The sequence below is a fragment of the Anticarsia gemmatalis genome, chromosome 22, assembly GCF_050436995.1.
Source record: "Anticarsia gemmatalis isolate Benzon Research Colony breed Stoneville strain chromosome 22, ilAntGemm2 primary, whole genome shotgun sequence".
Lineage (NCBI taxonomy): Eukaryota > Metazoa > Arthropoda > Insecta > Lepidoptera > Erebidae > Anticarsia > Anticarsia gemmatalis.
The window spans coordinates 8,134,386-8,206,474 of record NC_134766.1 but is presented as its reverse complement, the minus strand read 5'-3'; the positions used below and the strand labels follow the sequence as shown (position 1 = coordinate 8,206,474).

The following is a 72,089-nucleotide window of genomic DNA, read 5'->3' as shown; positions in this document are numbered from 1 at the left end:
GCACCTCTCCGACTCACTGGAGTTAGCGGCATACAGTTCCGACTCACTGGGACTTGCGGCATACAGTTCCGACTCACTGGGACTAGCGGCATTCGAGTTCCGACTCACTGGAACTCATCAATGCATGGCACTGGAGAGACTGACTGACATGAAGAGAAGATCGACCTACGGTCTGAGGGGGAGTGATGTAGCGGCTCGCTACATACAGCGACATCTACTGGGACCAGCGCGCAACCAACCACCACGCGCAGTGTGACTGACGTCACAAGTCCTAGATCGCGCTATCGAAGTTTGCATTGCAACTGACTATATATACAAGTTCCCGACTACAACAGTCGGGCAGCCTAGGCCCACCAGGCACGATCACCTCGCCTGGTCGGAGGATCCTCCCTTTGTGTTGGAGGAACACGATCACCTCGTTCCTCCACATTATAATTAAAATTTTTTTCATAGTGATGATTGATTTTCTATCAATATTTTATTTTCTATTTTTAATGCAAACATTATTTGAAACTTGTAAGAATCATCCTCGTCTTGAAGGAATATTATAAAAAATAATTAGCAAAGGCGTTTCAACTGCTCCCAGGTTTTGCGATTAGCAACAAAATTTGCGATTAATTTTTATATTATAGATTTACCTACAGCACTATCTGTAATACTGTTGTCCCTTGTACCGCAGTAAACAAACACTCTAGACTGATATAGTACAATTGCTAACGATTCAAACGCTATCAAAAAGGTTCAAGGTCACAAAGTACAGTCAACAACTGAAGCATAGCAACTAAGTATCAAATAGAACCAACCCTCCATTAAACAGAGTCCTCACAAAGGAAGGTAATATATGGGTTCATAAGGATATTGTCGGAAGTTTCCTCTATTGAATCATAAGATAATAATATTGCTAACGTTCCCACCTGGACGTAGGCACAGGTCACAGTGACAGCGGTGTTATAAGCGATAGCGGGAGCGATTTAAAAAAAGAAGGTTTTCAACTAATTATGCAAGAGGTACAAATATGAAAAATAATAGCAATACAAATCTGGTAGTTACTGCTTTTGGTATAAGACATAAGGCTTCTTCTGGTATTTGCACCAATATTTTAAATGTAAAAATTTACTGCCAATTCGACTACACTAAAACATATGAACGAAGTTTGGCACCAACCAATTATCCTTTACCTTATTAGTACCGATTAACATAAAAAGTTTTTTGGTCGCATTAAATCTTACCAAGTGGACAGATTCGTGAGCAGTGCCATTTGGGGCTAATGGTATGAAAAGATATCTAAAAACATACCGTGATAAGTAACTCATTTCCACCTTACAAACATATTCATAATATTATCCATACTCATTATTTACCGGTACAATGTTGACTACATAATTGAAACCTGAAGAAAATCTCACCGTTAAGCCACGTAATTAGAACAACGGGTAGAGCTTCGCAGCGATACTTAAACTTTGTAATTAGCACTTTTAATTGCAACTGGAAGCGTTATACGCACTAACTAGACGACTAAGAGCTGAGACAAGAACTTTATGTCGTTAGACTTGGTACCTGGGTTTTATAGGGAACTAGATTCTGCCGGCGACTTTGTCTGCGTAGTTTGTGACGTAGGTCATAATTTTCATACCAACTTGCATCCACTATTTTATCCTCTTGAAGGCAGAATTGATCAAAATCCTTTCACAGATGCCTACGTTATAACATTTACCTGCATGAAGTTGTTTTATGCAAACACAGAATTTTTTTTGTATTATGTGTGTAGCAGTGATAGCCGAGTGGTATAAATTGACACTTCCCACGCAAGTGGTCGCAGGTTCGAACCCGAGGCAACACACCAATGACTTTTCGAAGTTATGTGTGTCTTAGAAATAATTATCACATGCTCTAACGGTGAAGGAAAACATCGTGAGGAAACCTTGCATGTCTAATAATTTGTTTAAAACATTTATTGAGGGCATGCAAAGTCCCCAACCCGCACTCGGCCAGCGTGGTGGACTCTAGGCCTAACCCCTCCCTCATTACGGGAGGAGACCCGGGCCCAGCAGTGGGACATTAATGGGTTATATCTATTTTTTATTTATTTTATATGTGGATAGTAGACGTTTATTTTTGTACGGTCATTAATATAGCATCTTAATTTGCATTTTATAATTGACACTTAAATTTAATAACATATTGATAAAGATTTGTGTAAGCTCGCAGACTCGCTCGATTCCAGTGGAGCGACTAGTAAGCCTTGACAAAGCGATAAAAAAACACAAACCATATTATAAAGACACTGTTTTATGAAAAGTTGGCACCACGAAAACAATTAATAATCTGAGCGAAATCTTACAATAATGTTCAAATAAATATTCTTCATACATAATGCACAGAAGCCCAAAAGTGAAATAAACCCGTTGAAATATTTCAATATTTAAATTAAGTTATTCAGGTAGCGTTCCGTAAAATGAACGTTAAATTCAAGACCGATATTTTACCAAATTAACTTTATTGCAGATCATTAATTGCATACAAAATGTCCTATTTTAACGGTCACAGAGCGTGGAAATTAAAAATTGACCGGCAGTTGAAAATTCATTTCGATTTTATTTGTTCATTCGATACCTTGAAATGGTCCCAATTGGGAGAAAATTATTGACATTCGAACGGAAAATTAGGTCTATATTAAAAATTTATGGGATATGCTTATCAGGGTAGCGATTATATGTATATTATGAATCGTTTCGCTCTGTTATTAAGTCGTCTGTAGATACTCTTTATAGAAACCGGTCTTTGCCCGCCAATTCGTCCGCGAGAAAAGATATTCTCGAGTAAGGTTAACTCATGTGCTAATATATAATGCGCTATAAATCAAATGATTGCCAATCGAAATCAAACACAATGCGTAGATTTATCGTAGGGTAGTAACCAACACTTATTCAAACTTTCAAATTTACATTAATAAAATAGAAACGATTAGAAAAAGCAGCGTATATCAAAAGAATTAATAGTAAGTATAGTAACAAGCGTATAGCATTTGTGTAGCTAGATTTAGCCAACAGAAGCTTTATTCTAGTCCATAGAAGCTGCGCATAAATCGAGATATTCTAAACTTAATATTCATTGCGATGGCTTGTCAATTTACACAATAATACGTGCACTGATAATACAATGGCGTCCTAGAATACCTGCCTTCCTCAATATTCCTGCGAATATTAATCGACTATGATCTATTTGACCAGCAGTGATAGCCGAGTGGTATAAGTTGGAAACTCCCACGCAAGTGGTCGCAGGTCTGAACCCGAGGCAACACACCGATGACTTTTCGAAGTTATGTGTGTAGTAGAAATAAGAGTGTGTAAAATGTAAGAGAAAGGAAAAGAAAGTGAGAGTCTCGTATTCGAATCCCGGGTATTACCTAAAAGTTATTAGTTGTTCTGTAAATAAATTTTTAGTTACCCGGAGTTAGGAAATTGAGGTTGCAGTCCTCAGTGTCTCGGAAAAAACGTCAAGCGTCAGTTTTGCTTATGACTATTTGCTGGTCGTGTCGGTTATCCATCCGACCGGGTTATAAGACGGATATTAATGGGATCGAGATCAGTGTATTGTGTATTCACTTGGACACTATAAACAAACTCCTGCGCAGATGACTGGTTACATTGGCTAAGCGGATATATACACTCTTTGATGAGCAGATCGCTTTCCGCTCTCAGTATAACCTGTACCTTACCAATTGTTATTTTATTTTTATTATTGAATCTTATATAGAATTATTTTCAGAGTGCTTTTACTGCGGCGAGAGCCTTTATAAAGTAATTCGGGCAGTTTCACAACTTGTCAATCGATTTTCAACCGTATTGTGTAAGAAATACGGTCTTTCAATTCTGCCAGGTGTCTGTAGGGCCTCGTAATGAAATCTATTGAAGCTAATATGGTTTTGAACGCGTTTGAAAATTCAATTTTATTTCTTTGTTCAAAGTTTAGTTTTTTTCCGGGAATTTGAATTTTAATGGACTCTTTTTGAGGTGTTTTGATAATAATATCCTTGTTCTTTGAAGGATAAAATGTAATAATGTTTATTTAATGTGTTTAACTATGTTATTATTTATCGACCGTTCTACATTTAAAATCGGCCGTATTTGTTAATGTTATAGTTAAGTTGAACGTAAGAAGTAATATTTTCTTTTTTTCTTTATAAGCTATTTTTTTAAGTAACTTTAAATGTCAAATTCTCGATACCGATTGTAGAGATTCGCGCTACTGTTGCTCGATTCTCTACTATTACTGACTACCGATAAATCTGATCAGCGCCTCTATCGGGCTCCGTAAGAACTATTTTGGCAGTACATTTTAAATGTCAAACTTTCGATAACACTGAATCCCGTTTACAATATTTTACCTAGTTTTACTGAGTTTCACTTTCCATTCCCAATTTTTATGCGAACACAAAGAAATTCAAATAACTAAAAATTTAACTCAGCTAAAATTTTATTCGCGATAGTAAAATTTTATCGGTCGCAATTTTACTAAGACCAGTATTATATGGATTTAATTCCTTTTACTCTTGCATTTTCAAACTAAAAGGTTAGTGTAAAGTGCATTGTAAAAGTGCTTGGTAAAGTGATACACTTGTTTTAAGCACTAAAATGCACTTTTAGTAGATTGCAAAAAATACCTACGAGGGAATATGAATGAGAAAAAATATTATGATGTTTTATTAAGATGAGTGTTTTCAATGTTTTGTGGGTTTAATGTTTTTCACGGTTGAGCTTGGAAGGCTTGATGTTAGGTTATTTTTTATTATTATTATTATATCTACACAAGGATATGTTTATTTAATTGGGAGTTTATTTAAGTGTCATTACATTTTTAATGGAACCTCGGTAGTAGTGAATAACACTTAATGATTAATTCAGGGAGCTGGACCTATGACCTTTGTCATAGAAGTGTAACAACCATCTTGGTACATTAGATAAACATAGTATTTGGGACGCAACTTCCAATGAAGTTAGTAAAAAAGTATCACACCATTTTAATGCTCGAGAACAGATTTTAACTTTCGATCAAAAATTCATTTAAGACCATAAAATTTTATTGCAATTCCAATATGGTATGATATTTTTGAACGCAAGCACATATGAAATGTTTAACCTACAAAATGGATTTTTATCTAAAGCTTTCATATTAATGGTTCTTACAAACTTCTGACCGCGACTTCGTCTGAAAAAGAAGAAATAAAAATTATCCTTTGTGTTAATCCAGGTTATTAACTTATCTGAGTATCAAATCTCCTCAAATCCGTTCAGCACCTTATTCTCTACCACTATCGACTACCGACAACCGGCTAGCTATCGTCATTTGACATTTAGAATATCCTGCCATAATGTTTCCTACGACACCCGTCAGAGGCGCTCATCAGATTTTCATACAAAATTTGTCGATGACAGTTCGGTTGTCGATAGTAGTAGAGAATCGGGCTACTGTTGTTTTGGCAATATGGATAAACGGGCATTCACCCAAACATCCAAACATTTACGATCATAATAATTGTTACACGTGACCTAAAATTTACCCTTAAGTGTTAGGTTTTATTCAATCAATAACAGAATAGGACCAACAATCTAGAAATATACAATAACAATTGTCTATCAAAATATCGCTGACAAAACATCTTCTACGAATATATCCGAATCGTTCAAGTATTTGATACGTTCGGCTTTCATTCTGACGATAATTTGTGACGTCAGCGATTGTCTTCTGTTTGACTCCCAGACGAGATTGATTTCCTTGAAAGGGTGCTTTTGGAAGTGAATACTCGTTGTTAGGTTTGAGTTTTTGATGTAAAATGTTCTAAAGGGACATTTTGTGTTTTACGCTTTCTGTAACCCGATGCTTCTAGCACTTTTTTTAGTTTTGTTGGGTGAAATTTTGAAGGAACACTGTTTTGACTCTGGGGCCGGTTTTTTACATTGTATAGCTGGTTTACAGATTTTGCGATCTTTTATATACTTACAATAAAATACATGAGCATTATAAGGGCACTCGATTTGAAGGCGACATGAGCATCGGTTAGAAAATCGTGGAACTGACTATTACCAATTGCCTGAAAAACTTGATCGCGTTTTTCTGAAGCTTTTACTAAAAGGCCTTAGACACGCATTAGGTTTGTCTATACAACATTTTTCGATTGTCAATACGGCGAGCGAGAGGCAATTTCATACCACTATTGACCCCCAAATATATCAATCGTATATAAAAAATCTTTAACAAATTTAAAACACAGAGTAGCAACTGTAGAGAATCGTACTACTTAAACATGGTTGTACATTAAATAAGTAATATTATTATCATTGGTTATCCAGGTTTCCTTTGATAATAATTCAAGATATTTACCTAGAATATTACCGTTGGTTTAGATAGCAGTATTATTTTATGAAAACAGGTTGTCTCTTGTTATAATAAAATTAACTCAAGACTTACAAAAGCTAGCCTTGTATATTTATAAAACGAATGATCAGTAAAATATTTTCAAGGTTGGTGAATTTTTTAGAACAAAAATTGTCTTTTTGTAGTCAAGTGGTTTTCCCTCTCATTACGCCTGTATTATAAAAATAATGGATTCAAACCCGAGATGACCTATGCAGGGCAGTCGCATACACTTCCGACCGCGCCAAAGAGACAGGGAATGTTTGAATGAAAATTTTGAGGAAGTAGATGACCCTCAGATATCAATAAATTTTAGGTTGAATAATAGAATATTCTTCAGAAATAATGGAATTGTAAATGGTAATTAAATACAGACATATAAATAATTACCATTCCATTCCCATTTAAAACTCATTCATCACACAATCACAATTAGTTTAGAACCTACCACATCATTGCAATGATACACTAAAACCTTTTGTTTCACACATGAAAAACTACTGGGACAAAATTAAAGTACACCAAAAATCTAAAAATCAGAGCATAAAAAACATCTAATAAAAGCAGGGGTTATTAACAATCAGGTGTCACAAACAATTTTATATTTGAAACACCCTGTAGGGAGCATTATTTCAGTTCTTTTGTGGATGTTTTTCATAAAACCGCCACAGTCGATGAGAACAATGGGAGAACACCAACTTTTGTGTCCCACCGCTTTTATAACACGACGCAGTTTGTAGAATGACTAGACTGGGTTAGATACATTATATACCTAGGGAATAGGTCTGGGGACTATTATTTATATAGTTTTTAAAAGCATCTTTATTTATGATAGTGGTGAAATTATAACACTTTGTTTAATAACAATAATTAAAATGATGTCTTCATACAAAAAAAATCAATTGAAAATGAGTACCTTAATTTAACCTTAATGTTGCCAATTTTTTGTTTTGATTTTTAGATGTACTTTCTGTCACTTTTTCTACCAGAATGTAGCACTTAGATCATTTTTCAGACTCCAAGCTTCATTAAAAACTCTACAAGGTCATATACCGTCCTTCTCTATTGCTTGTTAAGGCTGTATCTCATAGATTAGCACAGGCGAGTGGTACATCAGCTGCGGCGTAGATTTTAGTCATCGATGATGTATACGTAGCCTTGCTAAGCTTTGTGTTATTATGAGTACGTTGAGTACAATGAACAACTAGAATGTGTGAATGAGAGTGTAGTATCAATGTTGATGCATTGCTTTAAAAGTTTTACTTTGAAATACAGTAGAACATTTTATATTTTCCTTTCAGCAACAATTATTTTGTGAAAATATTTTCAGCATTTTAAAATAAAGGAAATTTAGCCCTGAAACCAAAGGTACCGAGGTTGAAAAAAATCAAGCAAATTTGCAGGGTGATACGTTACAATTGGGATGACCTGGCTACTTTTTTTATAATAAACTTGAACTTAAATTAAAATGGACAAAAAACAATGTGAGCGATGAAGTGGCCATAAACTAAATCTTATTTTTCTGATTTTTTTTATCAAAACATTAACAATAATTTTAAGATGCCATTCCAAGTATTTTCTTCATAAATAAAAAATATTATGAAATAATTCATAGCTAACAGCACAATAGTGGTATCTTTTCTTTGTCACGATGACAAGCGACCGCCATAGATCTTGGTTCTCATTTATTTCTAGATATTATAAAGAAGCAAAACTTTTATATTAAATAGTAAACAAATTGCAGCTTTCTCGTTATTCGCAGAGGTTTTAATAATAATGAACTTATATTTATCGATGTAAAAGGCAATTGACATTTTTTATTGCAAATCTTAATTGCCTTTGACTTTGGGTTTCGAACCTGACACACACCCTAAGCGTAAGTAAAGTAACATTATGTTATAACGACACCTTTCCGAAATTGGTTAAAATAATGCATTTTCTTTAGCTATTTTGGAAGTTAGAACTTTTGGTTGGGCACCTACACTGTCCTACTGGCCATACCTCTAGGCCAGCTTAGGTGTAGGGTGGATCCGAGCCATAATATCGTAGTTATGTTTGTATAGTTTATTTCAAGTACGTTTGAGACTAAACCTGTAAAAAACCGAAGAATTGAATGCTTTATGTGAGACTTCACTAGACTTCGACGTTTTAGAACCTTCTCCCCCTGGAAATTTGTATAAAAGCGATCAGTAAGTTGTCTAACAAAGTTGTTTGTTAGTTCATTAATTGATTGTTTAAAAGGTTTCGTCGTAAATAAATACACAAAATAATTTCTTATTTGATTTATTTGTACAGTTTCAATTTACCAATGTTACCAATAAGACTAGACGTGTATGTACTAGCCATTAAATAATACTACTTTTATAGAAATGGTACAATATAACATAAATAAAGTAAGAAATTTGTGAGAAGGTTGTATGTTTGTTACTTCTTTACGCAAAAACGACTGTATATATTTTGAAAAACAACATAATACACAGATAGTTTATAATGTGGGATACTTTTTATCTCGAGACATTTTTTAACATGGACAACGTTGCGAGCAAAAGCTAGTATGCGCGTATGTATTTCTATGGAAACAAATGTAGAAACGGCGTAAAACTCGAATTGTCAATTTATTTAATGCTTTTAATTTTAATAGTGCTCCAAAGATTTTGTTTCACAAAAGAATTAAAGTCTCTTTTAGCTAGACAAGACAAAAGCCTTTATTAAACAGTATTCTGATAGTGTTAAATTGATATTGAAACATAACTTTTACATTCTGCGGGTAGTACAAGAATGTTAAACTTTCAGTGCATCCTGTTTATTTAAACTTCGTTCTTTATTACCCGCCCGCAACAAACTTCGGCTAAAATTGACTTACTTTAGATCAAAAGTTAGAAGTTCTAAATGAAGATTTAATATTTTGAATAGTTAGTTTACTGAATTTTTCAAAACGTTTAAATTAAAAAACATGTCAGTTTCACTGTAGTGCGATTCTCTACAGTCGGTACTGTCGACAGTTTGACATTTAAAAAGTTCTGCCAAAATAGTTCCTATGACGGCCGTTAGAGGCACTGATCAGATTTTTATTCAAACTCGATGACAAGCCGATTGTAGGTACTCGATAGTAGTAGAGAATCGAGCTACAGTACCTCGATTCTCTACCATTATCGACTACCGACAACCGGCTAGCTATCGACATTTGACATTTAGAATGTACTGCCAAAATGTTTCCTACGACACCCGTCAAAGGCGCTGATCAGATTTTCATACAAAATTTCTCGATGACAGTTCGGTTGTCGGTAGTCGATAGTAGTAGAGAATCGAGCTACTGATAGTGTCACGTGGCTACAATTATATGCGTAATTATTTTAATCAACTCAAAACTTCTAAAAGCTCTTGGTTTGTTGCCACGAGTTTGACCCCTTGAACTTGCGTGGGAGGCAAATGTTTGTACCACGTGACAAACCAACACGGCTTCTTGGTGAAATTTACGAGGTCAATATTTAAAGCTTTTAAACTTCATTGCGTTTGCAGCTTAGAACTAGTAGAGACGGATTCAGCTAAGATATATATTTTTTTATATGGTTGGGTGCTTTGGTTGCTTGCTATTCTAGACGGGTGAGCGCCTCTCTCCCCACCACGCCGCCTTTGCCGCTTTCTTTCTATTCTTAGCACATCTTACTCGTAGTTACAGGCCACAGTACTTCGATTCTATACCACTATCGACTACCGACAGCCGGCTAGCTATCGAAATTTTGACATTTAGAATGAACTGTCAAAATATTTCCTACGACACCCGTCAGAGGTGCTGATCAGATTTTCATACAAAATTTCTCGATGACAGGTCGGTTGTCGGTAGTCGATAGTAGTAGAGAATTGAGCTACAGACCACGAAGTTTTACAGCTTAGCTATTACATTCTCGCAGCAAATCACATCTCTGTTAGGAAAGCACCCTTACCGTTTAATTAAAGAAAATTAAAGTTATTTAAATTTGACCAAAATAAAATATTGTCGAAGGTTATGTTTTATAGTCTCAGGCGCCTTGAGAGTGTAAATTAATTAATAAATTATAAGAAGTAATACTTAAGGGTATCTTTGCAAGAGACACAAAGGTAAAATAAAATATTATTTTTTTTTTCAAAAAATGTTCTAAGAAATTTATTTTTGGTCTCGAAGGACTTCATAAATATTATTTTTTTATTTTAGCAGATAATAATATAATAAACTTTAATAAAGAGAAAGAGATGACTTGAAATATTATCATTATTTTCATTACAATAATTTTTATCTCGATGTCCCATGCGGCTCTGCTCACCATGATACGAAGAAAATTAAAGATTCTATGTGGCATTATTTTTTTATACATTCAGAAATACAGCTATAAATATTGCATTCGATTTGACGCAGTCGTTTTGACATTATGTGCGTACACACATGCAGACAAAAATACTAAATTGAAAACTGTTTTTGTAAAAAAATAATTTCCTAAACTTATTATTTTTATTAGTTATCCAGTATAAACACCAGCCGTTTTTTTACTGCCTGCTACTGATATTATCTGATTATAAAAATGGGAAACAGAGTACCATGATTTCGTTCGCATATTGTAAAGAATTCTCGAGCGGCTGGTTGCTTATAATGAAACTGGCCACCGTGGCCAAATATGGGCTAGAAGGACGTTATATTGTACCATTTCTATAAATAAAATTACACATCTATAAAGTAGAAAAGCTCGAAGTCGTACAGATATATTTACATTATAATACTATTTTATAAATATCTTAATCCTTAAAGGATTTGTTCCTTTATACATTTAATTTAATATTTATTACTTATAATAAATATGGCTAGCTATCTAGAGATCCGGTACAAAACATAAACTTCTCGGACTTACGACTAGGCGGGAAGATATTGTAATGATTGAAGTCGGTTCAACACCGACTTAGTTTAATTCAAACATTTGAACCGACTTTAATTTTATATGTTTTCATGATCAATTAATAAAATACATTTATATCATTATTTATTTAAACATAGATATCAATTTATGATTATTTTCTGTTAAAATAAAATATTTTTAGACTTATAATTTTTTTTAAATAAAATGTTGAAGATACAAATATAATATTACTGTAAATTGTTTTATTAAAGTAGGTAAAATAAATTAGATTCCATATTTTTACCAACAACATATCATTACCTTTTATTACAGTTATAAAATAAACCTTACACTTTTGAAATATTTACACATTAACGAAGAGAATTTCATATTAAATTATCTCATACAATTTCAGAAAATATGACTCGATTACAGCGATGAATTGGGCACATTTTTAATTCAAGACGGGAATCCAGTTATCCAAAAATAAAAATATACATCTTAAAAATGTAACTTTTGATAAAAAGTCTAATACATTAATGTATTTTAAGTAATTAGGCGACTCGAATCACCAAACAATTTTTAAAAACTGTTTTTTGAAGAAACATTCTTTAAGAGATTCCTTCACTTATTCTAAGATATTATTTAAAACTATGTACAATAGAAATGCATGTTTTCTATCTTAACTTACCTTTGGTCACATTAATATACACATAATATATTAAAATACCCGTAGGTATATATAATTATAGCATTTTATAATGAAATTTAAAGTAGTTTACTACTTTTACACTCGTTATTTTAAGAAAGTAAATCATCCATTGATATAATTAAATATGCTATTTCAAAAAGGTCATATCTCACATGATAAAGGCATAGAATAGGTGTCGTTTTCGAAATAAAATATGCAAAAGAATATATTAAATCATGGACCATCCTATCACTGTCAAAGGAAAACATAATTATAAGTTTCTGTTTCCGACTTTGTCCCATTTAACTGCAATTTTAAACTCGATTCCAAGAATACGCGATATTCTATCTTTATACCAGATAAAAAGTAAATTATTTCATTAAAATATAATGTTTTAGCGTAGGAATTTGAACAATTTCAAAGAATAGACCTTTAGAAAACAAGGAATTACTGAAAATGTCAACAGCCTCCTTCTTTGCTAGGTAAAGTCACTAATGCCCAGTTTCTCAGTACATTTAGCGGTAGTTTATCTATTCAATAGCGTCTTTACATGAGTTAAAACGATATTGAATAGATAAACTACCGCTAAATGTACTCAAAAAACCGGGGTTACTCAAGTCAAGAGTAAAGAAACATTAATATTATTTATCAAGCAATAAAACGTTAAAAGTTAATTACCACTTCCTAAAAAATCTTAAGCAAAACCTATAAATATTCAAACGTCTATCGATTGCAAATCAATTCACTCAACATCAAAGCCTTTCACTGATTACGTCGTTTATAAAACAAACAGCGAAAATAGCAGCCGACTTGAAAACTCCTGCTATTTTAAGAGCGATTTCATGAATATTAAAACGGCTATATGGCTGGATTTCCCAACGGTTTAGGCACAAAGTAACCACGATTCCGTGAGTGCTTATGAGGTGTTATGAGAACTTACGTTTATTAAAGTCGGTGCAAAGTGCTATCTGTTTGTAATTTATGGTACTGGATAATTACTAAGACTGTAGACGTTATTTAGAATTTTTCCAAGAATATTTTAACCAGACATAATTATAGACTAGCGAAAGGGATGGAAAGACAGAAAATGGTAGTGCACTGTCATTATTTCTAATCTTGATTTTTTCGTTAGATTTTTCGGTATTCTTTAATATGTAGTAGAGTTTTTATAGATCGTCAAAATTAAGTCCACAGATGAAAATAAACTCGTTAAAAAGTTTAAATTTTTAGATAGGTATGAACTTTTTGAATCCATATATTTTTGTTACGATAACGTAAACATAATTATGATTTATTTCGCATTCTTGTCAATAAAATAACTTATTATGACAATAATTAATTATTTAAAATGAAAACCGGCGCGGTAAGACAGGAATGTTCAAACATGACCTACATTGTTCTCGCACGGTCTATTTAAAGCCAAACCATTTCCGAACTCAACTGTAAAGTTTACAAACATCGTAATTATAACATAATATTTTTATTTCTTGTTTTGAAATCTGATCGAGTGAGGATATGGCGGATGTTTTATTTGTTAGACGTGTTAATGAAGAGGGAAATTATATCACGATGAGTCAAATTTAAATAAAATTTTATGGATTTTCTGCGTGGGATTTGAACCACTGACCCCGTAGCAGTATGTAGACCGTAGCTGTTCTTTACAAATGTCAGCAAAAGATATAATGTATTTTTTTTGTCTATCATCAAATAATTTCTATTGTTACAATATGATAAATACTTTATCCTCTCGAGCGCCCCAACGTCAAAATTCAAATATACCGTTAAGCGTCCAGGCTAAAAATGGCGCGCGAAATTGAATTGGCGGTTGGCGTTTAAGCGCCGATTCCGTCATATTTTAATACTAACACCCTAGTCATACCTTATATATTTGAAATCTACATAAAATTTGCTATAGATTAAAACAATAAACCACAAATAATATTTGATAGTGCTAGCACAATAGTCGGTTTAATCTGAATATTGTGTGCATTAGGCATGTGTTTGAAGAAAGTCTAATAAATATTTTTAGGCAAAAAAAATAATATGACGAAAGGTCTTATCGTGTAGTTAATGAATAATGACATTAAAATCCAACTGTAAAATATACTCAAATCTTTAAAATTAGTTAAAAAAAGTATTTACAATATTGGTCATAAAGGAACATGTCGTTGGGTCAGATGTTGTTTAAGGTGCTCTCTGGCCTATATCAACCACTTATTCAAGTTTGTGCATTAGATCGTCGTCTCGTTTCATCAGCTTCAATGTCAAATATGTTTGAAAGGGATAAACATAGTTTTAGCATTTCTTTTCTACGTTTTTTAAATGTAAGATCGTTTTACCACGGTGGCGGGGCGCTTGACGGGGGTAGAACATTTAACCGTGACACGGTGGCCGGGCGCTTGAGAGGTTATGTTTATAGTATCACAATAATTATATAAATAATTAAAACTGTATTAAATGGGTGGTTGAAGATCCTTAATCAAAAACAGTAACATATTTGAAAATCAGGCCGTAATGGACTGAAATGGAGGATGAAATTTGTATACGCGAGTGCAGGTCAGCTACTTGGTTATAAATTATTCTCGCTCATACAAAAGACATCAATTCATAGTATCTTTGTAACATTATGCTGTTCTCACTTTTCCTTATCGTGTATATTCTCCTATTGAAATGTTTGCATTAGCAAAAATATTGAATAAGTCCAAAAAGCCATTTGGCCTACATTTCGCAAATGAAATCAAAACTACTCTGCGAAGTCTATTATTTGATTTTGTTCTATGAAATTGGGATATCGGTTAAAATCACAGTCATGTTTGGAATTCTGAGAATTTCGTACATATTAGCATTTGATAAATTTTGTGTCAAAATAATAGGACGGTCCATTTCAATTACTCAAATTCTACTAAAATATTTATGTAAATACATAGAAAGTAAGACTGTCTTTAAAATATTTTTATAAAGAACGCAATGTAGATAAAGTTTAATAATCTTTTGAATTCCTAAGACTTTGATGTGAATACTACAAAGTTTTAAAACAAGATTATTCTCAGTGAAATTGTTGGTGACAGTATTTACAAGATAAAAGTTACATATAACTTATTTATATGATAAAAGTTTGGATGTCTGCTTTACCAAAAAGTAAGAAATTGTGATATATTTTATTTAGTAAGTTTTTTTTTTTTGCTAAATATGTAATTATTAAAAATGTCAAATGCGTGTTATTCGTGACCGGCGGTCCTGCATGACAAGATGTATGTGATTGAGACAAGAGAAGTTTGTAAAGCTCGTGCCAAGTGGCGTTCTCTGGCCTCTGCCTACCCCTATGGGAAGAATGCATGATTTTATGTAAGTATATATGTATAAGTATAACATATTATGACGTAACAAGTATGGTTACTTATTTAAAGTAGCAGAAAATGAATATAAAATTATAGAAATATTTTAAAACAATACGAAGACTGTAACTGTTATTATAAGAGACAAAAGGACTAAAAAGTTTGTGAAGGTTGTAAAAAATAAAACAAAGCCTATAATTTGGACAAAAAGAAAACCAGAGGACAAAGGTCAAGTGTGAAAAGAACAAAAAGTTGGACATAATATTATTCTCGAGTAAGTAAGAAATTTGTAAAGAAAATAAATTAAAAGAATTTTAATAAACTACACATGTTGTGTGACGTGGTTAATATGTTACTTAAAAACAAATTTAAATTATCCAAAATGCAAAATAACTATGTTTTTTTTTATTATGCAACATTAAGAACCTAACCCACCTGCTCAACAATTAGTAGATGTGAGTTGTATAAAAATATAGCTGTAGTATGCAGAAAATATTTAGTATAAAGGTACAGTGAGTCTTATAGAAGTACATTATTGAAAAGAAAATAAAAATAATCTTAACGGTCCAACCGCTGCAATGTAGTCAAGAAACACTTAAGAAAATCACCTCCAATTTCATTTTGAAGAGAGTATTGTGATAAATAAATTAAAATTCATACAGAATTTCAAAAACTTTTACAGTAAAGCAGTAAAAATAGTTTTAAAAGAATAAATTTAACTTCCTTTAAAACGTTTAATAAAATACTGGAAAGCGGAACTGTAGTTAATGAATGGACTTTATGACCCGAGGTTTAGAACTGTCAACAGCAGGTTGAAATAGGAACTATTAGGTTTTAATACAGTTCTAGTTTGAAAAATATAGAAATTAGTTACTATACTAAGCAATTTTGTAGTAGGTTTAATGTAAACCAAAGTAATAAAAGACTGAAATTGAGGTAAAATTTTTCGATCATAAATTGGCACAGAATTTTCAAAATTAGACTAGAGATGAAAATTACTGAAGCGACAAGGATAACGAAAATATAAAATAACAAAATTCCAAATCCCACTTGTTCCTAATTCGTTTCGCTCTAAAATAAATCTTGATTAATAAAACAGACATCCAAAAACAATTGACCGTGATTAAACAAACCTTAATAAATATTCACTTTTCTCTTATTCTTAATCTGACAACTGTTTAAGCTACGATTGAATTTAAATTTAAAACCATTCTTAACATCATCGTCGTACAAATCTTTACATTCATCTGTATTCCTATAATCAGCATTATCACTATGCCTCTCTTCGATCTTACAATCTTTGAAGCAATCATAATGAGGTTTACAATCAATACTGTTCGTACTCCTAGCGATATAAGTTTCTATGCCATCTCTGTTACGTATATCGGAAAGGATGTCCTTGCCTAGTTGTCAATCTCTGCAGACATCAGTGGCTAGAGTGAATCTTGTTGCAGATTCGCTGATAGAATCATCCCTGATTTTGGGTCTGCGGTTCCCATTCATTTGTTCAATGAAAGAGGTGTTCGTGTTTCTGATGTAGTCTCTATGTATGTTGTGATTTGAGGGAGATAAGTGTGTGAGTCTGTAACTGACGTAAGAATCGTTGCGGCGGACGACTGTCCTTGTTGTACCAGCTCTGGAGCTCCCGATGGGTGCGAATGATGTCCCGTTTTGATCCGGTGTAGGAGCCGAATGACAGCAGCAGAAGCACTTGAAGTACGACCTGTGGAATTCCCGCCGGAATTTCCCTGAAACAATAGAGAAATTGGAATTTATTGCCGATTTTGCTGACGAGTGCAAGGTGCACGAGATTTGATTTGTGGCGGCAGGGACGGGTTGTGATGGGCTTCGCGTGATTATTGTGATTTTTGATTGAAAAAATACGGTGTGAGTGCCAATTGAAATTTTGAGTGTGTGCCAATTTAAAATTTTGATTGGTGCGTATTTTAATTTTGCTCAAATTGCTTTTAATAAATCATCAGGTAGTAAAACTGTATTTCTAGAATTACCGAATAAATTTGGAAAAAGTGGTACTTTAGTGCCAATTATAAAAAAGTGTGCTTATTAAATTAAGGCGACGACTCGAATTAATAAAAACTTCGAAATAAATTACGTGATAATAAATTACACGAATAGCTAACGTTTAGCTGAAATAATAATTTGTATTATTTTCGTAGAAGCCATATTATAATTAAGAAAATGTTGTCCCAAAAGACTTTTGATGAATAATATCTTAAAGAATAAAAACACGCTCGTTATTTCTATTTACGTATTAATTTTGGAAACATTGAGAATATTAAGTAATATAAGAGGTGGTACATATATTTTAACATCGGGAGAGTCAAACAACAGGAGTCTGTATTTTAGGATACACTTAATAACATGAAATCACATACACAGACATGAGGATTACTACGTGTCACAAATCGAGATTACCTTTTACTAAACACTTTTTAATACATCAAAACATCATACTTTTTGTTCACCAAAAGGTATGGGGATTAGAGTTATAAGAAAGTAGAGTTTAACTAACATGTTTACAAATTAAAGACCTGACAAACTAATTTTGAACTTTATATTGTGGATCTAAATCTTTTCTAACCCTATTAATGTGTGATATGCTGGTTATTAAACTAATAAGGCACTTAACTACTAGTAATTTAATAATATACATTTTTTAATTTATAAATGATCTAAAACACATTATTTTTAAATAAAAAACAAAAAAGTCTTTTAATTACAGACCGATAACATTCTGTCTGTAATATTCTTATTTCTGATATTATGAGTAAAAAAACATTGGCGTTCTGACTGCACACTTAACCTATAGGTACTAGTTTACACATTTTTTTAAAAATAAAATATTCTCTACTCTATTTCAACGTCTAGTCATTACTTAGTTATTTTAAAACCAACAAATCAATACCTAGTCGGTATGTTTCAAGTCAGACTGCATTGGAAATGTATGTAATTTATATTTCTCTCGGTCTGCTGACCTGACTTATTGCATGTCTGCTACTTGCTGTTTATGTCAAGATAATAGATAGGAAATAGTATAGACGCTTTTATAATATACTGTAAAGCAAAATGCGTTTGTATTATAAGAACAAAATAGTGATATGTTGCTTTACAAAAAGTTAGTCTTACGTTTTGAAAAATGCGATTTTTAGTTTAAACCTTACTCTATGCTTTGATAAACGTCTTAATATTTGAATATGTAGTACGAACATTCTTAGAGCAAAGGCAGGGAGGAATAAAAGTAAATAATGGTGACATACGAGACTCGTATTTTAGTTAGAATAAGAACTTTTATTTTAATCTGTGTTTAGATAGACTTGTAGTTAATAAATAAAGCGGAGTTTGGACTATTTTTTAAAATTATATTTCATTTTCCTGAGAATACTCAATTATTACATTAATATCATATACATAATTCTTGAAAATTAGTTTGAATTTAAGTTTAAATTGAAACCAATCAATTTGTATATATGTAAAAGTGGCTTTTTGTACTATACGAAGTACAAAATTAAGTACGTATTTCGATACCTTATTTAAGGTTATTTTTGCTTACTGTTTTATATAAAAGTGACTCCACCTCGATAATCGCTTATAAAAAATCGCGAACAATACAAAAAGTTATCACGCTATTATATTCAAAATTTACAATTTATTCTCATACAAATACATTGTGTAAGTTATTCATAAACTTTTCAATTCTTACCTTAACGTAGTTGTAAGGAAACAATGAATAATTGAGGGGCCAGTGATGTGACATGACTTTGCACTTGAGCCGGTTTGTAATTTAAATTGAGCGTAAAAAATGTATTGAAAACTAAATCATTGTGAAGTATCGATTTAAAGCCATTATTTATCGAAGCTATTGTCTAATCAATACTTATATAATAATATACTGCAGTAGATGATAAAACAAAAGTGACACTCCCAAATAGTTTTTATCTGTTTGTGTAGTTTTCGCGACGAAACTACAATACAAATAGAAATGAACACAGCCCTCCATGCATTTGTACAAAATCTATTAGCGCGAAAGTTTGCCTGTCTGTCTGTCTGACGGTCTGGAAAGTTTATATGGCTAAACTCCTGAACGAATAACTATCTTATTGATCATAACATCAACAACAATATTAATTTTACGCCAAAATTTACTAGACAAGTCTTAGTAGAGTATCGATTAATAGCTAATACAACAAAAACCTTTCAAAAAGATACAGTCTAAGCTAATATACTACAGATACATATTTAACGGGAGCCAAAGGTGATCCTCCGTTACCTTTAAGGATAATCTGAGGAAACGACAAAGTGATTTATTTATAACTGGACCCTAATCTAATACCCAAACCTTTCTACCTTAATACACTGTCATACGTTACCTTTGATAAGTCATGTGATTTTTTTATTATGATTTAGTTGAGACTGAAACTGAGTAAGTACTTTAAACTTTCGTTTTGCAAATTTCACAATCAGTGTAACCTGTGCTGGTGTAAGGCATTCCACGGTAAAATGCGTGTTCGCGTTAATAGTTCTGTATTTTATAATGAGTTTTAGTATTCTGAAATGTAAACTTAGGTGGTATTTATGGTATGGGTATCCTATTTGTTAAAATCTCATTGCATCGACAATATGAATTTGATTATTTTTCATTAAGTGGCCCGTGGTTGTTGCCAATATTTTACCAAGTCTTATCATATAAAAATCAGACGAATTTAAAAAATATTAACTACGAATAATTTGTAACTCTTATATTTTTTCGAACTAATTAACTAATATCTTGTATACTTCTTTAAACAGTTATGTAAAGGTTGATATTCAAACATAAAGTCGACTATACCGATCTACAAACCACCTCCAGACGTGCAACAAAAAATCTGCTTAAAATCACTCACAAAACTTTTTTACTTTAAAACCTCAACAGGTAGTAAACGAACTCAAGTGCAATCTCATGTCGCATCACTAAACGTGCTGTAGCGGGGAAACAGTAAACTGCTCACTAACCTGAAAACCCTGGGAAGCCTGCAAGCAAAATGTTAGTGACGTATTTTTCAGGAATAAAATGAAATTTGAAGTAAATATTTACAGTAAATTATAGTATGTTAGTTTGTAATGAGTATGATTATAAATAAAAGTAAAAATCTAAAAAAAGGAGCAAAAAACTCGAATAATTAATAAAAACTTTCCATATAATTAAAATAATGGATCAGATACTTAAGATAATCATATAAGTGCCGCTTTAAGACATTTCTGTATATTATCGGCAGAACGTAGAAAGTTTGTTTCTACTTTCTATTGATCAATGGTTTTTCTAAATATAAATTAAGTGTTTGACAATATTTAGTAGCGTATAGGATTAAATAATGTACTGTGTAGCCATGTGTTGCTTTTACCGGATATTTTCAATTATGACCTGAAATATATCACTTAAAAATTATTCCGACTCTAAAGTGCAAATTGAATAGGAATCAAAATCTTTCATAACTGAAAAGATTGCGGAAAAACATTTTCGCAGTCTATCTTATAATAACAAGCCTATGGGTTAACCCTAATAAACACGTAAACCTATTATTTAAACTCCCATAGCAAACCTTCCAGAAATTGCAGCTAGCATTACCATAAATTACTTCACTCTCATTGGTCGACCTTCCACAAATTTATTAGGTCACTATTTCTCAACCCACGCAAACTGCATCTTGTATTATTATATTATCTCCGTATATTATGTTAAGTATTCTAATTTAGTTTGTTTGTTTACGCTTTCCCAGATAATTTGCTGAGTCTATTTTGATGTTGAGTACTGCCTGCTAGTGTAGTCGTTTTGCTGTTTTATAGGTCTTATATTTCCTATAATGTATATTATATCGAAATGGGTTCAACCTGATTATTCATTATCCAACATCCCTCTGTTCACTTTAATCAAACTCCGGGATATTATCGGCAGAAATTAAAAAACATTTTGTATATAAGTCTAGGAGAGAGGCCTTTGCTCAGCAGTGGGACACAGAAACAGGGTGGATAAAAAAAAGTGTTGCTTTTGGTATTTTAAAATCTTCTTTTCAGCGTGTAAAATCTTTCAGTTTTTAGCGTGATAGGTTATTTATAACCAACTCCAAAAAAGAAGGAGGCTCGAATATCATTTTCAAATCAATTTAATTTAAAAATTATTTTATACTATTCATTTATTATAAAGTTATTTTAAAAACAAACACTGGATTTGACAACAACGTCTTAGTATTTAATATAAACAACCGGTTTCCAATATTTCACATAAAGAAATCCTCTTACAAACTATTTCATCGCAGCACATAGCATAAATACATCACAGTGACGTAGATAAACCTTCGTCCACGTACCTCAGTGAATGCTATCCAGGCTCGCTTTATCGCGGTTTCATTAGCAGCGCGGATAAAGAGCGGTATGCCGCAGACGCCAGCTATTTTATACCTCCGATTAATTCCTACCTTTAAGGTAATCGGTGAGAAATGCGGATGCATTGAATTCACTTTCTTTAGTTGCGTATATAAAACTGTATATTATATTTGAATGGGTATCATTTATTACTGTAAAATGGTTGAAACATCGGGTATTAAATAACACCCGAGAAAAAAGAGATTTGTGAGTCAATAGTCCTCGCAGCACGTTGAACCGTTAGTTCTGTGTTTAACCTCTCAATATTATAAGAGAGATCAATCCGTAATACCTAACACCGCTAAATTGACCATAATATCATTGTGGATATCCATGCCAGGTTTAAAAAAGACTAGTTTTTTGAGGTTAAAATATTAATTTAAGGACAATCAAATTAAAATAATGAATTTAACCATTCCTGTTCCACTGCTAGGCTAGGGTCTCTTACCGAAACGAGTGAGGTTCTAGGCTTTGAGTCTTACTTAGGAATGATTACATTAGGTCGGGGAAAAAGTCTTTTCGCATTATAGTATGTATGAACTTGTAATAAAATCTTTTCTCTACACAAAAAAGCTCGATATCTGGGTACCTCACGAGCTCACTGAAAGAAACCTAATGAACAGTGTACTCATTTTTGATTGTTGAAGCCAAAGAGATTTAATTACAAGTTCATATATACTATAATGCGAAAAGACTTTTTCCCCGACCTAAAATTATTCGGTCTATAATTATTTATAAACGTGTATGTCAATCGTTTTCTCAACTCTCTAGAGACAAGATATAAGCAATATTTTACAAAGGCCATACGTTATCGCGATTGTCGCTAAATATGAAGCATCGCTACCGTTTGATCAATCGCTGAATGATATATCGTGTCCCGGGCTTCCGTTAACGATATGTGAACGAAAATCAATGTTAATGTACTTTGAAATATGAATATTATTATACATACATAATATCACTCCTGTTATACCTGGAGCTGTTGTTAAATTTGTATGAAATACACATGTTTCGCCATCAAAAATGTTAATGTCTCATGTAATAGGGGGTGAGCCTATTGCCATTATGTCAGTCACGTTAGTACTCTAAACTGTAAACTCTACTATTGAGAAATGTTAATAGATATAAATTGGAAGAGACCAATTGGAAAAGAGATTGACCATTCTGGACCAAATGCTGCCCAAACATGGGAACACTTTAATTTGTTTCCTTACATGAATAGATATAAAAAAAATATAAAAAAAAAATCTGCCACGGATTTCAAAATAAATAAATAAATAAATCCTAAACATCTCACACCAATTATTTAGTCCTAAACAGAGCATAGCTCGTATTACAGGGATCTAAATAACGGATATAACACATAAATAAGAATGTGAACAAGTAGCAACAAGTCTTATTTTATGGCTTTTGGTATTTTGTTAGTTTTTGAACGTTTACGAGGTTTACGTAAAAAAAATATATTATCCTACTTATTCTAGCTCCCGAGGTCATGAATTCTGTAATGTGGCCATGAGTCACTTCTTTACCGATCTTAAGATTGCTGCAGCGATAACTAATGCCTTCCACGTTGATATTATAGACAATGCCAATGCACGTGAATTCATCAATATAGCTAGAGAACGGGTGAATGTTGCTAATCACTTAGCTGATTATGTTGACGAAAGAAGGCTAAACCGAAACAGAGCCCACTTCGCAAATATTTCGGTAGGCAGGGACAATATTACTGCATTTCCTGTGTTAACACTGGAGGAATTAACTCTTTTCGCAGTAGGAACATACCAAATCAAACTTGCGCCTAGCTATTATAGCGAGCATATTCGCATCACGGTTTCATTCGTTATTCAAAACTATAACGGTCATCTTAATGAATTATCCGATTTTTCGATGCCCTCCAATAATGTGCAACTAATTCGAGCGCACATAAAGAGCAGACATACATTTTCGAAAGTGTACCATTGTTACATTTTAATCAATGAGAACAATCATGGGCTTGGTTCCATTGAACATTATTGCTGCTCATGTTTTACTGGACGAAGAACAATCGGCAGTTGTGCCCACGTTATGTGCCTAGTTTGGTTTTTGGGGTGGGCTAGGCACCAAGACGTTGTGAGACGCCCTGCTTTATTTTTAGATAGAATAATCTTAGACGACAATGATGATGACGATTGATTATGTTAGTGCCTACATGAGGTATTATAACATAGGCTATCATTTTTGTTATGTTCATCATCTCTGTAAACCTATTTTTTTTCAAATAAACCCCTTGTTTATAATATATCGTCTTTTATTTTAAAAATAAGCTGTTGGTTATTATTTTTTTGTTAATGTAAGACCTCTACATTCAATATTTTTTTTCTCAAAACTCCTCGGATAGATTTTGAAGCGCTCTGAGTTACGGACTTGTATTAATCTAAGGTACATTGTGCACTATGTTTCAATGTTGGGCGACACTTGGTCCAACGTCCATACATAGATGGTCAATGTCCTTTGCTCAACCTAGCAATTCTTGAATAAATAAAAGCAGTTTTTATTTCATTTTAATTCTCATTTGTCCGGCGGGAGTGTCTTTGATTGCTGAATCGAAATAACGGGATCGATATCCGGGTTGGGCAAAATGCTATTAATAGTAATAAGTTTGCTAACCTGTCCGATACGACACAAAGCTCGCCCCTATCACATTAAACCAATATTGTACATTGTAACACTTGTATTTCACACTCATCACACAATCTTCGCCTACAACGAGCATGATGTAATATAAAAAAAAACATATAAGCGAAGGAAAAAGCAATTTGACGATATTACTAAGGTAATACAAAACTAGGAAGGAATTGCAAAAGAGCTGTTGATAAATAGACCAATTTATCCCTTATTTTAGGCTCGGTTTTCACTGGCCAACTTTCACGTTGTACCGTAATAAATCCGGTTCTATTTTGAATACACAATATATTGCTCTCATTTGCCAAAGAATCTATGTTTTATGAATACAATTTTGTATTCATAATCTATTGTGTACCTGGCCTTTTACTTTTTTGATGAAACCGGGCAACAGTATTTGTTGAGAACGTGGTCTTAAGGCACTAATGCGTGAGTTTATGTATGTACGTATTGATAATACTTGCACGTATAATCAATTCATAACATTAAATACATAGAAACTATTTTTGTCTTACAATATTTTAAGTGCCAAAATATTATAGAAGACTAGTTCACATAAGAGAGTCATAATTTTCCCCGTTTTTGTAACATTTTTCACTGATACTCTGCTCCTACTAGTCGTAGCGTGATGATATATAGCCTATAGCCTCCTTCGATAAATGGGCTATCTAGCACTGAAAGAATATTTCAAATCGAACTAGTAGTTCCTGAGATTAGCGTGTTCAAACAAATAAACAAACAAACAAACTCTTCGGCTTTATAATATTAGTATAGATAGTATACTTACTGACTGTAGAAAGTCGCACGAGATGTCAATGACCTCAAGCATTTAATAAATGAAAAACACATTTTTATACCCCAGAGAAATAGTCAAGAAATGAAAATTTTAATACATATTTGCACAGTAAAGTTATTTTTTGTCTTGCACAAGTATAATAACAAAATAAAAGTATAAAACTTGTCTTAGTACCTAATTCTATTAGGTTCTGTTAATATTAACTTAAGTTAGCAAAAGAATAAGCTCAATTTAACTGAGTGGCATTCTCTTGTAATTGCACGCAAGTAATGAATACATGCGAAGGTAAAAATAATTAGTAAAATGTCAGTAACAGTCGAAATTTACTGAAATTATTGTTTTGTACTGAAAGATATTTTAACTACTTTCGATTATCTTCAGCTGCCGAACTTACGCTTTTTTTTAAGGGAAGATTGTTGAAAAGAAGTACGTACAATTACATTAGCGGATTATATAGCTGATAAAGCCTACAGAGTACCGCATTTGTAACATTAGTTCGGATGAAGTGTCTTATTCCTTGAGAGCAATCTGGTTTTATAGTGATGATATATTTCTTGTAATATCTTACTAATTTTGGAGTTAGCTTTTGACAAACAAAGTTGTCATATTCACAAAACATCCCATTAGCATTTCCTTTTTTTTATACTAGACATTTCAAGGGGAAATTATTATTTACATAAGAATATTTACAAATTACTATTATATCTAAAACAAAAAAAAAGGAAAGAAAGGGAGAGTGCCCTATGCGTCGAAGTACTCAGCATCGCTGTCTACCGGGAACGTTCCCAGAATGCTGGCAGCATTGCCACGTTGTATGGCAATGCTTAATCCTTGTGCTAAATAAATGCCATTAATTATTAATGGTATTTTCATTTTCAAGGCTCAGATTCACAGGTGATGAATAAATATCTATACTAATGTTATAAAGCTGAAGAGTTTGTTTGTTTGATTGTTTGTTTGAACGCTCTAATATCAGAAACCACTGGTCCGATTTGAAAAATTATTTCAGTGTTAGACAGTCCATTTATCGAGGAAGGCTATATATAGGCTATATTATATCATCACGCTACGACTAATAGGAGCATAGAAGCAATAAAAAATGTGACGCAAGCGAAGTTACGCGGGTCAGCTAGTACATCATAATTATGTATGTAAAACTCAAAATTTCACGTTAAGACCAGCTATCTGATAATTATTCAGAAGTAGTGAAACTGTCCGTTACTTAACAATAGCATTGACGAAGACATGTAATTTTTATTTACAATTTAAACTCCCGTTAAAATAAATGTAACTCGTTGTTATTGAAAGATATAATTTTCTATCTACTGCAGACGTGGGTTTAAAGCTTTAATTAAACTGTCGGTGCGCAGAAGGCAGCTACATAAACAGGATGTTCTCTCGGAATTATTATGATACTATTCAGGCTGTAGGCGGTAAATTGTGTCATTATTTTATGCTTGAATACTGATGGGTTAATATTGTTAAGTAGTCTTTCTTTGAATATTGTTAAGTATTATGTAGAGATATTTTTTTGTTATTCGAGAAAATTCGGAGGTTTTCTAAATTGTGATATTTGTCCTAGCCTCATTTTTATGTTTATATTACATCTAAATGCATTTAAAAGTATCAAGGAGAGGAGTAGTTAAAATTGTTTTAAACCTGCTTTTCCAAACCTTTAGGTAACTTTTTGCTATTCAGTTGTTATAATTAGTCACTTTGCTTTAACTGTACTAATTTTAGTATCAAGTGAAAAGTCGTGCCCAGTAGTAAAACAATAAGTGCAACTATTTTGTCATTCAATTGTTTAAAAAAAGAAGAAGTCAAATTGAATAGTACGTGTTACGTAATAAGTGAAAATAAATAAATCATTTGTATTTTATCACTGTTTTATGAAACATAACTAAATTTAATAGCATGACGTCATGTATCCTTATCTTGCACAACAAATAGGAAAAATAAATACACATAACATATGAAGTGTATCAATATTATACTCATGATTCAAGTATCAATATTAATTATCATTCATGGTGTATACCTTGCAATGACATGGGTATGACAGTTAGCTTCTGAATCATTGACACTGATCATGACTTACTTAATATGGTTAGACAGAAATCAAACATGTACTTTGGCTTATAAACGTGATAGCAATTTAAATACAGCGTAATTTTTTCTGATACATAGAAGAATTTATGCGATGATAAGTAATTGTGTACGCTCAGAAAACACGAGTCGAAAATAGAAAATTGACTAGAGAACATTATAATATTATAATGCAACGGGTGTTAAATACGATAGAAAATTAACGATTCCCTTATTTGTTTACTCGACGTTTTGATCAAATTTCATCGACCCTGTACTGCATTTCTCTACCACCATCGACTACCGACAATCAGCTAGCTATCGAAAATGTTGTATGACATTCGGTTCAGCGCGTCTAGCGGGCGTCGTAAAAAATATTTTGGCAGTACATTTTAAACGTCAACTTTTGGTTTTAATCGTGGGGAATCGTGTTACTGGTTAGTTCATAATTCTATATTTTCCTTTTACGATTGATGCTCGTTTACCAGATACAGAACTCTTTGCATCCCTATTCTCAAGGTGGCAACCGGGAGACAAGGTTAGCGACGCTACAAACTTGAACTGAAGCTTCCTCTGACCCCCCTTCATATTAAAAGAAATAAAATGACGCCCTAAAAAAACGCAACCCTTAATGAAACTATCAATTGACTATTTGGATAATGCCAGGCAATAATGGGCTCAAAATAGCAATGTGGTGACCAATTGAACAATGTGGCACGCGGCGGTTTTCAAATTAATTTATTCTGCTTTCCCCATAATTATTGTAAAATGAGTTTATTTTTAGACTGCAAATTATATTTTGTATGCGTATCAAATATCTCAGTTGACAACCAGTGTACGTAAAGTTGATGGTCATTATTCAGTACATTGCTGCCTCGACGTAACGTGTTAATCACTATAATCTAAGAGAGAAAGCAATGTACAGCAAAGTGGCTTTTAAATAGCTGTCAACTGAGATACGTCATATTCCCCTGTATTAAACGCTCAAATGATTTCAAAATTAGCCTACTAACGTTCAAATTACCTGAATCACCAATGAACCGAAGATCGATGTGCGATATGATTCAAATTTATTGGATTTATCGAAGCAAATGATTGCGCAAATCTGCTTTGAATAAATTCTCCACTTTATTGAATCTCATAACCGGGGGACAACTATTTGAACGATTTTTGATATGACATTCTATTGGATTAAATTCAATGAGGTTTAAGTAGTTTTTAAGGGAAAAATAGCTCATGGGTGCACTTACTACTCATGATCGATATATTAGGTAGGTTATGGCACCTTACCGTGGACAATACATTGATGGGTGGCCGCTTCTTTGAGCTAAGTGTCTCTGTGTCTCGGAGGGCCTATAAAAGTCTTCCGATCTTACGTATTGTCATATAACAGTCCTTGCCACGTCAAAAGTCTCGGGCGACTTGAACAACTTTGAGAACAGGTTGACCACTAACATGCAATTAATTAAAAAAGGGTAAAATGACGGCAGTTTTTTTTAAGATTTAATGCTGATTGTTGTAACGGGTTCCGGGCAATTTTCAGGGTCGGCAAAATTATAATTTTGCTAGATAAATCTGTGTTGCAGTCCTGAATTTTAATGAGAGGTTAAATATGATAATTGGAGTTTTTAAAAATAGTATAAATTCCCATTCTTAAAATTCACCCTATGTCGCGAAATAGCTGGTATATAGTAGGTAAAACCAGATACTATACAAAAAATTATAGTTATGAGGAGCTGACCCACTCGCATGCATTTCGTACTGCTGTACTTTTTCGTGATTTAATTGATATACTGCTTAAAGATCAAACCCATGGGTTACAAGTAATGGCAATATATAATCAATATATAATATGATGACCACTTATCCACAACATCACTATCCACACCATAAACAAGAAAAACACAGTCTTCTCAGATCAGTCAAAACTAACCAAATACATCGAGCGAGTGACGCATTAATTCTCATATCACTGATGTTAGGTACTAACACGAGCCCACTAAACTATCATCATAATATACTTGAAAGCCCAAGATAATATAATAATAATTATTATAACGACTGCTCATAAAGATCTTGTTAGACTTGCCATAACAATGAAGACAGCGGCCTTTAAGCCTTAGGGACAGTTTACACTTGCGTGTGTAATACACATTCTTTTATCTAGAAAATTGAACGTAGTTCTACTTAAGTGTTATCGTGAGTACCGTCTTTATATGATGTAATTTTTATAACAACTAGGACTAAAAGTTATGGGTATAATCTTGGTAATAGGTAACGTTTACTTTTTATAATAAAAGTAATGGTTAAAGGTCGTCAATAATGATAAATTGTATTAAAATCATTTAATAAAATTTTTGAGGGCATGCAAAGTCCCCAATTCGCACTTGACCAGCGTAGTGGACCCAAGGACTTACCCCTCTTTCGTTCAGGCCCCTTACCTAGCAGTGGGACAGTAACGGGGGAAGAAAAGTTACTTTAGGCCAGTGCTGTATGAAGTAAGTTCATAGTTAATCCTATTACTTTTCAAAATTACTGAATTTTAGCTAACTTTTTTCAAAATTTTCAGACCTAAATCAGTGACCTGATTATAAGTTAAGCTGCTTGTTTAACTTAAGCCTTTAGAAAACAAAATTGGCACTTAATTTAAAAATAATGAAACTAGTTTCCTGTAAAACATACATGATAGTATTAAAATTACCATACAAATATCATGTTTATTCCAATACAAACCGCACAATCACTAAAGTACACAAGTTTCCTCCTCTCGCCAACAGATGGCACTGTCCACTTTAAGGTTGAGTAAGTAAGGTAAGTAGTTTGCTCGAGTGCTTCAGTGTAAAGTTTCAGCAACTCTGTGTACCTACTTGCAGTTTTGTGAAAGTTTCTTTAAAAGCCTTTGTAAGAAAAGATTTTGAAAGTAACTGTTTGGCTTTGGTTTTTTTGCTTAATGACGGTTGTAAGTGCTAATTAAGCGCAGTTTTGTATATCTAGAAGCTTAAGGTCATTAGAATAATATATGTATTTTACTAATTCTCTTGCGATAAGAGATAAATATCTTTTTGACCACAATAGTTTTCACCAAAAAAAAAGTGCGGGCTTATCACGTATCTTAGTTGACAGCTAGTGTACGTCAAATTGATGGTCATTATTCAGTACATTGCTGCTTTGACGTAACGTGCTAACCACAGTATTCTAATGGAGAAAACAATGTACAGGGTAGTGACTTTCAAATATTTGACAACTGAGATACGTGATAGCCCCCCTGTTGTTTGAACATTAGCCTACTCGTAGTATTTTTAGAAAAAATCTTACGTGTCATACAATTCATTGTCAGGCAAGGGTTCCGAATTCTACCGGTCTCTAGCCATGTCCTGCCATCCCTAAGCTTTCAAATAAGTGCCCCAATCGTCAACAAAAATATTTTGAATTAAAATTCTAAATCTTATCGCATGTGCCTCATTCGTATTTTCATCAAGCTAAAAGCAATTTTAATCTCTAAAACTTTTATTTTTAAACTTATTTTATCTAATATCACAACTGACTACAACCATCTTAATTCAATAAACTATTGTGAAAACGCCTTTAAGGCATAACTACAATATTTAATTGTTCACAGCGAAGAACAAATTATTCTACAAATTAATGGAGCTTCACATTTCAATGATATACTAGTATAATCATAGCACTTATGAGTGAGCTTTGAAATACGATTTGTATAACATACTGGAGAAGTCAAGAGCCTCTATGACTTGTGATAATGTGAAATGTGATAATATATCGTAATGTAAGTCACCTTGTGTGTGCTTAAAATAGCTTGTAGATGTAATTGTGTTTAAAGACGAAATGTGTTGAGGTAAGTGTGTGGATGTAACTAAAGGAGTGATAAAGGATTGTTGTTAGTATTTAAGGCTGTATAGTATCTTGTCTTTGTATTTTGTAAGTTTGCTTTTAAAGTAGGTACGTAAGATCCATTAAAGACACTTTTATGGGAAAAAAAATATAAATGATTTTTGTCTATTTTATTGCTATAAAGAAAATCTAGATTTGGCGAGCAAGAGTTAGGGAATTTTAAAATAATTTAGCTAGAATCAAAGCTGGAATTCAGCTGTAATCAGTGCAAATTAGTTTTTTTTTAAACTTAGCGTTAAATCAGGGAAATAAACTGAAAACCGATGCGAGTATCAACAAATAAATGAACAATTCAAAACACCATCAACATTTGATATTTTCTTTCAATCTATTTTGAACCGTTACAACAATCATTCACGTCGACTGAACGGAAGAACAACAAAGAATTAATTAAATCTGTTTTACCACGGTGACAAATAAAACAAAACGAGATAAAATATACGAATTATTATTCAAAATCGATTTTGTCGAGTACTTTTAATTTTAAAAGAGAAAATATATGCAACCACCAAATTTTGGTTCAAATTTCACTAGAAACATTATAGTTTTGGTCTACCATTGCTAACAATCTCTTACATTTTTAAGCTTATTTACAATAAATAAATAATTTCCCCGCGAATTACCCTATATATTCCTGAAAGCCACATGAAAATCTATGCCGTAGATCATCACGAATAAACGGACAAACGCATCGAAAACATAATGTTCAGCATTATGTTTAAAAAATAGAGACTAATCACGACAAGGATTTTGATCAAATTTAGAAACGTACCAGTTGCTATGTTCATAACACATTAATTTATGTTACTTATGACCTATTGCCAATAAGTCGGGATACTACATTTCTAATCTCCGCCTGCTAGATAGGTTAGAAGTGCCCTAATAAAAATCCAATAAACTTCGCCGGACTCGGAAATTGCACATTCGGATTCATCAGGATTACCTACACTCTTATTGCATCGTTGAAGCAGATTTCAGACTTGATCTATCCAATAGTTTTTTCAAAAAGAATAGAGAGACTTTCAAATGAGTAGACTAGTTTAGAGCAGGTTTTTGTCAATAATAAACAAAAATTGACAGCTTTTCTCATATAAAGTACTAGCTGACCCGCGCAACTTCGTTTGCGTCACGTAAGAGAATCATAATTTTCCCAGTTTTTGTAACTTTTTTCACTGGTACTCTGTTCCTATTGGTCGTAGCGTGATATATAGCCTATAGCCTTCCTCGATAAATGGGCTATCTAACACTGAAAGAATTGTTCAAATCGGACCAGTAGTTCCCGAGATTAGCGCGTTCAAACAAACAAACAATCAAACAAACAAACTCTTCAGCTTTATAATATTAGTATAGATTAACCATTTGCTGTTTAAATAAAAAGTAAACGTATGATAAAAATAAATAAAAATACACTATGCAAATGTTTGAAACTGTTTTGTGTAGTGTTTAAATTTTCATAAAAAGAAAAATGAATCTACAGAGATGAGAGTAGGAAATGATTATTATGTACACTATAATGCTATTATGAAAAATAAACCTTGTCATAAAGTCATTCAATTTCTCAAAATTAATTATAAAGTTATTCATAAATGCAATGATAGCTAAAGAAATAAAAATATAATATACACAAAAGATTAAAAACTATTTTGTTAAATCAAATTATATTCATACTCATTTATACAAGACGAAAACCCAGAAAATACAATAGATAATAGAAATATTGTTAACTATAAACAAGATGATATACTCAAATCTGATGATAAAGTACTAGGAGCGCATAAGATATAAGGAGATATACATACCACTCATGAAGTTATAGATGAGAGGGTTGACGGCGGAGTTCGCGTAACACATCACGTGACTGATGAGAGCGATGCAGGTCATTACTTCGCTTTGACGGACGTCGTAGGCCACCCTGGGGAGGAAGAAGAGTTTAAGTAAAGTTGTATAGATACAGATGGAATGTTTGGGAAATCTGCGGATTTTTTTTAAGAGTAATGATATTATTTAAGTAGTTGAAGCTATAAATAGGAAATAAGTACGCAAATTTGTGATGATATCAAACGAACGTAGTAAATCGATTAAACAAAACCGAAGAGTAATTGTTTAATTCTGAAAAATCTCCTAATTATAAGTAACATATAGTTTTTTATCTTAAACATGCTTATAATTTTATTTAACAGGTTAACAGACATTTCAGTATTCAGTGTGGTGTCAATATACGCCTTTTAAAATAAAAAATAGATTTTTGTTCATAATAAATTATGACCAGTCAAAAATAATCTATCTTAATAAAAATAAGCATCGCTTCCTTATATAGATGACCTTCTAATTCTCACTAAAGTTCAACAATCTCATCTGACAAAATCGTACGCGATTAATCAGCTAAATTCTCATCAACATGCCACATGGTATCGTTCTAAATAGCCTACAGTACTTCCATCGCGTCGAGAATGATTGGCGGGCTGCATACGTCGAATGACCGGCCGTGATATGAATCATTTCATTTGAATGTTTCATGAGTTAGCTGCCACTTATCGTTTGTGGTTCTGCGTTTAACGGTAGTTTCTGATTCTATCTAACGCTGGTTAGTTATGTTTATATTTATTTTTGGCTTAATACATACATTTTTATAGCAAATTACGCCTTTTTCCCCATAAAGGTAGCCAAAGAGCAAAGCACGCCAATTGGTATGATCCTTAAAAACTTATTTTGCGTCATTCATATCGATAGATATTTATTTGTAATGCTAAAATTTGAAGTAGTTTGGATTTATTTAAGGTTTAGTTAAATCGATCATATAATTTTCGTATTTACAGTTTTAGGGTTCGTCACATGTATTTCCCAATTATATTAATACCATAATTCGCTGTTTCTGCGAAAGTTTTATAATGAGAATAATCTAAAGGGAAATAAATCTACTTTTTGATACAGTATTTTAAAAACTGCTTAAGCTTAATAAAACGTTTTTCCTGTTAGCAAAAGACAAGAGAATTTCAACAAAAGCTAAGGACATTTTCAGTATGACAAAGCGGTTTGAAGACGTCTTGAAATTCTAAAATTTTAATATAAAGGCTATGAATCCGTGGAAGGGTTTTAGATAGACGGCGAGAGGTGATCGAGGAATAATTCTTGAAAGAATCTGAAGTATAGAATAGATGGAATTTTATTTGCGCTGAGAGCGTTGAGAATGCTATGAAATAAAAAACCGGTCAAGTGCGAGTCGGACTCGCGCACGAAGGGTTCCGTACCAAAAAAATACGGACTAAACACGTTTATTGTATCGGGGCCCCCCTTAATACGAGTATATATTTTTTTCAAATTTTTATTCTTATTCTCCTCCCCCTCGTTCGGAACGGACTCTTGCCCTGCAGTGGGACAGTAACGGGTTAAAAATAAATATTATTCTAGCGGCAATAGAAATACATAATCTGAGATAATTTCAGCTCCCTAGCTATTACAGATTATAAGATACGGCCTGGTGACAGACGGACAGACAGCGGAGTCTTATTAATAGAGTTTCGTTTTTACCCTTAGGGTACGGGACCCTAAAAAGCAGTCTGTACTTAGGAACACTGAAATGAACTGAAATAAAAAAGTGTAAGTAGCGAGTTAAGGAAGGTTGACTGAAGTGCGCTTGCACTCTTACTCATGAAAATAAAAGTGATCTTAAAAGATACTTTCAGTGAAGTTTTCTTAAGGGAAGTGCTGATATAAGGATAGATCTTTAGGAATGAGCAACTTATATTTAAATAATATAAAATATTACAAAAAAAATCTAACCAAAATACCTTATTATAGCATTAAGTAGTTATAAGATATTAATTAATTTACCTATGTAGAGTTAAAGTTTACTTACAATGTTATGTAGCACCAGTGAAAAATGTGTTTGAAATAAATTAACTGAAAATTTTTAAAACTCTTTGAGGTTACTTAGTTAGTCACGAATCGAACATACTGACTTAAAATACAAAATCTTCAATAAATTAAACTGATTCAAGCTGATTTTTGCTTTATAAATAAATATGAATAAAAAAACGTACTATTTTTACTCATATTCAATCGTGAAGCAAAAATACAAGTATAAATAAAAACCAATGAATTAAGGTCAACCCAAAAACACCCGCTACAGTAATTCATATTCGCATCAGGTCTGTGTTAAATTGGCGTAGAACATTTCTCGCCACCGGTGGCACTCTCAGCTGTACTGCTTCTTCAGTAAATAATGTAAATATGCCACTAAGTAAATACGTGTCTTGTAGCGAAGAAGATGATTATGTATAGGTGCTTTATTGAAAATATTATGATCATATTTTGGACCGACAGTTTTTATTCCATTAAGAGTTAAGTAACAATATAATGTACATATTGCAATCAAAGAATATATTATAGTTCGTAAATTGGAGTTCAAAACCATTTATGAATTTGTGTTATGACTAACTTACTTAAAGCCATCCCTTAAAAGAAAAAAACATAAAGTCGAATTGAGAACCTCCTCGTTTTTTGGAGTTGGTTAAAATCACGGAATATTTCAAGATACACACCAATATATGTAAGCGACATTTTGCAATAATTTTTAATTTGACTTACAACTCTCCACTTGTGAAAAAAAGGTACTACTTTATTAAAAATGCTAAACATCTCCTGAAAATCAACCAACAATAACCCAACGGTCCAGAAAATACTATTAACCAGCTTCTTAGGCCATTAAGGTACTTTACCATTAAAAATAAATAAGTCATTGCCATGATAAACAGAATCTCCTCCATTATAATCGTTTAAATAAAATTCATACCATCCGCTTCCCTACGGTTAATGCAATTCCAATATTTGCAGGAAACGAAGAAAAGATTTATTTACCAGCCGATGTTGCTACGAATTCAATAAAAATATTCTTTTTCAACTGGATTAAAACCGCGGTGTTACTCGAGCGCGAAACTGGACGGTATTTTCTTCCGCTAATTTACACTTTTAGGGCAACTGGTGTACTTGCCAAGTTTCGACCGGGACTTTGGAATTGTAACTTTGAAGCTATTATATTATAATATATAACTTGTTATTTTTTATCGACTTCAAAAAGTAAAAATATGTTTGAGATATTATATGTTCAAATGATTTTTATGTATCAATTCCCCTATACTAATGTAAATAAATTTGAAATGCGTATACAGCTGTAGGTCTGAGAATCGGCCAACATCTATTTTTCATACCCCTAAGTGACACTTTTTTTTCATTCATATTACAATACCACTTTTGCCGAGTCAGCTAGTGAATTATATAATAATATTATTCTAATAAACATTCAATGCAAAAGTTTAAAAGTTATTAGTATTTTATGTATGTTCATTGATTAGTTCTCTACCACTTAACACTGAACATAAAAAAAGAACAAGAACACTTGGGGACGGATTTTCGAAATTTATTTTTTTCTTTAGCTAACGACGCTACGCCTAACGCGACACAATACGATACGTCACGACACATGTGTCAGATGCAGTTAGAATACAAAGAACCTTCGTGTCAAGGAGGTGACAGCTACAAAGGTCGCGCTAAACCATACTCCAACGGTTTTGATTGTGTTCAACATATTTGCGAGGCGCAGTCCGCGTCACGTCGCGCCGCGTCAAATGTGCGACATTTTGTTGCGTATCAGCATTTGACGTTGCATGACGTCACGTCGTAAATAACTGCCTTTGTGATGCGTCGGTAGCAGTGGCGAAGGGTCAATATTTATGTAAGGCAAGCCGGAGCTATAAGTCATTGTCTAGGAATAGTAGGTACCTACCTACATATGGACATCGTAAGAATGCCGACGTAAAAATAGCGAATTACTGCTTAATATCAATATGAGAGTAGGTATTATCTATATTCGACTACAGTCTCTTATTTCTCTCTCTACAGTCTAATAATACATAGGTACTTACCATGCTACCTAATCATGCTTGTTTTGTATTTAGTTACTCTGACTTCAGTAGTAACACGTAGGTAACACAACAGCACATATTTTGATAACGTATTTCGAATCATTAATGATTGTCTCGCACTGGTTGTTTAATAACATATTATTATAATACTAGCAATTTAGAATGTATTTATCAACAATAAAATACCAAATCATTACGGAAAAACGCAGAACACTTTTATAGAAATGAGTTTAACCTATAAATCTGACAAAATGAATATGTACTCCAATGGATACATGCAAAACAATAACTGTTTAATACATTGATACATTCACAGTTATGCACAAACACATTTACTAAGGAATAATGTTGTAATAAACACAAATATTCTAATTTGTTATACAGCGCGCGAAAAATGTAAACAGTAAGCAAACATAACCTAATGTCAAACTTCGACAATGTTCGACTCATACTTATGCGGGATGCTTAGCTTATATTTCGCCATCTCGCTCTTGCACGCGGCTCGCGCCGCGACAGAAACATGCGTAAGATCGTGTGTCCGCCGCGGCGCGAGCGCTGTAGCGCGAGGCAACCCGCTCTTCCTCCGGCTTGCTCGCCACTATGCAGCGCGGTGTAAAGCGCGATCCAAAAGGTCGTAAGCGACATCGCCGCCATAGTTTTTATTGTACGCGATTCCCGATCAGCGCCTCCGGCTTATTTCATTATTATTACTTCACGTTGCGTTTTTAGCGGAGCGTAATTTTTAAAGGGTAGGCGTTTTCGTACTATTTCGATTAGATTAATGATTCTAGTTAAAGATTACGTTTTAAATATTGGTCATTTTTTATTAATTGTGTATTATTTGGCAATAGTAAACTATTAATTTAACACTAATATTGAGTCTGTCCAGAAAGGGAAGCCGGTAGGAATCGAGTTGTATGGAGCCTTCGCCACTGGTCGGTAGTGTATCCGAAGCATTACGAGGTCTTAGTTTTAAATCCATTATCAGACCAAAATTTACGAATAAGTCTTTCTGTCTCAAATATTCCTCAGTAGTTAGTCAAAATATTCCTTAGTAAATGTAACGACTATCGTAAGTGTCAATATTTGACCTAAATGAATAATTGATTTTGATTTCAAAGTAAGGAAGTGAAGGTCACTGACCTTTGAGCCTTGGAAAACTCGTATGGTCTTTGATGACCAAAGGTTTTACGCGTTCTTTAGCTACTTAAGGTGATTGATAGTTAAGAACTGTTAATGCTTTACTTACCTGAGAACAGATAGCAGATGTACAGGAAAGTAGCACACAGCGAACATGACGACAACAGCTACGAGCATCTTGGCTGCCTTTCTTCTTGACCTCAGTTGACCTTCAGTTGAAGCGTTCGTGTGGATGGACGGTGTCGTCCGCCTGTTCGCTGCGAGCCCTAGGAACAGCGTCTTTCTTTGATTGTCTGTCGAAAACAACTTAGATGGTTTAACAGCTTTTTATAAAGATGATTGAGAAAGGCAAATGGGAAATGGTCATTCCTGGTCTTGTCGTGAGAGAAGGCAATGGTAAAAGGTGGGGATTAAATAGTGGGAGTTCATTGAACTCATCTAGCGAATTTAGCATGACCAAGAATCAAGGTGGTACCGAAAATCTCGAAAAATAATATGTCATTTTGATTAGAGTGGAAATAAATCTGGAATCTATTTATAATATTTCATTGCTGAGCTACTGATCAAGTCATTGTCACTTTCTAAAGCAGTACTGAATAAAAAAAAAAGAAAATAGAGTTTATCTTTACACAAAACATAAATGGCGCTGATTAAAATAACCGACATTTTCCTACCATTTTCTCAACCTGAACATTTGCATAACAATGTCATTAATCTGAGCTTCCACTTTTCCAACAAGATTTTGGAAAGGTTCCAACTACACAATGTTAATGTCCACCACATAATATATTACCACAGGGCACAGTATATAGGCCTACAAGCAGTGCGGAAACTTTGAACAAACGCAAGAGCTCCAACCATCGTCGCGCTGTCAGTTGCAAGTTCCTTTGAGTTCTTGTCGATATACTTGCATCTGTGTAAGACTGGCGTTTCAAACGTTGGACTAGAGTTTCCATACTGCTTTTAAGCATTTATGCTGTGACATAGCTGTCTATTAAGTACATACATAAATCACGTTTTTATCCTTTCAAAGGAGGAATACTTATGCCCGGTTAGTGAAGCACATTTAGCGGTAGCTTATTTATTCAAACTGTCATTTCTACATGAGCTTAAACGCTATTGAATAGATAAACTACCGCTAAACGTACCTCTGAAACTAGCCCTCTTATTCATAAAAATATATGAAGATATAAAAGGCTTATAAAGTGTTTTGTTTCTTTCACTCCTTATGGAAATGAAAAAGAGAAAACATTTTATAGCTTTTTAACTAAAATAGGTTTATAGTGTGTTTATGAAAAAGAGGGTAGGAGTTAAAGTACTACATATTACGAAGAGTGGTATCAAAAGATTATTATTTTTGTATAGAAATGTTTTTAAATAAAATAGTTTTCGTAAAATTGTTCATCGTTATGAATTAATATGCAACAAGTGTATCGCGTTTTTCCGGGAACAAATTCAATATAACTTTTCTCGAAAAATTGCACCTCTATACAATAAAGACATTCGTTTTTTATCACCTAATATGAATTTTATCTAACAAAAAATACAGTTCTTGGAAGCCGTGGGTTCGAGTCTTCCTCTAAAGACCGTTTTACATGTTAGTCACAATATGAATATTCGTAAAAAGTTTTATTTAACTCTTGATATAATGGTAGTAGTACAATTTTCTACAGTCGGTACTGTCGAGTATCGAGAGTTTGACATTTAAAATATACTGAAAAAAATGTTCCCACGGAGCCCGCTAGAGGCGCTGATCAGGTTTCATGCAAAAATTATCGATAGATTACCGTTTTATCAGCAGTCGATAGAGGTAGAGAATCAAGCTGGATCTTAAATACTTAATCTAGACCATATTTTGTACTTAAAGCCGAATCGACAAGTATTTACCTGCAAAGCCACTTTACGTAATTTACGAATTGCCACGTACATAATAATGCGTATATATGTTACTGTAAAAGCCCGAACTGTGGCAAATCCTAAGATTTTCCGGTAAAACCTAAGATTTACCAACTCTCAATGGTAAAAGTCCGAACAAGCCGGAGTTTAAAAACTATGTTACGATATATAAAAAAATCCTCCTTCATAACTATGTTTATAACTATTTCACGGTATAATTATATACTGTGACCTACTATTTTTTCTTTAACTACCCAGAAGGAGGAGCCCCGCGAAGCGGGGCTCCGGCGACATCTCGACATCATCAAGTGAATATAGGTAAAAGTTCGAAATAAAAGAATTGTTCGGACTTTTACCATTGCGAGTTGGTAAATCTTAGGTTATACCGGAAAATCTTAGGATTTACCACCGTTCGGGCTTTTACAGTAACATATATATTAATTCACGCCTTTTCCCTATCTAAGAGATCAAACAACGACAATTGTTATGATCCTTTCAAACTTCCCTTGCTTCATTCACATCCATACATCTTGTCATACAGGACCGCCGGTTACTACGCACCTGACCTGACAGATTACTAAGTTCTTAATACTACTTACAATTATTATGACCTTGAGTCGTAGAGCATAGTGTATGTGACTCCGTGTGGCCGGGTATGTTGTCAGACCTCCACAGGACTCGAACGATCTGGCAGTATGCTATCATCATCAGTAGCAGTGGAAATCTGGAAGAAAAATCATCATTCAGTTTTTGAATATGATTCTACTTATAAATGTATTAAAAGTCGGTTCCATCAACAAGTAATCATATAAATTTGTTTTCTAAGATTTTCTTTACTTATAAGTGGTTACACTCCTGATTTTTAGTAAATAGTACGGATTTTCGTCACAGTCGGTACTATTGACTAGCGAGCGACATGGAAATATACTTTTTTATTTGGTAAGTCCAATTTTCATGCGCATTTCGTAAAAACTATTATTTAAAGAAAAATCTCGGTTGTCGACAGTCGAAAGCGGTAGGAGATTGCATTTATTCATTAAATTATCTCATGGTTTTAACAACATCGGTTAATTCAACATTGTATTCTGGACATAAAGCAACCCAAACCTCCACAAGGCCAATTTTTCCATCTTCAAAAAACTTTATCCGAGAAACCACTTTTCCATATATTCCGGTAGTTAAAGGAGAACATGTAAAGTAAATCCTTATCAAACCGTGACTTTAACCACCAGAATCCGGCATCAAAAATCAGATAAATATGAGGTCAAATCCCAAGAAATAGGGCACCTAAGCTTCATAAAGGGACCACTATCGTCAAAGAACTTCGTAGATCCGACTAAGCGCCCAGTAATTGGACGTTGCGTCGACAAATCCTTTAGAGCGAAGACTTTACAGAATTATATCAGTTTAATTAAGAGAAAGATCAATAAAACTTCTATATATTGGACGGTAGGTTATGCTTCGAAGTTTGTTGAAATTTTACTAGCAATAAAGTTCTATTTATAAATCTATGTCAATTTTAGTTTTCAGAACTTCAATTTCTCGGCGATATTTGTTCTGGATTTAGCTTTCTTTTGTGATGCGTATATTTTTATTATTGAACAATGCCAATGAAATTTCTGTAATAACTGTCTTTCTGAGTGATATTCATGCATCATTATTATACACAGGTATTGTAACATAAGTTTTGGAGATACTGTTGCTATATTATATTATTTATTTATTAATTAATTTAATTTAGTGTAGTGAGGAGACGTACAAGGTTTTGATTTCTGTAAAATTACTGCTATGCTGTTAATTCACAACTATTTAATTCTAACAAATTTCTCATTAGGTATTTTGTACATACTGATGAACATAAAAAAATGCTTTTAAACCAGCTTCAATAAAGGTCGTTAACCTTTGTTTCTCAAAATCTGCGATCAGCAAAGAACAAAGTCTGACATTTCCAGTAGATTTCATTTTGGACAGAGCGATCTTTTAAATTGATATTTTTCTTGATCCTCGTCTTACGGATGATCCAGGGGTTTTTGCGTAGATCCTTCTGTCTTATTTATAGAGCTTTTGAAGGGAATAAATCAAAATTGGGATGAGCTACCGGAAAAAGGTACGATGTGTTTGTGTGATTTTATTGTTTTCGCTTTTTAATACCAAAACTATTTTTAGAATACAGACAGTTAAAGTATTTGGGATGAAACTATTTTTAGAATATAGGCAAAAAAGTATTTGGGATTCAAATTAAATATGTACTTTTTTTGTATTATCACCATTTAAATTCGGTTTAAAACCATTTACTAAGATTTACACAAAATATATATTTTACTCAAATTCCGGACCACAGCTAATTCCACTCGCGTACAAATTTTACCCATTACCCATATTCTCTCGAGTTTTAAATAATATCCCTATGGTAAATGCATCGGTTCAGCAGTGATATTATCCCAGACAGACAGAATTCCGTGTTTATAGTATTACTATGAATATTTTCGGAGTATTATAAGGAATAGCAGTGAAAAAAAGAATGTTAGTTTCAACTAACAGTGCAATACTCACGTATAAAGAAACAAAGCTTTAATGATATGCCACTTGAGGTCGCTGTCGTCGGACCACGTGGACGTACACTGCATGAAGTACTGCGCGTTGAAACGTAGCTGCATCTTCCTTTGAACTTGAAGGACTACGAACTCCGGTACATCTGAAAGAAAGATTCTTTTATAACATTTTGGTATTGTACTCGTACATGGCCTTCTATGGTTTCTGCCTACCCCTATCTATAGAAGGTGTGATTTTATGTATGTGAGTATATATATAGCACTTATTCTGTATAGTTTTTGTTTGATGTCAAGAGCATTAAACATTTTTTCGATCAGCTCCCAAACGGTAATTTGAAATTCCAAACTAAGCGGTGGTTGTTCTATTGTAACTAGATAACTGATAAACACTCCTTTATAAATAGGTTTCGAACGAGGCTCAGAACACAATATTCGTCCTGTGTTGGATTCGAACCCACCACACGCGGCGCTGCAATTATTGCGGCGAGGTCACGTTAACAACTGCGGCAAACGTACAGCTAGATAATATAATGTCGTTATTTGGACACACTATTATAACATCAGAATATTGGATTTCACAATGTCCAGTAATAGATGCAAAGGCCATACATTGGATACAAAGTAGGATGAAATTCAACGTAGCTATCAGCAAATCGCACAAATATTTGTGGGTCCAATTCCCACACGAAACAAATTCCGCTTGGGAATTGAACTATTACGGCAAGTTTGACAAGTCGATAATATGAACTTATGGTACAATTTAACTGTAATTGTTGGCATCGTTGTTGACAAGAAGTTACTGTGGCTCAATTCTCCACTACTATGGACTACCGACAACCGGCTAGCTATCGAGACATTTTATATGAAAATGTGATCAGCGCCTCTACCGAGCGTCGTAGAAACTATTTTGGCAGTACATTTTAAATGTGAAACTCTCGACACTCGACAATACCGACAGTGGAAAATCGCGCTACTGACATCTAGTTAAAATATCAAACACATTATAACAACTTAACAATATGGACTACTACAACGTTTTATCTGAAAGGTCCCAAATGACTAACGTAAAGCCTTAATCTCTTACGGAAGGCCTTTAATATTATATGAAATTATAATGAAATAGGCAAAAGGTATCTTTTGGAATTAATTGAAAACTGTTTTGTAGTGAATATATTATTTCTTGTGATAATGGTTGTAATTCCCTGAAGAGGAAGAGGTTATTATGTATTTAAACGGCGTATTTTATGTTAGAAGTAATACGCCCGAAGAAAGAGCTTAGATGATGAAGTAGACTCTTGAACGGTTTAATGGTCGGGAATAAATATGTTATTATTATAAATTCAGAGCTGTGTTTACCATAGATTTGACAAATACTTTGAATAACGTCAAAAAAAATGAAAAAAAATGTGAAAACTATTAAAAAAGGCAAGTGGCAGTAATGTGGAGACATTTTGTTAATTGCGAAATAAGTCATAAGTCAATACCGTAGTATAAAATATAAATTATGAGTAGATATCTTAATCATAATATTATAAGATTCTTGTTGCCGAATTATGTAGTAAAACTGAATTGTGCTAGTATAAAACGTTGTTCATGTGTTGCAAGCGAAGTGGTAGTTAACAATCCAAATATAAAGGAAATTATATGAAAAATCTCCCAATATGACATGTATTTAATATACTTACTGAACAGTAGCGATAGTAGCCATATAATAAGTATAGCTGTCTTGGCTCGTCCCGTGGTAGACTTGAACTTGAGCGGGAAGCAGATCGCGTACCAGCGATCCACGGAGATGAACGTCAGCGTCAACACAGACACCGTCACTGATACTGACTGTAACAAACATACATACAAAATTATTGTCAGAAAAAAATAGATGTCTGATTTAGATAAATAAGAAAGTACATTTTAACCTAGTTCCCTCTATTGAAAGAAATCTATACTAATATTATAATCTATACTAATATTATAATCTATACTAATATTATAAAGCTGAAGAGTTTGTTTGTTTGAACGCGCTAATCTCAGGAACTACTGGTCCGATTTGAAAAATTCTTTCAGTGTTAGATAGCCCATTTATCGAAGAAGGCTATAGGCTATCTATCATCACGCTACGACCAATAGGAGCAGAGTACCAGTTAGAAATGTTACAAAAACGGGAAACATTATAACTCATTCTCTCTTATGTGACGCAAGCGAAGTTGCGCGGGTCAGCTAGTAATTGAATAAATTGGAATAAAAGAAATATGATAAATAATAAATATTATTGGACGGTCGACGTGTGTGAGTTACATGGTCATTTGATTCCAAACTAAGCAGTGCTTGTACTATGGTAACCAAATAACTGATAAACATAGTTATATATTTCTAAATACATACTTATACAGATAAATTGACAATCAATGAATGAGAATGTACAGTTGTTGACAGAAACATAATTAAAATTGAAAATAATATTTTATTTTTGTTATATAAACCATTTGTCAAAGACCATTAATCGGTTCGGTAGTTCCTAGAATTACTTCCCAACCAACTGCCAAAGTTTTCCTCATAATATATTGTTATTATTGCATCCATGGCATCCCAATTCCAAAGGCTTAGCATTTGATTGATGTCATTCATGTTTCGTGGGATTCTGATTGGGCTGTATCTATGCTATTTACCGCGTAGAGTTAAACCACGGATTAGACTGTCGGATAAACGCTAAATGATCTTTGTAGGGTTAGCTGGAAATAGTATAACTATAGAATATACTGTAAAATTCCATATGAGGAGCTCGTGGCTTAGTTGACAACAACCGCGCAGGTCGATCTCTGAGGTAAAGCTACGCTTCCCGAGGTTGTTCTGTAACTGGGTGACCATCTTATACATATCGAGTTCCTCCATGTTTCGGAAGGCACGTTAAATTGTGAGCCCCGGCTGTCATTTTCAAAGATCTTTGAGAGTCGTTAACAGTAGGCAGAAGCTTGAAAGTCTAACAACCAGCCTTACCGAAGGGTTACCCAGGTAATTGGGCTGTGGAGGTCAGATAGGTAGTCACTTCATGTAAAACACTGATATTCAGCCGCATCCGGTGAGAATGGAAGCCGAATCAAACATAGTTTGGAAGAAAGGCTAGGCTATATACTGTGAAATTCCACATGTACAGCTCGATTCTCTACCACGATCGACTACCGACAACCGGCTAGCTATTGAGAATTTTGCACAAAAGTCTTATTAGCGCCTCTAGCGGGCTTCGTACGAACTATTATGGTTGTACATTTTAAATGTCAAAGTTTCGATACTTGACTGTACCGGCTGAGAATTGTGCTAGAGTTGTGCTAATGATTTCATTTATCATGATATGTCAAAGTCAAAATGCTTTATTTTTTCACTTTTATAAGTACTTGAAATCGTCATTTACCTACCACCGTTTCAGAAAGCTCGTGAGAAGAAACTGCAAGACACTCTTGCTTGAAACGCTTGCTCTTTTCTTGATGAAAGTAGATGTTAATAGGTTATGCTTGTGATTGTACTTCTTAACGCGTATAAAGCCTGTAACTCTGATACTTTTTCAAATCCGTCAGATTATAAAAATATTATTTTTTTAATAAGTTCGTAAATAATACAATGTTTTAACATTTTCTTCAACATTCTCTGTTCTGTGTTTCGTGGTATAAAGCATTAATATATTTTTCCTTATTCTTACCTTCAATTAATCTTAAAAGCAGTAGTCTACATTTAGGTCAACTCAAGCCTAGAACAGTTTTCATAGGTAATTAAAACAGTTTTGAAGTAATTTAAAAGCATTATGACTAACCTTTATTATATTTAGGCCATTTCAAACGTGCGAACTACGTCATGCCACATAATCGTACTCTCCCGCTCGCACTTACACACTGTCCTATTCCTGTCATTCTTTCAACTATGTTTGTGATGGCCCAACTATAGTGAAAGTACTTAGATGACATCAGAAACTAGGTGTATATTCATTCTAAGTTAGATTAAGCCTGGGTTTTAGTTTAGCATATTTTTCACGTTTGAGATTTGGCTAAGACTAAACTTGTTGTTTTCGTGGTTTAAATGCAAATGAATAGTTGAATTTAAAATTTTGTGGGATGTAAGTTATGAGGATATATAAAAGCGTTTTCAAAGATCTTGGACTTTCGTCATCAGCAGTCGGAAGCTTGAAAGTCTGACAACCAGTCTTACCGAGGGGTATCGTGTTATAACCCAGGTTGGGTTATGGAGGCCCGGTAGGTAGTCGCTCCATATAAAATACTGTCATTTAGCTGAATCCAATAAGATTGAAAACCGACTCCAATATAGATGAAAGAAACGCTAGGCTGATATATAAGTATGAAAAATCGACTTCATCTTAATTTATCTGTCATAAAAGTATGATTAAAAATTATTTAGTTGCATGAGTTATGACTCATGAATAATATAGCTGATAAATATTATTATTTCCAGAATTTCGAAGCAGTTAACCTATATCGTAATGTTAGTCAACAAACACATAATATATTCCCGTTAATAGATTTTGGTAAGTAGTTAAGCTTGGGAAGCAAATTAATGCCTCTATAACACAATCTTATGTCCCAAGAGACATGGCACGTGTGCATTAAGATAAACTGAATTTCGATTAACTTGAGTTTAATCGATTTAGTCTTGTTTTGGTGGTACCTGTTGTTCTGTAGTTTAAGGTGCTTGTCTAGGTTTGAATATTAAAACGGAAGAATTTAAGCACTGTTGAGTTTGTCTCTACTTAGAGTCCGTTTTAATGTAAGATGTACACTTCTACAGGACAAAACCCTTATTTGGGTTAACTACCTGATATTTGTAAAAGTCATCGTCATATAAGATTAATTCTTAATCTAGTAGGACAAGCTGTTAAGGTCTGTCCAAAGTATGTTTTACGTTATATTTTTTTTAGTTTCAGTAGACTGTACTAAATTGTTCAACCCGAATATGATAAGTAACTAGGTACAGTTTATGCGGCTTTAAGTGGTTTAGTAAAAGACAAATCTATGAGTAATTGATCTCGAGTCGTTTATCGCAATTAGGAAAAATCCAATACAACACTTTATGGATTTAATAAATAATTGTTTTCAGTAATCGAAGTCACGACATCCAAGAGAGTAATAGCGTGTTTTCACTTTAACCATACCGAGTTCTTAACTTTATAATACTAGTATATTATTATGTTAAAATAACTAGCATAGAAGGAAATTCCCGGTCGTGAAGCTATGCTAAGTCAAAGTTGTGACGCATACCGCTCATAACGTTCGACATTTCATGGTTCACTCGTGAGATTGTTACCTAGTTAGTTTAAAGACGGGTTATAATTTTATAGTGTATCAAGCACATTAATTACTAATGGGAAAAATTGTTGTCTATTTTTCTTTATTAAATGAAACTAAACAGATATATACATAGTACGTGGCTGTTGTATTGGTCTAGGTTTTTTTCGAATTGAGATATTATTATATTGAGTTCATTCACTGGAAAAGTGCAAGAAAGTCATTCATGTATTGCCTAGGTTCGAACTCTTAACTAGTAGCATATTCGCAAGCTTAAACCTAGTACCAGTCAGATATCAGATATCAGGAACAATAATCTGGATACTGTAACTAATAGACTCTTCCGAGACAAGCTTAGCCTAGTGGAAGAGTCACTAGAAATATTATTTGAAAAGGCAATTGTAACATACATATAAGCCTAGCATAGTTTATTAAGAACTAGAATGTGATCAGTAAATAGACATAATCTTATTATTTTTATTTTACCACTGGTTGGGACATTGAATAATAGTTAAACCAAAGATATGCGCCGCACAAATAACAAAAAGTTATTTTTCTACTTGTAATTTTTAAACACCATCAGCATACTCGCCAAATCGACGAATAGTTAGGGAACTAGAACATTAGTTAAACATATTATCTACATGTATCTTTAACACTAACTATTATATCCTTTATGAAAAAGCCTAACAACATAATTACTCTTTCTGAAAGCGACATCTCCTCAATAAAGATTGTCAAGGACATGATATAATGTCGTGTCTTCATGTATTATTAATTAATTAGCACTCTCTTCAATATGCCCATTATCACTGTAATTAGTGATTGTAACTTAGAATATTACATAGCGGTTCATGTTCAGTGCTATATTGCTTTATTTTTTTTTTGGAAAGACTACTCCCGCACGAAGATTTCCTCTTATGTCTCGGGGACTTTTACAAACATGCAAATAACGGACACAAAGTACAACCATACCCGAAACAATGACAAACAGTGTGGAAATCGAATCCACGACCTCTCGACCCACTGTTAGTGGCGTGGTGACCACCTTAACCACACGAGCACAAAAGAGCAATTTTTAGTGCGGGAGTTGTCTAAAAAACCGCGGCATTCATTTGTAGACCAACTCACTGAGTACACTGTGACAATGTCCATTGTGATCTCTCATTAATTAGTGAGTAATTAAGAGCGGCTTTGATTACATCATTGATAAGACGTGATTTATCCGTTTAGTTCTGAGCCTTCGAGCTACATCCGCCGTCAAAGATAACAAGGTATTAGGGATTTGATGTGATTTGACTGTGATAAGAGGAAGCAAGTGTGAAAGAAGGAAATAAACTTTATTTCTTAGTTACATTTTAGGTAATTTTGTATGTTTCTGCAGTACCTCGATTCTCTACCACTATCGACTACCGACAACCGGCTAACTATCGAATTTTGCCATTTAGAATGTACTGCCAAAATGTTTCCTACGACGCCCGACAGAGGCGCTGATCAGATTTTCATACAAAATTTCTCGATGACAGTTCGGTCGTCGGTAGTCGATAGTAGAAGAGAATCGAGGCACAGTTAATAATTAAATGAACACGGATTGGATTCGGATGAAAGATTATGATTTCCCTTTTATTTGTTCTATGTCTCAATTCAAATTATTTATTTTAATTTCCATTTTAAATTTTGTGCGTAGTACTCGTAACCGGCGGTTTTGTTTGACGGGCAATGGAAGTTTGTAAGTATGTTTTTTTAACCCATTACTGTCCCACTGCTGAGCAAGGCCCAAACAAGGGAGGGGTTAAGCCTTAGGTGCGGTATGGGGACTTTGCATGCCCTCAATAAATGTTTAAGGCATGCAAAGTATTTGCATATTTTATTTAATTTTGTTTAAATGCAAGGTTCAATATGAATAATTTTCTCAGTCGCATTTAATTTCAAGCATGTCACCAAATCTCTGCTGGTACTGAGAATGTTCTAACAAGAATTTCATAACCCGGTAAGAAACCATTCGCTGGCTTTACGCGATCTTTAGTGTAAAGCGTTTTATATTGTGACCACAGCTTTGAAACTATTACTAAGAAACACTTGTCACACGTTTGCTCTTTTCTAACAAGGATTCGTACCCAAGACCTCACACTCAACAGTCACGCGTCCTTCACAAACTAATATATCTTTTAATTGTATAAAATGATATGTATTCTTACTATAAAGTCAAAGAACACCGCTTTTGGAATCCATTATCTGGATCCGAATACCGCTAAATTGGATTTACACTACATTATTTCAACACAAGGTGCTTTGACGCGAAATAACGCTCTCAGGTGAATAATATGCTTTATTTTTTGGTATTATTTATAAAAGACTAGGTTTTGAATGCGACTATGATCATGTAATAAAATTCTGTGTTTTTGCGGTTGAAATGTAACTAATGTTTATGAAAGATATAGCCAAATTTCAAGTAAAAAAATGTAAATGAAGGCCCCCTTTCAGTGCTATGGTAGTTGCGTGTAACTTTAACCCAGTAGTGACGACTACGAATAAAAGCCGAAATCAATGATTACCCATCCCAGGAACCCGTGGTATAGCCTAGGCTATATCACGAGATATAGCCTGAATGTCAATTCAGGCTATTTCTATCTATCGTATGGTTAGTGGTCCTAGTATCAAAGTTGTTCAAGCTGCCCGAAAGGCCTTTGACATTGCTTAACGACTGTTATCTAGATTGACAACAGCCGGGACCGACTTTAGAATAAAAACATTAACAATATAATAAACAACATTCAGGCCATCTTCCATGTATGAAGAAACATTACCTTCTATACATTTTCATTAAATGGTCAAGTCTAGAGTAAAACTCTATTTACTTTATCCACGTACAAATTCAAGCGTTCATTTTAATTGAGTTAAATTCTCTACAAACCATTTTACACAGGTGCCCTAGTTTTAAACCTTAGTTAAAATAAAATAGTCTGTTAGTGTGTATAATACTGGTATAATTTTAACTATTCCACGAAATTTATTTAGGAACAAAATGCTAAAATTTATTTTTTGTAACTTGATACGGATATTAAAGGACGTATATTATGTATATTTGATACTCTTTTAGCGCGAATGTCTACCATTATCGGCTTTCGACAACCGGCTAGCTATCAAGAAATTTTGAATGAAAATCTGATCAGCGCCTCCAGCGGGCGTCGAAAAAACTATTTTTGCAGTACATTTTAAATGTGTAGCGGATCGCTACATACAGTGACATCTATTGGGACCAGCGCACTACCAACCACCACCTGCAGTGTGACTGACGCCACAAGTCCTGAATCGCGCTATCAAAGTTTGCACTGCAATTGACTATATTATATACAAGTTCCCGACTAGAACTGTCGGGCAGTCTATGGGCAGGTACGATCACCTCGCATGGTCGGGGGATCCTCCCTTTGTGATGGATGAACATAATCACCTCGTTCCTCCACAAATGTCAAACCCTTGATACGCGATAGTACCGGCAATAGAGAATTGCGCTACTAAATCGGTTTATTATTGCACACGGATAGTGAAGTCGGTAGAAGCTAATCTGCTGTATCGGTTAACTAAAATAAATAATTTGGGGAACATTCTTGAGAGAATAATAAATTGGCAGAACGCACTTGACCAGCGAAGCTTCCTTGATTGACAATAAGTCTGTATTACTTGTGCCCGACACATTGGCTCAAGCAAATATAAGTAAATAATTCATTATTAATGCTGTCATTAAACATATGAATTAATTTCAAAAATACATTTTTAAATGAAAAACTGCGAGGGCCAAATTTTTTAAGTAAAATTCTCGCCGTTGTATCGGACGGTCAGCGTTGCGATCCCTTCCCTGGACATCCATTGTGGTGGACTATAATAGGGTTCTCGTTAAGAACAAATGACGTTTTGAGTGATCGATGGAAAAGATAAGGGTCTGTCATTTGTTGGATACAGTTTACAATACAGAATTGTTGTGGAAAGTGTGAGTTTAGCAAAAATCTGGGACGAAATCTGTAAGCGTAATTACGGTAAAAAAATATATTATTCTTGTCCTAATTTAAAATAAAACAATTGTTTGCATGATTAAAAGTGCCTTGATATCACTTCGGAGACCAAGATAGAGAAAAACCAGGTAATAAATATTTAATACCGGGTAACACATACAACATAATAATATTAAGCTTTAAGTTCTATTCGATCCTTTCTCTTTATTCACGTTTTTTTTTAAATTTTAGATCCCGAATTCCAATATCCATTCTAAATTAAAATCATTGAAACGAAAATAGACTTCAGTAGCTCAATTCTCTACTACTATCGACTACCGACGACCGACCTGTCATCGAGAAATTTCGTATGAAAATCTGATCAGTGCCTCTGACGGACATCGTAGAAACTTTTTTGTCAGTACGTTCTAAATGTCAAAATGTCGATAGCTAGCCGGTTGTCGGTAGTCGATAGTGATAGAGAATCGAGGTACAGAAGAATATATTTATAAACAGCTGAGTCCATCGATGGAGGAATGACAAAACCTACTAAGTATTTTCCCAAAAATATGTTCTGAGCAACACCACAGATACCAACTAGTTCAATAGTGATTATATTTTCAACGGCTAACGAGGCAATTATTAAATTTAATATTCTACCTACAAAATAGTTAATTAAAATAATCCCTCGTCAGGAATAAAATGAAAACGCTCTCATTACATATTTTTGTTTAATTTGGTAACCAAAATGAGGCTATCAAATTCAAAAACTTTTTAGGTATTCCCTACTGAAGATAGAATTACTGGTGTTTATTTTTCTGGTCTGATATCACTTAAATACAAAAATAATAAAGCCAAACGTGTTGCTAAGCGCAAAACTCAAAAACAGCCTCAACTAGTTCGAATTATTGTTTTTGTAAAAGTGTCTTTAAGTCACGGGAAATGTTTTAATAGAGAGAAAAGTAAAATAAAACGCGGAAATAATTCGTGAGTGAAACTGCACGGGTCCACGCAATAAGGAGATAGCTAAGGGCTAGTAGGTGCGTAGTGATGACCGGCGGTCCTGTACGTAAAGATGTATGGATGTGAATGAAACAAGAAAAGATCATATATGGATCGAAGCAAGTGACATTTTTGCTCTGTGACCACTATGTGAAAAAGGAGTAATTTAATGAATGATTGTATATAGGTAGTTAGTTTAAGTAGGTAAATTATAAGAGGGACAATCGACGGTATAAAACTACTAGTATAACTGCAAATGTGAGAGTTTGTCCTTGATTGACCTTTACTCTTCTACACAAAAACTACTAAACGTTTTTCGATGATCATTCGATTTGGCACCTACTTTTTGTATCGAACTGTCTTCGAAATATATCCATGCAAAAAAGTCGCTTTAGGAGGCCTTATTAAACTGCTACTGTGGTTTAGGTAACATTTGTTAATAACGAGGTCTCAGGTTCGATTTCCGGCTATTATATTAAAGTATTTTTCAATAGTAGCCTAGTGTTTGGCACCGTGCCCGATTCATGGCAATAGGCTCACCCCCTTTTACGTGGGACTAACATAGTTAATGAAGAAACGTGGGTGTATTTCGGACAACCCCACCCACACATTCGGGTGAAATATCGTGATGGAATACCAAGCTATTTTTCTTTACCAAAAATTTTCGAAAATCTGAGTTCAATTTTCTCCCAAAAGCGACAATTATCGTGCCCCAAAGTGCAAAATCAATAAAATTCTTAAGTAACGAATTTTATCTCCTATAAATGGCCATTAGGAGCCATTACTTTAACGATTCATTAACCGACTGCGCACATTAAGAGGTGTGTTGCGTTCATTTTGAAACGTCTGGTTCTCTCACGCAATCTATTGTGGTTTATCCTTTGTTAAGACACGCACATCTTCATAATAGTGTTGATGACTGTATCATAACTATAGAAGCGTTTACAAGATAATAAACTTGTTATCTAAGCGACATTTGTAAGCAAGTTTAGTTTGTAAGGGGAAAAAAGTGATATTATTTGTGTATATAATATTTGTAAGAAATTTGAGGTGATAACCGAGTAGCATAAACATTTGCCTGTTAGGAAAACTGTGGATGAATCACAAAGTAAGGCTGCATGCCGATTACTTTTGAAGTTGCGAGTGAATTAGATGTAGAATGAACTATTTTTATTTACTTTATGGCCCTTAGGGAAAGAAAATCATGTCTGCGGACGTGTTCTTAAAGAAAATACAATCTACGCCAAGTTATTGCGTTGGATTTAAATTGCGTTTTTTCATCCTAGAACTCTTTCTAAAATAAAAAAGGGATAAAAAATTGAATTCAAATCGCACAGTCCATTTGCTAGTATCTATCAAAATTATTTTTTTTTTCATAGCCAGTTTCCTAAACAGCAGAATTGTGTATGTACCTGTCTTAAAACACCTTCATCAAACAAAAATGATCTTCATCAATACTAAGGCTTACGACAAATTGGGCGATGTAACTCGATCGTTCCATTTATCTTGCAGCACGATCGTGGACGTTAGCGATTAATTTCCGTCTCCCTCACACCCTCAGGCCTCACCTCTTGCTGTCCCCTTCTGATATTTTAGACCGAAATTTTGGATATTCGAATTTATAACGTCATTTTTGGGCACTGGGAAGTGACTGGCTGATTGGTATCTTGATCAAGATGGTTTAAATGAAAAGTATTTTTTTATAAATATATAATGCTCCGTATTGCAGCGTTAAGGTGGTCGCCTCGCCACTGTAATTGCGCCGGGAGGTCGTGGGTTCGATTCCCACACGGAACAATTATTTGTGCGATCTTTAAAAAATACTTTGTATCCGTTGTAAAAAATACATAATAACAGGGACCAAAGAACGCTAGTTTGTACTATCCTTTCAAACTTACCTTGCCTCATTCACAAAAAATAATGCCTGCTTCTGGATTGGGCTGTCCGAAAAGAAGCATAAGAATTTTAGGATAAAAAGTGTACTGTGTTAATCTAGAGCCTGGCTGGATTAAAAAACAATTTTATTTGGATTCTCTCAGTAGTTTTTTGTAAAAGTGTAAATCCGTTTTTAGGAAATGGAAAGGTTTTAAGTAAGTATTTCAGGATTACTCTTGTTTAGGAGGTGAAGAAATTCGTTTCCATTATGTACATAAACTATATTTATCTTTATTTCCAAACGGCGATTTCGTGAAAAGAAGTTCAGTAGCTCGATTCTCTACTGCTATCGCCTACCGACAACCGGCTTGTAATCGAGAAATGTTGTCTGAAAATCTGATTAGCGCCTCTAATGGACGACGTAGGAACTATTTTGGCAGTACATTCTAAATGTCAAACTTTCGGTACTCGACAGTACAGATTATACAGATTTGCGCTACAGGTGCTAATGCTGTTACTCGTAACCGGCGGTCAGTATACATCAAGAAGTATGGATATGAATGAGGCAATCTAAAGATTGTATTAAGTGACGTTCTTTGGTCTCTGTTTATCCCTATGATAAAAAGGCATGATTTTATTTATGTATTTAACTTTGTATTTCTGACATAATTAAATAAATAAATATTTTTGGACAATTCACATAGTTGACTCCAAACTAAGCAGAGCTTGTACTATGGTAACCAGACAACTGATAAACATACTTATATACTTCTAAATACATAATTATATAGATAAATTAACATCCAGGCTCAGAAAAAATACTCGTGTTCATCACACAAATATTTGTCCCGGGTGGGATTCGAATCCGCCACACGCGGCGCTACGGTTATTGCGGCGAGGTGACCACTTTAACCACTGCGCCAAACGTGCAGTTGTAATTGTTTGTTTTGATAGTCTCAAATTGAGTTTATTCAATTTCTTAAAAGGTGTTAATTGTATAATGTATTTGAGTCAAGTTTTTTTGTAAATTGTCCGTTTCTTTCAAAGTCAATCCGTTTCTCGTTACTTTTTATTCTTTTTGATAAAAATGTTCTGGACGGAGGAAGTTGTTGAACAAAATTCATGATGGCTCCCAATTATCGTGTTCGACCATGCAAATATGAGTTTTTATAGAACGAAATATCAACGGGATGTACCTTAATTAATGTGAGTCTATGGAAATTATACATTAATTAATGGCAAAATTGTAGACCTTTCATTTTTATAATAGCCTGACAAGTTAACAATAAATTTTGCATTCTATCCTGATCAGTGCCCCTATCGCATTCGCTAGAACTATTTAGTAATATAAAATGTATTTTGTTCATTACTCGAAAGTACCTAGTGTGATAAAATTGTGGTACCGGGGCGCAATTTTCAGCCACTATCGACAAAGGAAAATAAAATTTTGTAAAACAAATTTTAGCGCCCCTAGCGTATTCCACAAGAACTATATTTTTCAAAGGAATTTTAAGTGCCATACATTTGTTATTTGGAACAGGTAGTATCAAGTATAGGCAATTGTGTTGCACACAAATAATATGAGGTCAAACGATCATAGTTCTTAAGTCATTCAGAGTTCAATCTAGCTTATTATTGCGTGCAGTGTATTTTAATTAGAATTACATTGTGGTTTTCTACTTGTTAAAACTTCATTTGAATGTCAAGTTGAACTAAAACCTGCAACGTTAAAGAAGAGGTTGTGATCTTCTTGCAACTTTGATGTCACGATGCTATAGATAATTTTGCGATGGAAAATATAATTATTCGAATAAACCAATTTATACAGTATGTTTCTGTATCAGAAAAAGATTTTGACAAAAAACTTCTAATGAACAAAGTTTACTACGTTTCATTTTCATTCAACATTTCTGTAATATTTAAAAAAGTAAATAAAATAACATTCATATTATTTACACAAAGGTTGGGATTTGAATAGTTTCAGGTCACAAATATTTTTGTAATATGTGAAAGTTTGTAAACGTCGTGCAAAAGTTTTAAAATATTTTTAAATAGTTTAGGCAGTGGTTTAAAGTTATGTTTTCATTCCATAATTATTGTCTCAGTCATTTAAATGCCATTTGTAGCTATTATTAATATTTTATCATTAAATAACTGATTTGACACAATATGATGCCGTTACTGTAGGCCTGGACTGGACGCCAAAGTTAGTTATCCAATATTTTATCAGTAAACAAGCTTTGATTTTATACTTGTTACTATATAACTGAAAAATGTATCCTAAAAACTTATTATTAAGTAAAAAAGAGACTACAAGAGACGAAAATAATGTATCATACAAACACCTTCAATCTGTAGTGGTATTTTTATGTTTATCACATATAGTTTTCTCTTCAAAAGTTAAACATTGACAAAAAGAAAATTCTTCTAAAATTTCAACCACATCTTTAAAACGACAGGCCATTTTAAATGCTTTCGTTCGTAGTGTCTTGGGTGCTCTCAACCTGTTTGTTGTACCGACAGGAAACTGGCAGTGAGGCAAAATGTTCTTGAAACTAGAACGGTTGATGCAAGACGTTGCGAACTTTTATATTGATGCTTCTTGACCATTGAAGTGTGTTAAAAGTTAAATAAATAGCAAAAAGGGAATCTTCGTTTGGAAGATTTCAGATCTACTTTTGGTAGGTTTCCGCTGTTTCAAATCAAAGTGTAAGTTGTTAAAAACATATAAGGTACGGTTTTTGGTTCACGGGTGAATAATAAAATTTTCAATAAACAAACTTAGTTGTTAAAATACGAGTGGCTCCCATTTGATATAATGAGCGTGATAATATTGATTTAAAGTTTGATTTTTGAGTCAAAAATGTGTGTGGTATATGCGAAAATTACAGTGACTCAATTTTTTAATGGCTGAAATAATAAAAAAAAGTATGTTCGTTTATTCCTCTTTACATTACTTCGATTAAATAGGCATGATAATTTAGAACTCAATAACTTAGAGACTAAAATTGACTTTTAGTGCGCATACCGCTACTAAAGTACGATTCAGTTTCTAACAAACGTTTCCCCGAAAGGTTAGACCGTATTACAAAGATAATATTTATAGAAAAGTATTGAAAAATCCGTGCAAATTCGAGTCATTGGTGCTTGTAATATTTCCAGGAAGTTTTATAGACGTTTCCAATAACAATATTTTTGTATTTCTTATGGAAGCAAACAATTTATTGTTTTCAATCTAATTCCGAGCTTATTGAGTCAATCGTGTCGCTATTTTGGGCGTACATTCTGTTTATTTTTAACAATATTATGATTTCTATACATTTCGATTATTAACAGCTGTATATTGTCTACATGGAGCCCAACAGGCACTGTAACAGTAGCCCGAGCTGTCTATGCAAGCTCTAATTGCTAAGGTTCAGGTTCAATTCTGGGGTTAGACAAAGTTAGTTATTTTCAACCTAAGTAGAAATATTGGCGATAGTAGTCAGGAGTTTGCCCAATAGACTGACTTAACTCATGGAACTAATAATATGAATGAATTGCAAATTGTGACTATATTTTATTCATATCGCCATAATGTACCATGCGTTTTATCACAGTATCTCTTAAGTATTACTCTTTCCGCTCCTAAACCATATGTACGGAGACGTGGAAGCCGTCTTTGCATAACCATCACTTGTATTTACATCAATATTTTAAAATAATTATAAATTACCACAGAACCTTTAACACCATCTTAATTCCCTTAGCTTAGGTACCAACATATAAGGCTGCGTCTACACTAGAGGAGCCGAGCAAGAGCCAAGCACAAATTTGTATAGTGTGGACCAACTTAAGATCTTGGAACGAGCGTGTTTTCAGCAGAAATTTGTGCTTAGCTCGTGCTCCGCTTGTACTCAACTCTCCTAGCGCCGCTTAAGAGCTCAAGATATTAATTGTAAAAATGTATTTTATACAATCATTCCTAATCAACGTGGTAAATATGTAAGTTAGTTTGATCTCAATTAACTCCTTTTGTTGATGGATAATGTTGTAAAAATATCATATCAACAAAAAAAGTCTGTTGACAAGATGATGTGAGGTGGAAGAAAGATGATGAAAAATACAAGGAAAATAGGAAAGATTTCTTATTTAGGCATTCAAGAGTCTCATCAATCCATCAACATACGAATAAAAAGATTGATTTGTATTGCACAAATATATTTATTTATTCAATTGATTACAAGGCGCTTTTCCTTCAGTAATTGTTTATTTTTCTCTTCAATCACGCCTGGTTTCTTTCAGTGAAACAATTTTTAAAACAAAGTTGTTTGTTTAGCGAGATTCTTTCGCAACATATTTTAGTATTGATTGAGTAAATGTGATTCTTCAATTGCAGTTCTTAGAATTTATTACGACAGATGAAAATTTAAGTTTCCGTTTGCAAGAATGTATCATAAAGTGTTAAACGGTTTTATTGTTTGTTTGAAATAGTCTTTTTTATTGACTTTGCAAATATACAAATATGTTTCTGCAGTGGTTAATATGCTTGTCAAGACTTTTATTATTGCACTGAGCAAGATCAAGTGTAGTTTACACATACGAATATTTTTGTGATGAACTAATAGTTGAAATGTTTCTAATAGAAGATTGTAGTGTAGGAAGCGAACTTTTAATTTCATGACGCAATAATATAGTGCATATTTTATGCCCGGTTTCTGAGGCACATTTAGTGGTAGTTTATCTATTCAAACTGATTTTTTAAACAAGTTTTTATAATGTTATTGTACTTATTATAGGTAAACTACCGCTAAATGCACCTCAGAAACCAGGGGTCAGTGTTTTCAAAGGATATATCCTGCGTTAAGGATCAGTCATAAGCCACATGAATATTATTTATAGTATTTTTTTTTATTTAATAAACACAACGGCACGATGACGCTCACCACTATGACAAAGATATCGTAAAACGTGTCTTGTGACTTACAGAACATCTTAACTATAATAACACTACAGACTAAAACTTGGCACGACTATGCTATTTGCATCTTAATAATGTGAGCACTCGGTTATCTTACATGCAACCCATTTTAACCGTTTTGAATCACCCTGAAACTACGTACCTATATGTTTATCTTTTCAAAATACTATTGACAACACCAAATAAAATGAAGTTATGAAAAAGAACATAATTTTCTGTGACTGTACCTACTGGCTTCAGTCAACCAATAAAAGTAAGTAAATTTTCATTCTAAATTTGACCCGTGGGTGTAGTAGCGAGTGGGTTCATAAGCGATTCTCTACAGTTGGTTATATCAAGTATCGAGAGATTGACATTAGAAAATGTACTGAAAAAAATGTTTGACGGCGCCCGCTAGTGGCTTTGATTGGGGTTTCATACAAAATTTCTCTATAGCTAACCGGTTGTCTATAGTGGTAGAAAATCGCGTCACAGAAGATCAAATATCTTTCATAAGAAAAATACCTAAGCTTGTTTTGTAAAAGAAGTTTACGACTCACCTGAAAGTACAGCACAGTTCTGCACATAGCTGTTCCAAAGAACCACGTCTCGGTCACATCCCACAGCACAGTCGGCGGCAAACATATCAGAATCACCATAAAATCTGCCACAGCCAAGTTCACTATGAAATAGTTCGTCACTGTCCTCATCGAATGATTCCTATACACCGCTATACATACTAGCGCATTCCCTACCAAACCGATCACGAATACTATAGCATGAGTTGCTATTAGCACCCATTCGTACGGTTGAGGAAATATGTAATCGTTTAACATCTCCATATACTCTTCTTTAGACATATTACAGTATTCTTGATACCCAACACATCCTTCTTCTGTGCTATTTTCGTAGACTTCATCGTTTATAAGTTTGCGAAATTCTGTATCATTATTCGATTCTGATATTTCTATATCCCTGTCTGTAGTCTCGTTTCCTAATTCTTCGACTTCGAATAGATCAGTTTTGTTCACAGATCTTTTCAGTTTGTTCGCTAAATTTGTAAGGCTATCTAGATTCGATATTGATATCGAAGTGTTTGGGTATGTGTCGCCAAGGCAGGTTTTGTATAGGATCAACATAGTTAATGTTGATAGTAGTAATTTTGAACCCATCTTTTTTATTTCATGTGTGCATTTTTGTTCGATCTATCATTTCAGGAGGCTGTCGAAGTTTTTCGCCATCTGTAAAGAAAGAAAAAGTCATTATTATTCCTCTGTTGGTAAAAGATCTCCCAAAATGTGGAAGGAGTCATGTCTTGAGTCTACCACACTACCCAAGTGTGTGTTAAGGCTTTGTATTCCTTCAAGAACTGTGTTAAAGAACTTTCAGGCATTCGAGGTTTCATCAAGATGTTGTCCTTCACCGCAAGAGCAAGTGATAATTATTTCTAATACACACAAAAGTCATTGGTGTGTATGTAAGAGGTTGGTGCTAAGACCACTTGGCTATCATTGCTCTGTAAAAGAAAGTTCTTATATAAATTGGGCAATTTGACGAGTAATGGATGCGAATCATCAAAGGAAGTAGGTCGTCTATTATTGAAAAGAGTCATTTTAAAGGCAATTTTAAAAGTGGTCATAAATTGTGGAATACCGACCATATTACTAATTTAGAGCGTTAGCATTTATAACCGTTACACAGTAGCGCTAAAATAAGGTAAAGGTGGTATAATCGCGCTACAAGAGCTTTTTCGCAGCTTCGTGGCGCTTACCAGCTGTTGTACAGAGGTGGTTAGCGCCACGAGCGTTCGAAAAAGCTCTTGCAGCGCGATTATACCACCTTTACCTTATTTTAGCGCTACTGTGTAACGGTTATAAATGCTAACGCTCTAAATTAGTAATATGGTCGGTTTATTATGGTGTAAACTAAATATATTGTATTAAAATGAATCATCAGTGACAAATGAGGAGACATTTTATTTTTACGGATTGGATTATGAAAATAACAAGTAGTCTATCGCTTTTATTTCTTTGTGTACGTGATATGAAAGTGCGAGTTCCAGTTTGCTGTCAATATATATGTATATTATCGTCAATATTTTCATGCGCCCTCAAAATATTCAGTTTTAAATGCAAAAATTATATAGATATGTGGATTTGGAAATTGTATTTTGAACATAAATAAGACTTTGAGGGTTACAGATAGTTTAATTAGGGTTATAGGTAATAAAAAATGATTTTAATTATGTTAACGTTACCAGGCTATAGATTTATATGATCTTCAAAAGATCGTAATAACCTCAAAAAATATGTTTACCAAATGCTGTAATGGCGTCTCGATCAAGCACCTCTCAGAGTTGGTTACATCTGCTCTAGCGGCTTAAGCTGTTACAAAGGCTCTAGTGTTCGCTGTTGTAGACCTCAAGGTTCTGCAGTTGTGGCATAGGAGTGCTTCAATATAATTGTTTTGGTCGCACACCAGCATTTTACTCGTACTTTTAGGGGTCAGTCGTTGAATATTAAAATAGTTTGAAATTTTATTTTACTTTATTTTATTTTATTTTATTTTATTTTATTTTATTTTATTTTATTTTATTTTATTTTATTTTATTTTATTTTATTTTATTTTATTTTATTTTATTTTATTTTATTTTATTTTATTTTATTTTATTTTATTTTATTTTATTTTATTTTATTTTATTTTATTTTATTTTATTTTATTTTATTTTATTTTATTTTATTTTATTTTATTTTATTTTATTTTATTTTATTTTATTTTATTTTATTTTATTTTATTTTATTTTATTTTATTTTATTTTATTTTATTTTCTTTTATTTATTCTTTAAAAACAGTTGACAGACTGAACCACCACTGCACCTATGTAAATATATTATGATAATAATTTTAAGCTTTAGTATAAAGGTATATTACTCGGTTATAGCGCTTTAGGTGCTTAACATAATTCTGTAATCCCCATGGCTGTAAAAATGTTTCGAATGATACCTTATACATCTATTTGCCGTACATAAGCCATATAAATATCTGATATAACGCTCAAGGCGCTATTAAAGACCTACGCAACTCTTTTATAGATGAGTAATACACTAGCCCTAAAAAAATCTGTTATAGAACCTAAGGCATTACAAAAAGCTTATTTACGCTCTTGAGCGCTATAAGCGCAACGCATAACTCCGTTTAAACTCCTTTATCTCCTAAAGTCCCCTTATACAGTTAACGGTGTTATAGAAGATTCCATTAACTCAGTTATACTTCCCTAGGCTGTCTAGCGATGCAATTACATGCTCATATATCACTATAAGTCATTAGTTTCCTACTAAACGGCTACTGTCCCGCCTAGCTGTTAAAGGGTTTTTTAAATAGCTAGTATACAACTTATAGAGAATTGTACAGCATCTGAACGACTCTTATGCAACTATCAGGCTGTATAACGACTGTATAAGCAGCTTGTGTGCTAGTTGGGTTGTTATATCGGTCAAATGTTAGTTTATTCAGCAAATTTTGTGTGGTCTTGCATATCAATTTAAAAAAATGGATATTATACATTTCTGCGTACACTTTCGAATATTATAATGTATGTTACCTGAAAGTGGAACGGTTTTGAAGTCATAAATAAAAAATAAAATTAACAAGAACTCAGTAAACATTTTAACTAGACACATTAAAGTAATGTATTTTTATTTCACTGTACTATTATGACAACGTATTTATTTAGTTACAGCTTTATGCAGACGACGTTTTAACCTAACACGAGAGCGAGTGTACTCTGTATAATTTTGTGGCGGCATTATCATAATCACTTCTGTTGGGAAATGCTGGCTTGCAAGATTTAACTGCTATAAAGTGTTATGGGATGCAGTGTTCGTATTTGCTTAAATAGGTACTTGTGACACGGTTCACGGGTAATTTTCGAAGCATTTCTAACCCCCGGTTTCTGTAGTACATTTAGCGGTAGTTTATCTATTCAATAGCGTTTAAGCTCATATAAAAATGACAGTTTGAATAGATAAACTACCGCTAAATGTACCTTAGAAACTGGGCATTTACGGGCATTAATCACTATCTTTGACTTGTTGACTACCTCTATGGCGCAGTGGTTAGGGTCAGCACGCTGCTACCATTGCGTCCGGAGGGTCGATGCTCACATGGAAAATTATTTGTGCGATCCTGAAAAAACTGTTTCAGTTTTGGTTGTACTTTGTGTCCGTTGTTTGTTTGTTTGAAAAATCCCCACGACACAGGATTGATTCTTAGTGCTGGAGTCGTCTTTTTATAAAGCAAAAAAATATTTATTTTATTCTTATAATATAACGTTGCTTTTTTGTAAACGATTGTTTGATAGAAAAAACTATTATATTCCTAAGCAACAGTAAAACTTTGTTCCTCGTCCTACGGAATGCAGAATTTTAAAAATAATTTGTAATTTTTCTCACCCCACGCAAAAGTAACAAATATTTTATTATACAACACCAATAAACTAACGTATAAGAAACATACCGAAAGATACATCTTATTACTCTCTATAACACTTGCTACAATAAATATTCGTAATTCGGTCTAAACTTTACTTCAAGTCCAAGCTTCAATTTATTGAAGACTGTTTAGATGGCGAGTAGAAATATTGTGAAAAATACTTCTTTTCTTTTAGAATTTGTACTATTTTTTTATTTCTGTCTATAGTTTGGAGTAATAATATTTTGGTTGCCTATTTGAATGCGAGTAAAACCAATTAAACTTAAGTCTTTTTGCGACCCGCATGTGTCTGTGTAAAGATTGTGCCGGCAGTCTAATTTACCTACCTAAAATATCAACAATACTGATATAAAGCCGACTCCAGCATAGTTGGAAGAAAGGCTAGGTTCATGATAATATTCCAAGTAAGTAGGTAAAAACTTATTTAACTTCAAACATCAATAAATGTTTAACAAAATCAGTTTCAAATCGAATCAGCCCTTTTATTCCAACCCTTAAATGCCAGTGTTTCACAATTTATCCAAATTAATCGACTTCCCACTAAACCCCAAGACTTTTGGTTAATTAGAGGGTTAAATTAACCCTTCAAACGCCTAATGAACAGCGGTCTGTTGAACAAGCTCCTGATTGTAATAATTATTGTAATTTAGGGTCAATTTCTTAACTAATTTGTGTTCGTGACTTCCTTTAAGTTAAGGGAATAATAATGTGATTGAATATAAATGGTACAGGCGACAAAATTTTTTTAAACTCGTTACATCACTAACCCCCGATTATTCAGGTACATTTATCTATTCAACAGCGTTTAATTCATAAAAAAGAACGTTAATGAATAGATAAACTTCCGCTTAATGTATTCAGAAATTAGGCATTAATCATTATAAGATGGAATTCGTTTATAAACTATTATATAGAAAAAGCGATTTTCAACAAATTCTAGTCAAGACTACATCTCAGATGATTCTAAGATTATTCTATTTTAGTAAAGAATTCCTCATTCGCAAATTAAACACAGAAATACTCCCAAAAGCGAGACTTAAAACAAATAATTTGTCCAACTCATCAAATTAAACGGCTAGTAATTTTAAAATAAAACAGTCAAACATCCACTTAAAGTTAAAGAACCGATTGCTAAGCTCCTATGGGATGAAACTTCGTCATCAAAGTTCTTAAAGGACCCCTAACGATACTTAAGGGGTGGAATAAGATTGACCCGCGTTCTAGTGTCATTCATATTAGAAAATTTGTCGGTCCATTAGGAATGAGAAAGAGTTTTTTGCTAGCCAAGCTTTTTTATTGGATTTAAGGATGTTTTGGTTGGAAGTTGTTTGTGGTTAGTGAAACTAGTGCGAATGTTATACAACATTGTCTTTAGGAAGCCTACTTTAATTTGTCCATAGATTAAACTTTAGCAAATTTCCGGATTTTTGTTACCATAGTCCCATTGATTTGAAAATGTTTTGCTAGGAATTTGTTCGTGGTTAGTAAAACTAGTTCCAATGTAATGCAACATTGACACAGCCTACTATAATTCGACGAAAAAACTAAAAATTCACATAATTCCGGGTTTTTGTTAACATAATTATATTGATTTTAATGCTTCGTTCAAATGATTTTGTGTACAATAAAATTATCAACATCTATTGTCCCTTATTAAAAAAAGTACGAAATGAAAAAAGGGATTTTAACACTTGACTATTGAATATTGAAATTGTTATCAAAACTTCTGAGAAAAGAAACATAGTAAGCCTAGATGACTGACAAATACATAGGCGTATAAATATAAATGTGATTGTACGCTTACAATCTGCTTTGCAACACATTACAAAACATCAAAACGCTACACATCTCATACAATTTAATTTGAAGCATTTGAAGCTGAAGGTATTTACACAGCACTTGAAAGACTAACGACATAACTGCGACGATGAGACGTTTTAAGAAGGTGACACACTGGCATATTTTGTTAGTTTTTCGCGCTTTTCTAAATGAAATATTAACGTTGAAATATCACATGACGAAAACACTATTTATAGTATGTTTTTTTTTTGTAAAACAGGCTTCTATCTCCAAATTCGTGAAAGGTATTTTTATACCGGTCTCTGTTAATTGTGTGTAAAATGTTATGAAAAAAATATTCAGTCATTCCTGTTCCTCTTTATGAACGAATTTTCGTATAAAACATTCAGTAGTGTTTGTCTATATATGAAAATCGTGTATAGACAAACACTACTGAAAACAAAAAAAAACTTTCAAGTAAAGACCATATAGTTCCAAACATACTTATAATAAAAAGTAAATATTTAGGTCCAAAAAGTACACAAAAATATGGTTTTCGACAGGTGGGTTTTTCAGAGAATTTCTAATAGGATTATAATTCAGCATCAAATATTTAAAGAGTTTACTAAGAAACTTGAAAAACTGACTAGCAACGTGACTTGTTATGTGAACGAAAATCTTCAAAGATTGTACACCGACAAAAACTGTTTATATAGGCAACGGAAGGTTTTCTGTTGTCTTTGTTATTGAACCAAATAATGGTGTAGGTACCTAACAAATCACTGTACGGAAGGCGAAAAACTAGATTAAAATAATAACCAGACAAATACATTTAATTTTATTGTGAACACTTAAAAAACATACATTACTTAAATCATGATCTTTATCACGCTACTTACAAGAAACACGAATTTTAAGTGTTACCAACAAAAATATTTTAGAGAAAATATAATCAAAACTTTATACGATTCTTACGATTTATATCAAAAATGTTTTCATACAATATACTGAAAAATTAAAATTAATAAAAATTAAATCATTTCTGTTAACTATCTTTGACCAAAGATAGTTAACAGAAATGAAATCATTTCTGATCAGAAATCATTTCTGTTAACTATCTTTGACCAAAGATAGTTAACAGAAATGATCTTCAAAACTTGTTCAAACAATGTTCACGATTTCAATCAAAACTTGATTTCTTACGATCTTATACTATTCATGACAAAACACCCAGTACAATTTTATTTAAAGCTATAGTCTCACTTCATTATTCAGAGTCGACTTAACTGCAATCCCTGTCATTTTTAAGGGGACTATCCCAAACCGAGAACCCGTAAAGACTAACAGCTTATGGTAACATCAATCTTGTCGAACCGAAAAACCTTAAAGTGATGGGAAAATATCACACATCGAAGCATACCATGTGACGTCACTGCATCGATTTTAAGTAAGTATAAATTTTACTTTGTTCTTTAAACTCCGTACTATTACATACTTACTACTACTATATACTAACCTAACCTTGCTTCGTAATTATTATACAAGAGTTTGTCAGTATGGATGTATGTTTTTTTTAGTTTTAAAGTCAAAACTACTAAAATAATTCTATTAGTTTTAACCTGAGAAATCGCTTCCACATGGATGAGGTCGTAGACAGACGTACTTTATATTATTATAAATGCAAGTCTATATATCGGGTGCGCGTGCAAGGCTTAAGTTTTTGGCTTTAATTTACATGTCATTATAAAAGAAGATAATTGAAGACCTAGAATCAAAAGTTGGATATATTTCACCCAAAATTAACTTCGAGAGGACCTGCAGGGATTAGCATGCTTGGATAATTATAAAAGAAGAGCAATGAAAATGAATAAAGTGTTATGTAAGTTATTCTCTCAATGCGAGTTCGAGTTCTGTTGTGTAAGACACTTAATAATATAGTAAACAAAAATAAAAACAAGGTGAGTGGTAAGTTAAAGTATTTAATGTTTTATTTTATTATTTGAGTCACGTAAACTGCCACGTGGCCGTTACTTAAGTTTGTCGTTATTAATTGCGTGAGCATAATACTTTATTTACTAACAAATTTATCACGAAAGTACTTTTGAAAATTATTTTGGAACAAAATAGTACTTAAGTAAGTTTTTTGAGATTTATAGCGATTTAATTATAAGTCATAACGTATCACGTTCGCTTTGTTTTAGCACATTTTTAAGTTATTCTGAATAGAAACATATTTTGATACCCACTGCTGGACAAGGGTCTCCGTTTATTAAGAGAATAGGTGGACAAGGGACAAACTTTTATTAAGGGAATAGGCTACTATACAGTTTATAATTTTTATCTGGATCTGTTTTATGTTAAGAATTAGCTAAAACTTTGTTTTAGTAGAACGATTTTCCTCCAATATCGACTATCGACAACCGGCTTACCATCTAATAATTTTATATGATAACCTAATCAACGCCTCTAGCGGTCTCTGTAGGAATTACTTATATTCAAAAATTTCGATACTCGATAGTACCGACTGTACGAAATCGGCTTACAGATTACAGAAAACACAGCAACTTCCTTTATTTAATTTTTCACTTCAGTGTTCTTGTAAAAGGCGGAAGGAATATTATGCGGTCGAGTTAGTATAATATAATAATAAAAACGCGCCACGAAGGAAATAAAATGTGTACTGAGTAAGACAACTGACAATTAAAGGAAAACATTTTGAGCTTACGTTACGCCAATGACGTTTCATTTGTGCAATACAATCATTTTTCATAAACAATTTTCTTTAAACTTTTGTTAAACTGAAGATTCTGGTCATATTTAATGAATTTTGAAATCAACACCTAAACGGCTTAAATGGAAGCCGAAACTTCGACCGTGAGGATATTAAAATAAATAAATCTTATTTTGGAGAACTGCTGGAAAATATTGTAATTTCAAAATTTCATAATAATTTATACAAATTGCACAATATTATGTTATTTAAGTCGTTGTTTTTGTCAAAGGTTCCATTGTCTCCCACGTAACAAAAGTTATGCCACAAAGTACATGCGTAGGTGTGGCTTTTAAGGAGCTCAGGCAAAGAAGTTTAGGAAATATTAAGGAAATCATTACGAAATTTCACTTTGTGTGCTAATAATAGTTTATCTTATTAGAGGACAAAGCAGAAAAAACACATTTTCAAATAAATAATAGATATATATTTTATGAGTAACTTTACAAAAACAATTGTATCGTACTCTAGCAATGGAGCTTCTTATTACTTATTATTTTGTTATTTCATTCATAAAGTAGTTTTCATGTTTGATATTAACATCTAAACAATAAATTTTAGATATCGTACAATCGAAAAATAGGCGACTTGATATCGAGTATTGTATTACTGTACCTTCCTTTCTTTCCAAAAAATAAGACAAGAAATTGTTGGAATATTATTACCTAACCTCTTTTAGTACTACAAACTTTACTCTCACTTCTCAAATAACACCGACTAGTATAAAAGTAAAGACATTATCAGTAACTTGATAATCGAATTGTAACACAAAACTACACTCCAAGTCATTTCCATGTCAAATTCAATTACACCTAACTGCCGTCGTGACAAAGTCAATAAAACTTTTGTTTACAAGTAAAATGCTTACGTAAGGAGCTCAGTAAGTTTAAATAACTTAATAGATTGTTATTTATATAACATTAAGTGAAAATTTTATTTATTCGTATGAGGTTTTCATTAGCTTTTACAAAACTCCCCAGCTCATAGCCCAGTTGTTTGAAAAACCTTTGCGATCTCTGAGTATCATAGTAACTTTAATTTCCGTACATAAAGTCACACTTTGCTCTCGGCAAGAGAGTGGAAGGCCTAGAGATTAGAGAAAGCCACTTAGTAGGTACGATTGTTACAAACTGCCTTAGTCTTCATTCGTTCGCATCTATACATCTTGTCATACAGGACACCAATTTATTTATTTGATCGACCAAGTTCAACAGACAATCCTTTTTGGGGCTGATTATGAATTCTTTGTATTACGACATATAAATTGTAAAATCACGAAGCAAAGTCGAGATCAGAAGCTAGTTTTAATTAAACTGCTTGAAAGTACAAAAGTTATTGAAAGCTTCAAATTTTGCGAAGCAATGATTAAAATTGATGGAACTCAAATGAAGTGGTACAAATTAATTAAATTGTACTTAGTGGTGACTTTTGTTTGATTGTTAATTTTGTTATTGTTTTTGGCCATTTGTTTATATTTATTTGGGGCTGAAAGACACGCCATACTGCTATCACTACGTGTTTATGAATAAAAACGAATTACAATAAATATGTAGTTTTCTTTTTCGAGTGATTCTGAATATTTTGTTAAATTCTACTACGATCCACTGAAATATCAGTGAGTCAATAAAATATTCTAATTTGTTTCTATGCTTTTACGCCCAAACTGCTTAACCGATTTGGATTAATTGGAGCAGAGTGGCAGTCTACAATTTATGACACATTATTCATGACCCCAAAAACTAAACAGCAAAAAATACTTTGAAAAATATCCATACTTTTTTCTACACCAATTTATCAAATTGATGACTCTGACCCGAAAAATTTTCAATTGCTACAAAGAATATAGATTATTCTATCGAAACTCACTGTGAATGGCGTTTCGATAGAATTCCTGTTGATAAATTGTAACAAATTTGTCATGAATTGAACTCAAATAGACCTGCCAGTGTTATACAAATTGTAGCTTTTCTGAAACGTTTTTTATACAAGCTCTTGGTAAAAACGTTTTAGGAAAGTTTCTTACTATTTTTCTCGTTGTAATAAATAAAATTCACGTGCTTTTTGTCTAAAGTTCGGTGCAAAAATTGGCTACAAATGCCATCAGCGAGCGCATCAGATCAGTGCCAATCTGATGACTTAAAGAGGCCGCTATTGGCAAGGTATGGCAAAACAACATGCGCGTAAGATGTTTGGTTTCCGAAGAGGCAAAGGCAACATAAATAGCGGCAAAAATAAGATAAATGGAAAAAGTGCTAAGCGCAATCGAAATATTGACATGCGTTGAAAAATGCACTGTATCTTTGACAGTCGTTAACAGTAGTCTTAAGCTTAAAAGTCTGACAACCAGTCTTACCGACGGGTATCGTGTTATATATAACCTAAGTAACTGGGTTGTGGGGGTCAGATAGGCAGTCGCTCCATGCAAAACACTGATATTCAGCTGTATCCGCTAAAACTGGAAGCCGACAGCAAGATAGTTTAGAAGAAAGGCTAGGCTGTTGAAAAATGTACTGTCTCGTGTAAATTAATTAAGACGTCATAGCCTAACGTAAGCTCGATCTACTACCGACTCGAGCAGTAACTACATTACGTAATACCAAGACAGCCGGCCGAAGTGATGTTAGACACGAGTTTATATTTAGCCGTCCATTGAGCACTGGAGAAAATGAACGAATTGTATTTAACAAAGAAAATGCTTGTACTGATGAAAAAAGGAAATTTTGGAGGTTTTGTGTGTATTTATTTTACGGCTGGGCTCGATTTTGTTTGGTATTTTTTGTGTTGGCTTGATGATAAAATAAATTAATACAGACACAGACGCTTTGACGCAAGAAGCCTTAATTTTTTTATTGATATGTGAAGAACATTATTACCTAAGCTAAAACATTTATTTTTTTAATGGGAAAGTTTCTATGTTCAAATAGGTGTTTATAACATCACGACAAAAATATTATAAGAATTTTATATTATTAAAAACATAGGATTTCCTTTTCTCCGTGAAATCCATACACAAACCAAATCATGGGTTGATGCTGGTAGATACTCATCCAAATTTTAAGCCGCACAGCACCATGTAAAGCTTGACTTCATTGAAACCTTTAATAAAATAATAATGAAGCCCTTGCCACTCTAAATAAAACATTTAAAAAACTATTTATTCAACCAAAAACTAGCATAAACTAGTCACATCTACAGCACAGCAAACACTTCAACAGAAACTCTTCAAAAATATATTTTCGAAACAAAAACTTGAACTGTTTGCACAAACATCATCAAG

General features: G+C 33.3%; 1 protein-coding gene across 2 annotated transcripts; it reads right to left on the bottom strand.

The window, feature by feature from the left end:
* Positions 1 to 15,799: 15,799 nt before the first annotated feature.
* LOC142982647 (orexin/Hypocretin receptor type 1-like) lies at positions 15,800 to 60,986 on the bottom strand. 2 transcript variants are annotated; one of them, XM_076129263.1, is made up of 7 exons: positions 60,333 to 60,986; positions 44,371 to 44,518; positions 42,687 to 42,828; positions 40,733 to 40,857; positions 38,347 to 38,530; positions 32,976 to 33,088; positions 15,800 to 17,053 (listed from the first exon to the last, which is right to left on the bottom strand). In XM_076129263.1, the coding sequence occupies exons 1-7, from the start codon at positions 60,942 to 60,944 to the stop codon at positions 16,716 to 16,718; spliced, it is 1,662 nt and encodes a 553-aa protein (XP_075985378.1). In that variant the 5' UTR covers positions 60,945 to 60,986; the 3' UTR covers positions 15,800 to 16,715. The 2 variants fall into 2 exon arrangements, with proteins under 2 accessions (XP_075985378.1, XP_075985380.1); XM_076129265.1 differs by having other exon boundaries at positions 38,347 to 38,503.
* Between the last annotated feature and the right edge of the window lie 11,103 nt (positions 60,987 to 72,089).

Excerpts from the sequence above, each read along its gene's own strand:
- LOC142982647 (XM_076129263.1), bottom strand. The coding sequence starts at position 60,944 with ATGGGTTCAAAATTACTACTATCAACATTAACTATGTTGATCCTATAC. Across the intron at positions 40,858-42,686 it reads AAAGCTTTGTTTCTTTATAC|ATTTCCACTGCTACTGATGA; the intron begins GTGAGTATTGCA and ends TTTTTCTTCCAG. Across the intron at positions 38,531-40,732 it reads GACTCAAGGTCATAATAATT|ACAATCAAAGAAAGACGCTG; the intron begins GTAAGTAGTATT and ends TGTTTTCGACAG.